Source organism: Nicotiana tabacum, chromosome 13, assembly GCF_000715075.1.
Source record: "Nicotiana tabacum cultivar K326 chromosome 13, ASM71507v2, whole genome shotgun sequence".
Lineage (NCBI taxonomy): Eukaryota > Viridiplantae > Streptophyta > Magnoliopsida > Solanales > Solanaceae > Nicotiana > Nicotiana tabacum.
In genome coordinates, this window is record NC_134092.1 from 67,291,805 (window position 1) to 67,363,893 (window position 72,089).

Consider the following 72,089-nt stretch of genomic DNA (forward strand, 5'->3'; position numbering starts at 1 on the left):
TCACAAGACCACGTTATCTCCAAAACCCACGAACCATCTCATACCCTCTTTATGCGCATATTTGCATCTTCAACTGGTACACCCATTCTGAAAATTCTTTCATGAATCCGAAGTTATTTTCTCCCGCTCTTCCGATGCTGCACCGCAAATTGTAGATAACATAGAATATTCCAAGTCCCTTTTTCCATAATCTGCTTCCAAAACTCGATACTTAACCATACCACAGACTCGAAATCCTTAGGCATCGCACTTTGAATTTTTGAACCCACTAGAACCATTGTTGAGAGTCACCCACTCTGACTTGTTCCCAATTATGATCAAACTCCAAGGCCCTGCTAGCACATGAACACTTTCTCAAGAAGCAACCGGTTGAATTCCTTTCCTTATACATCGCATCCACATGAAGCATAGACTCTGAGTCAACCCAAGACCTGAACATGAGCCGATAAGGCCAAAGATAGCATACATTCCTCAAATCCTTTGCTCAAGTTACCATTGATGTCTTCTTTCCCTAGTCGTAATAACCCATCAATACACCGATAACCAGAAACCGCACAAGTTGACAACTACGCAATCCAATCATAGGCGGTGGGGCTCTCCCACTTAGCTTGAAACTACAATTACATAACCCTGGGACCCGCCAGGTTCCTCCTTCCCCAATGACATTAGCTAAAAGTCCAACAACGCCTTCTAAACTCGAAGTCATGTTGCATCCAAATAAAATCCATGGTCCTAGTCACTGCCCATCACAATTCCCAAATTGCTTTAAGCTTCCCTCAAGACGTGTGGCTATCCTACCACGGAACCCATATGCTACTCTACCACTCTCCCACTTTGGTCAAACTCTCCTCCTTTAAGAAATACTCGACTTTTGTTTTCTTACACTTGGCCTTCTAGAGGTTTAACCACCGCAAGACACCTCCCATATGTCCTTCCTAATCCTTTGCTGCCCAGTTGTTGTCTTAACTCAAAATTTATCTCTGTAGCACCCGAACCACCAGATTGCCGCCAACGCTAAACCTCCCTGAAGATCATCTTCCTTGAGCCATCAACATTAGGATTACCGATTCGATTCTGAACCACAGCACACTGCGACGGCTGACAGTCGCTTCCCCGGCACCATTCACGATACTCGGCCCCAAAGGCAATTTGAAGAAGGCCATAACACCGGTGAACTTAACACATTCAACCAAGGATGACGACACCACATCTCGGATGAAGATTCCACCACACTTGAAAATACCAAGTCTCATTACTCCATCAATCCAACCTGAACATTCTTAGTCCGATTGCCTTTCCCTTCGCTGGAAATAAAACATTGAACCTCTGATTCATGTATTGAGAAAAACCTCCTTTCAATTCATTCACTGTCCCTACACGTAGATATGTATCCTACCATTACTTTAATATTGTGCGATAACAACTCTTGAACATCATAGCAATTGGTGCATAGTCCCAAAATCATCAGAAATACAGCTACTGAGTTGAGATGACAGAACATCCATTCCACAAGGCGACGACATTAGCCCAATCGAATACGCAGGGAGAAACATCCTTCTCTACATCAGTAGTGCCATGAAAATTCCTCGGTTCCCAATTTATAACAAGTGTTTCACGTCGCATAAGATTGAATAGAAAGGAATTGAAGGCATAAGCCTCAAAGGAATCAAATCGCACGATGAGTAATCAAGAAGGGAAGTGCTCCTATCAGCCCGGTAGCCTCTCGAAGATAAGTACAGACGTCTCCGTACCAATCCGCAAGATTTTACTAGACTCGCTCATGACTCGTAAGACCTAAGTGAACCTAGTGCTCTGATACCATGTTGTCACGACCCACAATCTATTAAAGGTCATGATGGCACCGGACACCGCTGTCAGGCAATCCAACCACAAATACTCAATTTGGTTCTCGTTTTAATATTTTGAAATTTTATTTTTTCCTTCCATGAAACAGTAGTAGATGAAATTTACAGAGTAAATGATAATATTTTTAACAAATTTCAATACAAAACAACTCATAGTCACCCCAAAACTCGGTGTCACGAGTGCATGAGCATCAACTAGGAATGAAAAATAAAGTATAGCATCTGTCCGGAATACAAATTTGGACAGGAAAAATATAAATACTCTAAAGGAGACTCTAGCGGCTGCGGGTCGCAATGTAGAATGCAGCTCACGTAAGTCCCCGTATGCATACACGCCTCTGCTCTCACAAGGCCACTAGTCACATATGTACCTGCAAAAAAATGTGCAGCAAGTGTAGCATGAGAACGTAAGCAACATGTACCCAGTAAGTCTCTAGCCTAACCCAGAGAAGTAGTGATGAGGGGTTGACATCGACACTCACTAGTGGACCAACAACATAAGGTACAGCAAAGAGGTAAGTAAGTGTGAGGCAGAGTAAATAAATGAAATAAACAAATATAAATCACGTGTTACAAATCCCCCTCTTCACGAGGAACTCAAGCTCTCCATTAGAAATTCCCTCCTTAACCGGAGCATATATAGAGAGAGAGTGGATCTCAGCAAGTAGCTTACCATAATTCAAATCCGGGAATTTCACAAATACACTGGCTTCTTGCCAAGTTTTATGCACGATTTCATGGGGATATGATATAGGAAATACCGAGGCGTATGGCCCAATCCAACATAATAATAAAACTGTGCATTGCCAAGGGTCAAACGGCCTAAACTGTATGATAAATCAATTAACCTGTCGAGGCGAACGGCCCGCTCCCATAAGAGTATGGTACATAAATCCTGCCGAGGCGAACAGCCCGATCCCATAAGAAGTGAAATACAAATTCTTGACGAGGCGAACGGCCCGATCCCATTAGAATAAGAAGCTTTAACGGGTCTTTGACCTCACTCACGAATAAACGTGTGAGTTGTGACGGGTCCTTAACCCTACTCACGAATAAACGTGTGAGTTGTAATTTCTTTAACAAAACCTTTCAATAAAGTGTATATATATCACAGAAACATGTCGTAAGAGGAGTAAAGTTATTCGGTGACTAATCATGAAATCGTGAAGTCTCTACAATAGCAAGTCTAGTCTCAAGTAGAAATATAAAATAAGGAATTAAACAAGCAAGGATAATCCCTATAGTACAAGTACAACATGGTGTAAACCTAAGTCTACCCGGACAATAACATGAATCTAACTACATACGGACTCTCGTCACTTCGTGCGTACGTAGTCTCCGCAACAAGTTGCACACATTAAATACATCACCTAGGGGTAGTTTTCCCCCCTCATAGAGTTAGACAGGAGACTTACCTCACTCCGAAGTTCTATAACCGGCTCCAAAGCCTTTCCAACAACTCGAACCGATGCCCATCGCTCCAAAACTATTCAATAAATGTGCAAATCCGTAAATATATGCTCTAATACTCATTATAATTCAGTTTATAAGAATTTCCAACTCCGCTCGAAAAATCGATAAAGCAACCCTCGGGCCCACGTACCCAGATTCCGAAAATATTTGAAGACAAACACTACCCATAGCACTACGAACTCAAATATATAATTTATTCTCAATTTCATGCCCAAATTCATGATCAAAATCCAAGAATACTAATTTCTAGGGTTTTCTTCAAAATTTCAAATTTCTACAAATTTTTATGTCTAAATCCATATATAAACCTTGTATTTAACTCACAACTAGAAGAAATCACTTACCTCTTGATGATGATGGAACCCCCTCTCAAAATGCTCTCAAAAATTGCTTAAGTCCAAATGGGAAATGAGGGAAATGGGCTAAGTCTCGGAATAAAAAGCCCTTGGCTCCAGCTGCAGATGTCACATCGCAAATGCGATGGTCGCATTTGCGACAAATGCACCGCAAATGTGAAGCCAAGTTGTCCCTGCCATGGTCGCATTTGCGACCAGGATCCTCGCAAATGAGAAGAGGACAGCATCGCAAAAGCGATAAATTATTCGCAAATGCGATCTTTCCCTCAGCAGCCCAGGTTCGCAAATGCGAACACTTCTTCGCAAATGCGATGGTCGCATTTGCGACAATACATCGCAAATGCGATCACACTAGAACCAGTAATCCAACTTCTTCACAAAATACTCCGAAACTCACCCGAGCCCTCGGGGCTCCAAACCAAACACCCACACAAGTCTAAAAACATAACACGAACTTGTTCGAGGCCTCAAATCATATCAAATAACGTCAAATTCATGAATCGCACCCCATTCCAAGCTTAATGAACGTTAGAACTTCAAACTTTTACATTCGATGCCTAAACCTATCAAATCACGTCCGATTGACCTCAAATTTTGCACACAAGTCACACTCGACATTACAGTCCTATTCCAACTTCCAGAATCAGAATTCGATCCCGATATCAAAAAGTCCACTCCCGTTCAAACTTCTCAAAAACCTTCAAATTTCTAACTTCCTCCAAATGACCCCAAAATGACATACGGACCTCTGAATCCACTTTCGGATGCTCTCCCAATACCAGAATTACCATACGGAGCTATTCCTATACTCGAAATCACAAACGGACATCGATAATATTGAAATACACTTCAACCCAAATTTATGAAATTCTTTCAAAATGCCAACCTTCCACAATAAGCGCCGAAATGCCCTCGGGCCATCCAAAACCCGATCCGGACATACGCCCAAGTCCAAAATCATCATACGAACCTGTTGGAACCTTCAAATCCCGATTCTGAGGTCGTTTACTCAAAATCACACTTTTGTCAATTCTTCCAACTTAAAGCTTCTGAATTTAGAATTTTCTTCCCAAACTAACTCTGAACTTCCCGAAATTAAATTCTAACCACGCATACAAGTCATAATACCTGAAGTGAAGTTGTTCAGGGTCTCAAACCGCTGAATGACGCGCTAGAGTTCAAAACGACCGATCGGGTCGTTACATAACTTAAAGAGTAAAAGTGCTCAACTTTGATAAACATAAATGACTAAAACTACTCAAATATATATATTTACAGCCAATTTGGCCAAGTTGCAAAAATCAGCTTATTTTGAGAAGTATTTTTTCTTAAAAGTATTTTTCTCAAAAGTACTCTTGGTGAGAAGCAGTTTGTGTTTGGCTAATTAATTTGAAAAATACTTCTGAGCAGCAATTAGTGTTTGCCCAAGATTTTAAAAACTACTTCTAAGAATATTTTTCTCAAAAGTGCTTTTCAAAAAAGTGCTTTTGGAGATAAGCTACTTTTTTCTGTTTCTCCTCAAAAGCACTTTTTTTTTCTTCCAAAAATTTGGCCAAACACTTCAACTTTGAAAAAAAAAAATACTTGGCCAAACAGACTATTAAAGTACTGAATTAGACCAACCCTTAACATAAGTCATTATTTTTGTCATTTTCTCTATGATTAGCCTTAGGGTACGCGCGATGCGCGTGAATCCAGTCTCAATGAGTATAAATTTATTTAAAAAATAGTATTAAGTTATAAAATAAAAGTGTAAATTTCTAAAAATGACCATTAATATTGATCGTATATAACTAACTCAATAATTAAAGAAACTATCTTAAAAGTCCTCAACATCAATAATTCAACCTTAAATTTGTTCCAAGTTTATAATTTCAGAATTTCAGTTTCACGGGCAAGAACCTTGAAAATCTAAATAATCCTGAAGGATACAACTTATAACATATAAGATGATAACTAATAATCTACCGACTTTAAACAAACACAAAATCAAAGTGTAATAATAAACCAAAAAGACATTAAAAAAAAAAAAAAAAAACCAAGCTAGTAAGAGAATCTACAATTAAAAGCTAGCTAATAAAGCCACTCATATTTAGTTAAATGTATCATGGATTAAAAATTAAAAAATCTCATAAATTATCTTGTTAATTTTGTGCCTTTTATTTATTTCTACTCAACATTGCTCATAATTATAATAGTGCATTTAAAACTTTTGAAAGTTAAAAGTATAATATTGAATAATATTATTAGTTCAATAGTCTTTTATATTTTTAATGAAAACAAAATGCATTAGTTTTAAATTTTAGTCCTTTATTGTAGGTAAATATTTTTCATAAATAGTATTCTATTGCGTATAAGAAACTCACATTTTTTTATTAATTAACTAGTCTTAGGGTACGCGCTTTGCGCATGAACCTCATCTTAATGACAACACAAGTTTAAAAGTCACATACATTACTAAATAATATGTTTGAATTATAAAATAAAAATTAAAGTAAAATTATAAGTTCTTGAGAATGATGAATGCTGATCATATTTAGCTAGCTCGATAAAGGAAGATATATATATATATATATATATAGAGAGAGAGAGAGAGAGAGAGAGAGAGAGAGAGAGAGATTAATATATAGATTAATATATAAAATTTAATATAATCTAGCATTAGAGTACGTGTATTGCATTTGAACTTATAGTAATGAGTATAAAATTATAAAATTAGATAAATAATTTTAAACAATGTGTTTCAGATAAAAAAAATAAAATAAAAAATAAGTTCATGAAAATAATGAATATAAGTCTAAAATAAAATATGTTTGACTCAAATAGATCAAAGTAGAAATACCATCTCCTTTATTTTTCGATTGACTTCTTAATACGAAAATCAAACTGTTTAATTTTCGCCTCAGTATGTTAGTTTGTTAATTTTTTTAATTTATAAATTATAGGTATTAAAGAAATAATAGTTAATAAATAAAAGTAATATGCATTATACTTTATTTAACAAGTTGATATATGTTATTCTAAGTTATTTTAAAATTCTAAAAATATTAAAACTTCTAGCATCGGACATTAACAAATATTTTATAATTTTATTTGATTTCAAAGTGTGAACATTTTAATACATTACAACAATATTGTTCCTACGAATTGTCATGTATTGTAATATTAATCTTTGTAATTGTGATGAAACTTTAATTTTAAAATATTAATATAGAGAAAAAGAAAGGATGATGGCATACAATTACTTAATTTGTGTGAATCTAAAACATTTATTGTGTATTTTATTTTTAGTTTTGAAATTTAACAAACGGAAGTCGAAAAGCAAAAACATTCAAAGACTAATCTTACTCTTCCTTTTCTTTTTAAAAATTGTAAATTACTTTTCCTTTTCAAATCTATTATATTACACACAATTCAATAAGGAAGGCTTTGGTACACAAAATATAGTTGATTTTGAAGTCCTAAATATTAGGACAATAATTATTCCTAAATATTAAAAAAATAATTAAAATGACTATTTTGTCCCTTGTAAAAACTTTTTTTAAAGGGTAAAAAAGGTGAACGACATTTCGCTAAAGGCTTTCGTACTTTTAATATAATACTAGTTACTATGTACGTGCGTTGCACGTAAATCTTTAGGCAGAACTTTGATATAAAAGAACAACTAACTAAATTTAGTAATAAATTATTTACAAGATGAAATAATCATCGTTGCTTCACCGTACTCAAAGCAATAAAATATTAATTTTACAAATGTTGTGACAAATCAAATCCCTGATTAAATATTTTAGAGAAGTATATATTTTTAATCGCTTCTAAAAATAATAGCAGATAAATATTTTTTGGTATATATGTGAATTATATATATAGTATACATATTCTATATATTATTTGGCTAGTTAATATAATTATTTTTAACAAAGCGATCAATTTTGTATTTTGCCATGGCGATCAATTTTATATTTTGCCCTGGATTTAAGCATTGTATATTCCGTGATTATTTAATAAATTGCAAGGGATTTCGATTTTTGTACATTTTTCACTCAAAATGATCACCCCTCCTTAAATTACAATAAAGATAATAGTCACAACCATGCAAGGAAAACAATTACATGTGACACCTATTAAGATGACTTTTTTTAAACATATAATGCAATATTGTTGAGAAGCTTTTTTACAATTTTTTGAACATATGTAAGAGTAATAAAATACATGATTAATCACATGAATCACATAATTGTGTCGAGTTCGTATGTTTTACTTGAAAATAATATAGAAAATTACAAAGAAGTATAAGATAATTTTGAAACTCATTTCAATCGTTTGAGTTAAAACAATTTTAAAATTTTTAGATAAATCTCCACTATTTAAATATGTACTATCGAAAATAATCAAGAATTACGTGGACATGAAGAATAGATACATTTAAAAGAATTATATTACTCTAAAATAACATATGTATCCCTCAATAAATCAATACCTTAAATAGTACAAACATTTATTTTGTAAAAAATAAATATTTATTATCTAGAATAAGGTAAATATGAAAAAGATAGATAATTTGAAAAACAAAACTTAAATTCATAAATTCAATATCCTCAGAACAATACACAAAGATAAAATCAATACCTTATATTATACAAGCTTCCTATTTGTTTGGAAAGTTCCAGCTGATTTTCACATTCTATATGAACATCGTAATATATTTTTGCTTTTGTAACAGAGACGATCCAATCATTGTGTTTCACTTACTTTAAACTGTTTTTAACCAATCATCACGCATAATACTTTAATAATAATATTCTAAATATTTTTCTTTTTATTTTTATATAAATTGATGTAACATTGACTTGGAAACAATTTATGGCACTTGAGCATCTAATGAAAATAAATCAATCAAAGAAATTTTTTGTTAAACTTCGATATATAGAAGACTTGAACGAATTTGTTCTAGGAAACAATGTAACATATATACATCGATTTTCTTTGAGAAATTTGTAAAAGAATCAATTACTCATACTGAAGTAAAAATAAATAAATTAAAGAGAACAATCTCATTTATATTATTAGAACCACCTTATTATCATGTAAAATAAAATATTCATATAAACTTGCCCCTATATTTTTTTATCATTTAAAAGTAGATGTTATAGTTTGAAAGATTATAATTTAATTATATTTTTATTATTTAATATTTTAAGAATTAACCCAATTTATTATGTAATAACTCCTCATACTTAGGAACCCATAATATATCATATAATTTAGTTTTAGCGTTATATGAACTAATAAGAATTAACTTTAAAGGAAAGTAAGAATTTTTCAATTTGTTTAAAATGCTATAGATGTTTTTAGAGCATAATACTAAATTTTTCTTAAAGTACGCGCCTTGTTTGTTATAAAGAATTGTAATTAGGAAGAACAACTCTTTTTGATATAAAATTATGGACGTGCTTCTCTTATTCAAGTAGGATTGACGTTGTAGGGTCGGCAATATGTGTAGTTTAAATCGAAAAAGAATTTCATTATTAGATAATTTACTATTAGATCCTTAAATTATATAAATATTTAAGGGCATAAAAGTCGATCAATGTTTCATGGATATTTAATCGTTCAACATTTAGTATAAATTATTCGTGCTTTTATAATAATATAGATAGATATGTTATGATGGCCAAAGGATAAAAATTAGGACTTCTTACTTAGTTTAATAAGAAAATATTTAATAACCGAAATTTTAGATGATTTAAATATCCTAAATATTAGAAAAGTAACTTAAATTATAATTATGTCCAATGTGAAGTTTATTTTTAGAGGGTAAAAAAGGCGAACGGCATTTCGCTAAGGGTATTCATGCTTTTAATATACTAGTCGTAGGGTACGCGCGTTGCGCGTGTAACCTATCTCAACGAGTAATTTTTTTCTGAAAATAATCACATTTATATTAAAGTCTTTCTTTGAGTCATGAACTAAAAGTCTTAAATTTTGAGGAGGGTAAATATTGATTATATATCACTACCTCAATAAAAGAAGAAACTATAAATAGAACTCCACAATTATTAGTTATTATCCTAGTGTGATTATTTGAGGATTTCCGCAGGAATATTTTATGAAAATTATTATTATTTATGTGACCTACTGAAAATAAATAAGTAACACAAAAATGCTTTTATCGTGAATTTTTAAAATTTATGAAGTAACATAAATTGAAAAAATAACTCTTTTAGTCTTCTAGAAATTCTGGAATAACATGATTGGCCTATGATTCCAGAAAAAAATAGTAAGTGACAACATAGAGCCTAAAAAGACTAATATTGAGTTAATATTTTTTAAAAGAAGTAACTTAATTTATATAAAATATAATAATTTGTCATTCGTTAGAATATATTTTGTCTTCAACTGTTCCATCCTTATTGTTTTATGTTTTCTCTTAGCCAATTTAAAGTTACTATACTATAAATAATTTTACTTTATTTTTATATCCTAAGAGTTTTGTCCACTTAAAAATAATTTATTATACATGATTAGTTTAAATAAGAATTGAATTGGATCTTTTTCTATAGCTAGTTTTAAAACGTAATCACTTTTTCCTTAATTCGAAAGGAAATAATGTATTTTTCTGCAAATTCTTAGTATTGGTTCATTCTGAGTTTCAATTATGCAATAAAAATTTTATTCTTAAAGGATAAAACTTTATCTGACATTTTATTTTGGATCTTTATATTTGAAAAATCATTAGTGTTATGGACTATTGTTAATCACCTCTATCTCTTCTAAGTTTTTCTAGTTATTTGTTCGAATTTTTTAGTATCGTTTTAAATATTATATAAAAATAAAAAATAAATAATATTATATGAGTAGAAAAATAGTTCAACTATAATAGTATAGAAATCAGAAATAACCATTAAAAATTCATCATTAATTGATGTGGTGACTTTTAACTATTTTTCATTCTATATTGCACTTATTTAGATTTCAAATAGTAATTGATTTATGAAATAAAGAAAATAGCACATTCACAATTCCTTCCACATTATTTACTCTTGACAAGTAATACGTTCAACGTGCATTATGTTTGTTATTAATGCAATTATATTTTTCCTAATTTTAAAATACTAAACATTAGAAATACTAACATGGAAAGTATTATAGTTATGTAAGGTAAACTCTTAATTATTTAAAAGTCCAAAATATTACTAATACTTACACAATTCAAATAAGAAAATATTTAATAATAAAATATTTAGTTGATTTTAAGATACTATATATTAAGTTAATAATTAAATGACTATTTTATCCAGTGTAAAATAAGTTCTAAAGGGTAAAAAAAGGCGAACGATATTTTACTATTTATAGTATAATAGTCTTAGGATAAGCACGTTGCGCGCGTAACCTCTAAATAAATATATATTATCTTAAAATATTACATACATATTATACTATAAATCGTGTTTCACAAAAATTTCAAACTTGAAACGTAAAGTAGATGAAAATCAAAAGTTTGTATATATGAAAGAAATATTTTTCCCTATTTGCACATTAATTTTCCAAAATTTTCATTCATTTGAGTGTGATTCGGCCACTAAATACCAAACCACGTCAAGAAAACAAATGAAAAATATAAGTAATCAAAATAGAAGAGAAAAAAGTACTCAAGAAAAATTAAGTCACATTAAAAAAATATATCTCTTGTTAACAAATAGAAATACGTAATCTAAGAGCATCAAAGGATCAAAGAAAATAAGTTTTTGATAACAACAGGAATACCAAACAAATACTATTAAGTTTATTATGTTATCTACTTGTAGATATGATACCTTGATACTTGGGGAGAGATCAATGTGGCTTGCACTTTGCAAAAATCTCTGAGATATGACCATAATACTTTATATCGTGGTATGCGGTAAATTCAAATATAAAATTATAAGAGGGGGAAAAAACTTACAAATGTTAAAATAAGAGAATAAATTATTGAAATCAAAACGGGTTCATTCGTCAGGATAAAACTTCTAAAGTCAACATGCTTTTTTAAATCTTTCCGATTACCAAATACTTAACTAAACATACTTCAAATTGTAATGTCCACAATTGAAGCAGATGCCTACAAAAGAAGTATGAAGAAGCTTTGTAAATTTGTGTAAAAATTAATAGAGTAGAAAAATATACGAGCACAATCCTAGAATCGTCTTTTGAGAAATTTGTTCATTATGGGTAACGATCCGGTCGGTCGTTTTGAGAGTTATGGCCCAATTTCCCCCATTTACTGTTCATTTTGTACTTTATAGCTGTTATATGACTTACCAGGGTAGTCGGTTCGGGTCCGGAGTGAATTCAGAATGAAATGAGACATTTAGTCTCAAAGTTGAAAGCTTAAGTTGAAATGATTGACCGGATGTTGATCTATGAGTAAACGACTCCGGAGTGAAGTTTTGATGGCTTTGTTAGCTCCGTTGGGAGATTTTTGACTTAGGAGCGTGTCCAGATTGTGATTTGGAGAACCGTAGTGGAATTAGGCTTGAAATGGCAAAAGTTGGATTTTTGGAAAGTTTGACCGGAAGTAGACTTTTTGATTTCGGGGTCGGATTTTGATTCCGGAAATTGAAATAGGTCTGTAATGTCAAATGTGACTTGTGTGCAAAATTTGGGGTCAATCGAACGTGTTTTGGTAGGTTTCGGCATCGTTCGTAGAAGTTGGATTTTCTTAGTTTCACTAGGCTTGAATTGGGATGCGATTCGTATTTTTTGAAGTTGTGTGATGTGATTTGAGGGCTCGACTAAGTTCGTATAAGATTTTAGGACTTGTTGGTATGTTTGGTTGAGGTCCCAGGGGCCTCGGGTTGATTACGGATGGCTAACGGATCAAAAATTAAAATTGAGTGATTGCTGAAGTTGGACCTCTGCTGGTGTAACCGCTCCTGCGGAGCTTTGATCATAGGTGCGAGCTCGCAGGTACGGGCTGGCTTGCACAGGTGCGAGTTTAGAGGGGAGTGTGCAGGTGATCGCAAGTGCGAGAAGTTTTCCGATCGCGTAGCAGTTTGGGGCCTTGTATATCGGGATCGCGGAAGCTCTTTCGCGATTGTGTAGAACAAATCTCTGTTGCACTGACCCGACTTTAGAAGCTTATATCTCGCAATCTATAAGGAATTTGGAGTTGATTCAAAAATGAAAGTTGTATCCCTTGATGTCTAATTTTCAGAAAAGTAAACCATTTATCATTTGGAATTATGTAGAAAAATGTTATAGTGGATATACTACAGGCTATCTAGGAAGAGTTTGGAAATCTCTATTGCACAGGGCTAACTTTGGAAGCTTATATCTAGAAATCTATAAGGAATTGGGAGATGAGAAACAAATGAAAGTTATAGACCTTGGTGTCTAATTTTCAGAAAGTTAAACCATTTGCAATTTGGAGTTTTTTTACAAAGAGTTATGACCATTATACTAGAGGTTGTCTGGAAGAGTTGGGGGAGTTTGTTCTTCGCGATCGCGAAGAGCAATTTTGGGGTTGAAAATTTTTGTGCTTTGCGATCGCGAAGCATTTTCCGCAATCGCGAAGAGTAAATACTTGGGCAGTAGCTATATTTCGAGGTTTCAGCCATTTTTGACATATTTGGAGCTATGGAGCTCGGATTGAAGCGATTTTTGAGGCGATTTTCACCATATGGATTAGGGTAAGTACTCTATATCCTAAAGTTTTTATATTTTATGAATCTATGATTATATTCATCGTTTAATTCGGATTTTAATGGAAGAAATCAAGATTTTTGTAAAATCTTCCAAAAACGAAAATTTAAGATTTGGAGGTCGAGTTGTTATTGGAATTCAATAAAGTTGGTATGGTTGAACTCATATCGGAATGGGTATTCAGATTTCATGAAAATTTTGTCGGGTTCCGAGGGGCGAGTCCCGTGTTGACTTTTGTTGACTTTTTTGAATAAATTTTTAAGTCGACGTATTATTATCCGGAATTGTTTCCGACAAATTTTAATGGAGTTATACAATTAATTTGGATAGATTTGAGCTGTCCGGAGGTCAATTCAAGCAAGAAGGCTATTTTAGAATATCGGCCTAACTTCAAAAAGGTAAGTGTCTTGCTTAACCTCGAGTGGGGGAATTACCCCTTAGGCATTGAGTCTTATGTGCCATTTGTGAAATGTGAAAAGCCGTGTACGCGAGGTGACGAGTACGTACTCGAGCTTATACGTGCAAAAATTCATTGAATTAAAGTCTTAGGCATTATTGTGTAGTAAATTGGGAAATTGTGGAAAATTATTAAATCATCTGTTTGCCATGCCTAAATCCTTATTGTTGAATTTATTTTTATATGATAATTTGATGTGATTGTTACTTGAAATATTTATGAAATTTCGTGAGTATTGTTGGTTTAATATTTCTTGGAAATTAATTTCAATATGAATTTTCTTATGCAAATAATTAATTTAAGCGAGCTTAAGAATAAGTGTTAATATAATTATCTAAATTTGCATTAATGAAGGCTTTGCTTTATGCTGAGTAATTTTTATCTCTATTGATTATTTTTGGGTGTTATATATATATATATATATATATATATATATATATATATATATATATATATATATATATATATATATATATATATATATATATATATACAGTATTACACTATTTTCACCACCATCGAGCTATAATCGGTGGGCAGGCCCCTATTGGGCAACCTCTGATCAAATGGTAAGTTACATATACCGAGCCTACTGTGGCCGAGCGATTTTCCGTATAAATTGTTGTGTTGTGTGAGTTATTATTCTGGGGAGATAAGGATGGCATTTCACCGTTGATATTATATGGGTGTAAGGGTGGCATTTCACTGTTGTTGTATTTGTTGGAATATTGTCTGGACGGAGCGATAAGGGTGGCTATTGATATTGTCTGGGTGGAGCGATAAGGGTGGTTATAGGAGTGATAAGGGTTGCAATAGGAGCGATAAGTCTGGGCGGAGCGATAAGGGTGGCTATAGGAGTGTTAAGGGTGGCAATAGGAGCGATAAGGGTGGCTATTGTCAGGGACGATATGTGATGATGTGGGGTTGTGGTGTTGATGATTTTTATGTAATGTTGTGATTTTTCTTGTGTTTATTTTTATGCCTTGTGCAATTGGTCTTGTTGATTGTAAATTGACAACAATCTGTGTTATGTTGAAATTGAGAACCTGTGGCTATTTCCAGGCGGATTATAAATTGAAATGTGGGCACGAGATGCCGTGAGTAAATAATGATGATATTTGGCATGATAATTGTCCCTGCAAATGTGATATGAAATGTGGGCACGAGGTGCTGTGATGAAATGATAATGATAATTGGCACGTGAATTGTCCGTGCAGTTGTGATATGAAATGAGGGCACGAGGTGCCGGAAAAATATGATGATTTAATTATGGGCACGAGGTGCCGTGGAAATATGAAAATGGGCGAAGACCCGTGTTTAAGAAAAATATGAAAATGGGTTGAGACCCGTATTTTTATGATTATGAAATGAGGTGTCACATGGTGACTTTTTAATTGAAAGAATTATATTCAAAATATTTATTTGGAAAGATTTTTACTTAGAAAATATTATATGAAAGAATTGTATTTGAAAGATATTTATTTGAGAAAATTATATTTGAAAAGATTTATTGAAAGAATTATATTTGAAAAATAATTATTTGAGAAAATTATATTTAAAAGAGAGTTATCTGGAAGAATTATATGTGAAAGATATTTATTTGAAGGACTTGATTTAATTGGGTTTAATTGTGTTTATTAATTGTTGAGTGATATTAATGGTACTTGTTGTCTTTGTGCATATAACTGGTTGTTTTATCCTGCCCTTATTATTATTTGTTTCCTATTATTTTGTTTATTATATTGCACAGGTTATTAGACTAGTGAGTGTCTTGACTGTACCTCGTCTCTACTCCATTGAGGTTAGTCTTGATACTTACTGGGTACCGACCGTGGTGTACTCATACTACACTTCTGCACATTTTTGTGCAGAGCCAGGTATTGGAGATATCGGACTTGAGCAGAGTTAAAGCGGGATCGTAAGGATTCAAGATAGAGCTGCTTGGTCGTCGCAGTCCCTTGGAGTCTTTTCATTTCATTGTACTGTTAATTTGTAATCAAACAGTATTGTATATTCGGTCCTCGTGATCATTCCATGTATTCAGTTAGAGTTCGTGACTCAGTACTATCAGTCTTGGGAGGTTGTATATCGTAGTTATTTCCGCTGTTAGTTTTGATTACTTAAAAAAAATGGCTTCAAAATGTAATTGAAATCGGCTTACCTAGTCTTAGAGACTAGGTGCCATCACGACGCTTGTGGTGGGATTTTGGGTCGTGACAAGTTGGTATCAGAACTCTAGGTTCATAGGTTCTACGAGTTACGAATGAGTGTAGTAGAGTCTTGCGGATCGGTACGGAGACGTCTGTACTTATCTTCGAGAAGCTACAGAACTGTTAGGAAATTTTCATTTCTTTCATTCCTGTCGTGCGAAATTTGTTGAATTTGGAATTTGAACCTTTGTATCTCTATTCTCTCACAGATGGTGAGGACACGTGCTACTGGGTTAGCTGAGCAGGCATCCGCACATACTGCTAGGGCTGCAAGAGGCCGGGGCCGGGGTAGAGACCGAGGTAGAGGTCGAGGAAGGGCACGTGCTGCGACTAGAGTACCTGTCAGAACAACAGTTGAGGAGCCACTAGTAGCTCCAGTTGGGGGACAGGTACCAGAAGAACCTGTTGTTACCCCCGGACTTCAGGAGACTTTAGCACAGTTCCTGAGTATGTTTGGTACATTAACTCAGCCGGGATTGATCTCTGTTGCACCAAACATTCCGCAGATTGGGGGAGTAGCTCATACTCCTATCTCAACTCCAGAGCAGCAGGTTCACGTTGCTTAGGTTTCAGGTGTAGTACCGGTACAACCTGTTATTCCGGTTTGACCTGAGGTCAGGCCCGAAACATCAGAAGAAGAACAAAAGAGACTTGAAAGGTTTAAGAGGTATAGTCCACCTACTTTCAGTGGCACAACTACATAGGATGCCCAAGAATTTCTAGCAAATTGTCACCGTATTCTCCGCACCATGGGTATTGTGGAGGTGAGAGGAGTTGCCTTTACTATATTTCAACTGTCAGGTGCAGCATATCGGTGGTGGCAAATCTATGAAGAAGGTAGATCAGCCGATGCCACACCACCAACTTAGGCTCAATTTTCGGAAATGTTCTTAAAAGAGTTTGTTCCCCAGACTCTTAGAGATGCGTAGCGCACCGAGTTTGAACGGTTGCATCAGGGCACTATGACAGTGTCACAATATGCTATCAGGTTCAGTGAGTTAGCCCGTCATGCACCTATATTAGTTCCTACAATCAGAAAACGGGTCTGCAGATTCATTGAGGGTGTTTTAGGTGAGGAAATGGAGTCTAAGGAGGCCAAAAGGTCTCGAAGATCTGGAGGGTTCAGTGGATTTTACTATTCAGCTAGAACCCATTATAGCGGAGGCTCGAGCAGCCGGTCAGCTCAGTCCGCACATCAGATTATTCGGGGTGCTCCAGTTTATAGTGCACCACCGATACGAGATTCTTACAGTGGTTATTCTAGTTATTCGGCACAGACTCAGTACGAGCAGCCGCGACTTCAGAGGGGTTGTTATGAGTGTGGTGATACTAGGCATATCATGAGAGATTGTCCCAGACTTGGGAGGGGTGAATTTCATCAGAACACTCCAGCTACAAGCTTTATTCCAGTTGATACTCCACGTGCACAGTCAACTAGAGGTGGAGGACAGGCGGGTAGTGGGCGCCTAAGAGGTGGAGGCCCGACCCGTTGATTTAATCATTATGATTTGACTGAGGCCAATACACCAGATGGTGTCGTTACAGGTACGATCCTGATTCTTTTTATTATAAAAGGATATTTTCCTTAATTTGATTCGGTTCTGAATATTGAGGTGAGTCCTCCTATTATGCTATACTTATGGGTGAGCTTCGTAAATTTGTGACCAATTTATATGTTTATCCCTGTGGGGAGATTTAAAGATGTGAGCCTGTGTATGTCATTTTATTTTTGGTACACCATTGAGGGCTATAAGCCCAAAAGTAATTTTTATTATTCATTACAGTGGGTTTAATGTGTTTCGGAATAATTGATTTCAAATTTTATGAATTATATGCCCTACCGGTATGAGGCTTCATTATATGTTGTGAAAATTGATTATGAAATATATTGAAAAGAAGAAAGAAAGGAAATTAAAAATTTCAGTTGGCATAATGTGCAACATACTTGTGATTCGGAGTTGAGGATGAGATCCTCGTATTTTTACATGATGTGAAATATTTAAACCAGGCTGCAAGTCGCGGTGGAAGTTATGTAAGGACGAGGTCCTTGTGGTAAAATATTTATGAGTTTAAAAATTTTCCATTTGTGAAATTAATTTGTACAATAATATTAATAGGGAGTCATGCCTGTTAGACTTATTTGATAACTCTTGTATATTTTTCTGTTCATATACAACCATTTTCGTATTGTAAACATTGAGTTTTAACATATGAGATGAGTGCCCAGGTGGCGTTAAATGTGACTCATTAATCCGAGTAAGCAATCATGAGGTCTTCATGCCTCACATTCTGTTATTAGTATTGTGAAAATTTGAAATGAGGTGGTGGTTAATATGAGATTTATTGATGATGCTGGAATTAATTATGAACAACTTTTAAGATCAGAGATGTGGTGATGAGCATACATATGATGTGCTTCATGTCCTGATATCATTATGATAATGCAGTGCTTGTAATGTTGAGATTGTGTTATTGATATATACATTGTGGATGTGTTGTTAGGAGTTGTTTTGGTGTTACTATGGCAGGTGGTTAGGCCCAATTACAGGGGAGTCTCTGTCGAAATTTCTGAAAAATTTGGTAGTTAGAAAAAAAATTTGGGAGATTGAGACGTGCAAAGAAGAGACAAAATTATGTTATGTGTTTGAGGGCGAATGATCCTAAGCGGGAAAGAATGTAACACCCCGAAAGTTTTTTGAAGTACTTCAATACTATCAAGAAAGTTGATGTGTGCATAGGCATGAGTTGCTACAGCCAGTTGAGACTAATACCGTGCGTTGATGAAAAATCGAACTTTTTGAAAATGTTTGGAGTGTAAGAAATTGGTCTTAAGATTCACAAATATGGATAAAAGAAATAATCTCAAATAAGATGGTGTTATTGGACTTACCTCCAATGCAGTAACGTGGGACCAGCCGTGAGTATATGTGTAAAAGTAAAAATCATCAATTCGGTAACCTCAGAATAATTATTAGCACGTTCGAGGATGAATGTTTGTTTAAGAGGTGGAGAATGTAACGACCCGACTTGTCGTTTTAAGAATTTAAGCCCCGTCTGGCGGCATAAGGCCCTGAGAAGCTTCTTATTATGTGTATTGACTTGCGTGCATAGTTGAATTCAGTTACCGGATGATTTGGAGTAATTTTGGACACTTGGTTCCCAAAACGAAAGCTTAAGTCTAAGGATTTTTACCGTGGTCGGAACTGTGTGAAGAAGACTCCGGAATAGAATTTTGATGATGTTAATAGCTCCGTATGGTGATTTTGGACTTAGGACTGTGTCCGAAAAATTATTTGGAGGTCCGTAGTGGAATTAGGCTTGAAATGCCGAAAGTTGAATTTTTGGAAAGTTTGACCGGGGGGTTGACTTTTTGATATCGAGGTCGGAATTCGATTCTGTAAATTGGAATAGCTTCGTTATGTCATTTATGACTTGTGAGCACAATTTGAAGTCATTCTGGATTGATTTGATATATTTCGGTATAAGATATAGAATTTGAAAGTTCAAAGTTTATTAGGCTTGAATTGAGGTGTGATTCGTGGCTTTAGCATTGTTTGATGTGATTCGAGGCTTCGACTAAGTTCGTATGATGTTTTAGGATTTGTTGGTATATTTGGTTGAGGTCCCGAGGGCTTGGGTGAGTTTCGGGATGGTTTCAGACTATTTCTAGGCCATTTTTAATTGCTGATTTCTGCCTACAGAGGTGTGCATCGCGATTGCGAACTTTTGGTCGCGTTCGCAAAGAGCAAACAGCAGTTTGGGGCATTGTATATCGCGATCGCGGAAGCTCTTTCGCGATCGCGTAGAACAAATCTCTGTTGCACTGACCCGACCTTGGAAGCTTATATCTCGCAATCTATAAGGAATTTGGAGTTGATCCAAAAATAAAAGTTGTATCCATTGATGTCTAGTTTTCAGAAAAGTAAACCATTTGTGATTTGGAATTGTGTAGAAAAAAGTTATGGTGGATACACTATAGGCTGTCTGGGAAGAGTTTGGAAATCTCTGTTACACAGGGCTGATTTTGGAAGCTTATATCTAGAAATCTATAAGGAATTGGGAGATGAGAGAGAAATGAAAGTTATAGACCTTGGCGTCTAGTTTTCAGAAAGTTAAACCATTTGTAATTTGGAGTTTTGTACAAAGAGTTATGACCATTATACTAGAGGCTGTCTGGAAGAGTTGGGGGAGTTTGTTCTTCGCGATCGCGATTGGTTTTCCGCGATCGCGAAGAGCAATTTTGGGGCAGAAAATATTTGTGCTTCGCTAACGCGAAGCATTTTCCGCAATCGTGAAGAGTAAATACCTGGACAGTAGCTATATTTTGAGGTTTCAGCCATTTTTGATATATTTGTAGCTTTGGAGCTCGGATTGAAGCGATTTTTGAGGCGATTTTCACCATATGTATTAGGGTAAGTGTTATATATCCTAAAGTGTTTATATTTCATGAATCTATGATTATATTCATCGTTTAATTTGGATTTTAATGGAAGAAATCAAGATTTTTGTAAAATCTTTCAAAAACGAAAATTTAAGATTTGGAGGTCGAGTTGTTATTCGAATTCAATAAGATTGGTATGGTTGAACTCGTATCAGAATGGGTGTTCGTATTTCATGAAAATTTTGTTGGGTTCTGAGGGGCGGATCCCACGTTGACTTTTGTTGACTTTTTGAAATAAATTTTTAAGTCGACGTATTATTATCTGGAATTGTTTCCGACGAATTTTAATGGAGTTATACAATTAATTTGGATAGATTTGAGCTGTCCGGAAGTCAATTCAAGCAAGAAGGCTATTTTGGAATATCGGCCTAACTTTAAAAAGGTAAGTGTCTTGCTTAACCTCGAGTGGGGGAATTACCCCTTAGGCATTGAGTCTTATGTGCCAGTTGTGAAATGTGAAAAGCCGTGTACGCGAGGTGACGAGTACGTACTCGGGCTTATATGTGCAAAAATTCATTGAATTAAAGTCTTAGGTATTATTGTGTAGTAAATTGGGAAATTGTGGGAAATTATTAAATCATCTATTTGCCATGCCTAAATCCTTATTGTTGAATTTGTTTTTATATGATAATTTGATGTGATTGTTACTTGAAATATTTATGAAATTTCGTGAGTACTGTTGGTTTAATATTTCTTGCAAATTAATTCCAATATGAATTTTCTTATGCAAATAATTAATTTAAGCGAGCTTAAGAATAAGTGTTAATATAATTATCTAAATTTGCATTAATGAAGGCTTTGCTTTATGCTGAGTAATTTTTATCTCTATTGATTGTTTTTGGGTGTTATATATATATTGTGTGGAGCCTTGGGCTATTTGTTGTGAAATTAATTGATTTTGTTGTATCTTGAGAATTTGGTTGTGGCCATTAGGAAAATTGTGATATGAATTGATTTTATTATGTTGTCGTGTTAATTTTTCGTGTAAATTGTTATATTGTGTGAGTTATTATTTTGGTCAGATAAGGGTGGCATTTCACCGTTGATATTATGTAGGTATAAGGGTGGCATTTTACGGTTGTTGTGTTTGTTGGAATATTGTCTGGGCGGAGCGATAAGGGTGGCTATAGGAGCGATAAGGGTGGCAATAGGAGCGATAAGGGTGGCTATTAATATTGTCTGGGCGGAGCGATAAGGGTGGGTAGGAGTGATAAGGGTGGCTATAGGAGTGATAAGGGTGGCAATAGGAGCGATAAGGGTGGCTATTATCAGGGACGATATGTAATGATGTGGGGTTATGGTGTTGATGATTTTTATGTGATGTTGTGATTTTTCTTGTGTTTATTTTTATGCCTTGTGCAATTAGTCTTGTTGAAAGTAAATTGATAACAATCTGTTTTATGTTGAAATTGAGAGCATGTGGCTATTGCCAGGCAGATTATAAAATAAAATCTGGGCACGAGGTGCCGTGAGTAAATAATGAGGATATTTGGCACGTGAATTGTCTGTGCAGTTGTGATATGAAATGTGGGCACGAGGCGCTGTGATGAAATGATAATGATAATTGGCACCTGAATTGTCCGTGCAGCTGTGATATGAAATGAGGGCACGAAGTGCCGGAGAAATATGATAATTTAATTATGGGCACGAGGTGCCGTGGAAATATGAAAATGGGCTAAGACCCGTGTTTAAGAAAAATATGAAAATGGGCTGAGACCCGTATTTTTATGATTATGAAATGAGGTGTCACATGATGACTTTTTAATTGAAAGAATTATATTCAAAATATTTATTTGGAAGGATTTTTACTTTGAAAGTATTATATGAAAGAATTGTATTTGAAAGATATTTATTTGAGGAAATTATATTTGAAAAGATTTATTGCAAGAATTATATTTGAAAAATAATTATTTGAGAAAATTATATTTAAAAGAGAGTTATCTCGAAGAATTATATGTGAAAGACATTTATTTGAAGGACTTGATTTAATTGGGTGTAATTATGCTTATTAATTGTTGAGTGATATTAATAGTACTTGTTGTCTGTTGTGCATATAATTGGTTGTTTTATCTTGCCCTTATTATTATTTGTTTCCTATTATTTTGTATATTATATTGCACAGGTTATTAGACTAGTGAGTGTCTTGACTGTACCTCATCTCTACTTCATTGAGGTTAGTCTTGATACTTGCTGGGTACCGACCGTGGTGTACTCATACTACACTTCTGCGCATTTTTGTACAGAGCCAGATATTGGAGATATCGGACTTGAGCAGAGTTAAAGCGGGATCGTAAGGATTCAAGGTAGAGCTGCTTGGTCATCGCAGTCCCTTGGAGTCTTTTCATTTCATTGTACTGTTAATTTTTAATCAAACAGTATTGTATATTCGGTCCTCGTGATCATTCCATATATTCAGTTAGAGTTTGTGACTCATTACTACCAGTCTTGGGAGGTTGTATATCGTAATTATTTCCGCTGTTAGTTTTGATTACTTAAAAAAATGGCTGCAAAATATAATTGAAATCGGCTTACCTAGTCTTAGAGACTAGGTGCCATCACGACGCCTGTGGTAGGATTTTGGGTCGTGACATATTTCGTACTCAGTCATATTTATTCATTGCATATTATTTCTCAGTCTCTGTTGCTATTTATTACTATGTCATATTATCATTTCGGGCTAGTTTCACGACACTGTAAGCCCGAGAGAGAGAGACTGGAGAGATTGATGACTTAGTGAGGTCGAGGGCCTGATTGAGAGTGACATTATGGGATCGGGCAGCACGCCGTAGCACGTTTATTGATTTATGCCTGGATTTGGCTTATTATAGCGCTTGGGTTGAAGGAGCCTCTCTGGAGTCTGTACACACCCCCAGTGAGCGCAGTTGATTATTTTGGAGGATGGATCTTGTCCGAATCATTTATATTCGGGGATGGATCTTCCTCTGGGCTGGATTGGCCTTATACAGTATTGAGTGACTGACTGTCAATCGATATATATATATATATATATATATATATATATATATGGGATGGATCTTCCCTGGGCTGGATTGGCCATATACAATACTGAGAAATTGAGTATTCTGAGAGTGTGAGTACACGAGACTTTCAGTGTGGTGCATTGCATACAACATGTGCATTGGTATGTAGATGTAGAGAGGTCATACTCCTCATATCATTCGGAATTTGATCTATTTTACTTGAATTAAGTTTAACTGTTGAACTTGGAAGCATGCATACATTCCTGTACTGTTATTTCTATGTTGAATTGTACCTCCTAAGTTCGTCACTACCTTTTAGTCCAAAAGTTAGATTTGTTACTTATTAAGTTAGTTGTACTCACACTACACCCTGCACCTTGTGTGCAAATCCAGGTGCTTCCGGTCACGGCGGTTGCTGAGTTGTGTAGTTCGGATTTTCGGAGACTATCGAGGTAGCTGCTTGGCGTTTCGCAGACCTTGTCTCTCCTTCCCTATATTTCCACATATTGTATTTAGTTTCAGACTACCATAGATAGTATTTTCCAGACTTGTGATGTATAGATGCTCATGTACTCTGTGACACCACGATGGCTAGGAACTTCCACGTTGTGTTTTGGGTTTCTATCCCGTTTATGAGAACTTTTATTGTTTAAACTGCTTTCATTTGTTTTCTGTTAAAAGTGTTGGAAATATTTTAAATGTTGGCTTGCCTAGTACCTTGATAGGCGCCATAACGACATGTTGGGATTTTGGGTCGTGACAAGTTGGTATCAGAGTCTAGGTTACATAGGTCTCACGAGTCATGAGCGGGATTAGTAGAGTCTTGCGGATCGGTACAGAGACGTTTGTACTTATTTTCGAGAGGCTTCCGAACCCCTAGGAAACTTCATATTCTTGTATTCTTGTCATGCGGATTTGTTGATTCCGGTAACTAAACTTCTATATTCTATTCTCTTACAGATGGTGAGGACACGTGCTACCGGATAGGATGGACAACCACCAGTACCACCAGCTAGGGCCACGAAAGGTCGAGGTCGCGGTTGGGGCTGCGGTAGGAGCATAGGTGCAGGTCATACAGCAGCTAGAGCAGCACCTGCAGATCCACCAGTTGCTCCAGCTTAGGAGCAGGTTCCAGTTGTGGTTGAGCCAGTAGGGCCAGCTCAGGCACCAGTTGTGCCCATTGTGATTTCAGGCCTTCAGGAGGCTTTGTCCTAGATATTGACGGTTTGCACTGGCCTTACTCGGGTGGTTTCGACTCAGGCCGCACCAGCCACTTCTCAGGCCAGGGGAGGTACTCATACCCCCACTGGCCGTACTCCAGAGCAGGTGATGAAGGGACTTTAGACACCGGGGGTACTATCATCCAGCCGGTTACAGCTACTCAGGCCCCGGTGGTCCCCGTTATGACTAATGATGAGCAGGGGAGACTTGAGAGATTTGGGAGGCTTCAGCCTTCATCATTTAGCGGTGTTAAGTCAAAGGATGCCTAGGGTTTCTTGGATAAGCGCCAACGAATTCTTCGCACTGCCTGTATTCTGGAGACCAGTGGAGTCTCGTTCACTACTTTTCAGTTCACTAGGGCTACCTTCAGATGGTGGGAGGCTTATGAGAGCTGTAGGCCGGTCGGTGCAGCACCACTTACATGGCGGGAGTTCTCCGTTCTTTTCTTGGAGAAGTTCGTGTCACAGTCTCGCAGGGAAGAGCTGTGCAGACAGTTTGAGCAGTTACTATAGGAGGGCATATCTATGACGCAGTACGAGATGAGGTTTTCTCAGTTGACTTGTCACGCAGTTTGGTTGGTTCCCACTGATAGGGAGAGGATTAGGAGGTTCATTGATGGCCTCATGTATCAGCAGCGGTTGCTTATGACTAGGGAGAGGGTATCTGGTACTACCTTCGACGAGGTGGTCGATGTTGCTCAGCAGATAGAGATGGTCCACAGTCAGGAGCACGGAGAGAGAGAGGCCGAGAGGCCTCGTAGCTTAGGTGGTTTCAGTGGTGTTCTTTCTGGAGGTCAGTTCTACCGCGGAATGGGTCGTCCTTATAGGCATGCTCATACGGCTCATCCAGCTGGTTCATACAGTACTCATCAGGGTCAGTCATCTCTTAGTGCCCTTCCAGCTCAGAGTTCGTCCCATGCTCCTTCAGTTCAGGGTTCGTCTGCACCGGGTGTTTCTAGCGGGTATTCTGGTTCTCGGGGTCTGCCTCAGTACTTGCCAACATATTCAGAGAGGGGTTGTTTTGAGTGTGGAGATTTGGGTCACATAAAGAGATATTGTCCCCGCCTTTCGGGAGGTCCAGCTCAGCAGAGGAGTCAGACTACGACTTCAGCACCAGTTACTTCACCACCTGCCTAGCCAGCTCGAGGTGGGGCTCAGTCAGCTAGGGGTCGCCCAAGAGAGGAGGCCGATCAGGTGGCGGTTAGGCCCGATTCTATGCTATTCCTGCCAGGCCAGATGTTGTTGCTTCAGATGCAGTGATCACAGGTATTGTCTCAGTATGCCACAGGGATGCCTCTGTATTATTTAACCCCGGTTCCACTTATTCGTATGTATCATCATATTTTGTTCATTATCTGGATATGCCCCATGAGTCCTTAGTTTTATCTATTCATGTATCTATGCCGGTGGGCGATACCATTATTGTGGACCGAGTATATCGGTCATGTGTAGTGACTATTGGGGGATTGGAGACTAGAGTTGATCTCTTGCTGCTTTGTATGGTTGATTTCGACGTGATTTTGGATATGAATTGGTTGTCTCCATGTCATGCTAAGACCATGACGCTAGCGATGCTGGGGTTGCCAAGGATCGAGTGAAGAGGTTCTCTAGACTATGTTTCCAGCAGAGTGATTTCATATTTGAAGGCCCAGCGGATGGTTGTGAAGGGTTGTTTATCTTATTTGGCCTTTGTGAGGGATGTTAGTACTGATACTCCTTCTATTGATTCTGTTCCGGTGGTGCGAGATTTTCTGGATGTGTTTCCTGCAGACCTGCCAGGCATGCCGCCCGACAGGGATATTGACTTTGGTATTGACTTGGTGCCGGGCACTTAGCCCATTTCTATCCCACCGTATCGTATGGCACCAGTTGAGTTAAAAGAATTAAAGGAGCAGCTTCAGGAACTTCTTGATAAGGGGTTTATTAGGCCCAGTGTGTCACCTTGGGGTGCACCAATTCTATTTGTGAAAAAGAAGGACTATGCGGATGTGCATTGATTACAAGCAGTTGAACAAGTATCCATTGTCGTGCATTGATTATCTATTTGACCAGCTTCAGGGAGTGAGGGTGTTCTCTAAGATTGACTTGAGATCTGGGTATCACCAGTTGAATATTCGGGACTCGGATATTCTAAAGATAGAATTCAGGACCTGTTATGGTCACTATGAGTTCCTCGTGATGTCTTTTGGCCTTACCAATGCCCCAACAACATTCATGCATCTGATGAACAGTGTATTTCAGCCTTATCTTGACTCGTTTGTTATAGTGTTCATTGATGATATCCTGATGTACTCTCGTAGCCAGGAGGAGAATGCCCAGCATTTGAGGATTGTGTTGCAGCGGTTGAGGGAGGAGAAGCTTTATGCTAAGTTCTCCAAATGTGAGTTTTGGCTTAGTTCAGTGGCGTTCTTGGGGCATGTGGTGTCCAACGAGAGGATTCAGGTGGATCCGAAGAAGATAGAGGCAGTTCAGAGTTGGCCCAGACCATCCTCAGCTACGGAGATTCAGAGCTTTCTTGGCTTGGCCGGTTATTATCATCACTTCGTGGAGGGTTTCTCATCTATCGCATCGCCTTTGACCAAATTGACCCAAAAGGGTGTTATTTTCAGGTGGACGGATGAGTGTGAGGAGAGCTTTTAGAAGCTCAAGACCGCCTTGACCACAACTCCAGTTCTTGTTCTACCTTCAGCTTCTGGTTCCTATACAGTGTATTGTGATGCTTCTCGGATCGGTATTGGATATGTCTTGATGCAGGAGGGTAGAGTAATTGCTTATACTTCATGCCAGTTGAAGCCTTATAAGAATAACTGTCTTGTCCATGATTTGGAGTTGGCTGCCATCGTTTATGCATTGAAGATTTGGAGGCATTATCTCTACGGTGTGTCTTGTGAGGTGTTTACAGATCATCGGAGTCTCCAACACTTGTTCAAACAGAAGGATCTAAATTTGAGGCAGGGGAGATGGTTGGAGCTACTAAAGGACTATGCTATCACTATTCTGTATCATCCCGGGAAGGCAATGTGGTGGCTGATGCCTTGAGTAGAAAGGCGGTGAGTATGGGTAGCCTTGCATTCATTCCTGTTGGTGAAAGGCTTCTTACAGTTGATTTTTAGGCCTTGGCCATCCAGTTCGTGGGATTAGATGTCTCGGAGCCCAGTCGGGTTCTAGCTTGTGTGGTATCTCGGTCTTCCTTATATGATCACATCAAAGAGCGCCAGTATGATGATCCCTATTTGCTTGTCCTTAAGAACACGGTCTAACACGGTGATGCTAGAGATGTTACTATTGGGAATGATGGAGTATTGAAGATGCAGGGTCAGATTTGTGTGCCTAATGTGGATGGGCTACATGAGTTGATTCTTGAGGAGGCCCACAGTTCGCGGTATTCCATTCATCCAGGTGCCGCGAAGATGTATCAGGACTTGAGGAAGCATTATTGGTAGAGAAGAATGAAGAAGGATATAGCGGGGTTTGTAGCTTGGTGCCTCAACTGACAGCAGGTGAAGTATGAGCATCAGAGACCGGGCGGATTGCTTCATAGGTTAGAGATTCCATAGTGGAAATGGGAGCGGATCACCATGGATTTTGTAGTTGGGCTCCCACGGACTTCGAGGAAGTTCGATGCTATTTGGATGATTGTGGATCGGCTGACCAAGTCAGCACACTACATTCCAGTTGGGACTACTTATTCTTTGGAGCGGTTGGATGAGATTTACATCCGCGAGATTGTTCGCCTTCACGGTGTACCAGTGTCTATCATTTTAGATCAGGGCCCACAGTTTACATCGCAGTTTTGTAGAGCCGTGCAGTGAGAGTTAGGCACCCAGGTTGAGTTGAGCACAACATTTTACCCTCAGACGGACGGATAGTCTGAGCGCACTAATAAGATATTAGAGGACATACTACGTGCTTGTGTCATCGATTTTGGGGGTTCTTGAGATCAGTTTCTGCCACTCGCAGAGTTTGCCTACAACAACAGCTACCAGTCGAGCATTCAGATGGCTCCGTATGAGCCTTTGTATGGGAGACGGTGTAGATCTCCGATGGGTTAGTTTGAGCCGGGTGAGGCTAGGCTATTGGGTACTAACTTGGTTCAGGATGCTTTGGACAAAGTTAAATTAATTCAGGAGCGGCTTCGCACGGCGCAGTCAAGACAGAAGAGGTATGCTGACAGGAAGGTCCATGATGTTTCTTACATGGTTGGGGAGAAGGTTCTACTCAAGGTTTCACCCATGAAAGTTGTTATGAGGTTCGGAAAGAAGGGCAAGTTGATCCCTCGGTACATTGAGTCGTTTGAGGTACTTCAGAGGATTGGGGAGGTGGCTTATAAGCTTGATTTGCCACCTAGTTTGTCGAGTGTGAATTCAGTGTTTCATGTTTCTATGCTCCGGAAGTATGTCGGTGATCCATCTCATGTTTTGGATTTCAGCACGGTTCAGTTGGATGGTGATTTGACTTATGATGTGGAGCCGGTGGCCATTTTGGATCGGCAGGTTTGAAAGTTGAGGTCAAAGGACATAGCTTAAGTGAAAGTGCAGTGGAGAGGTCAGCCAAGTTGAGGAGGCTACATGGGAGACCGAGCGGGAGATGCAGAGCAGAGATCCACACCTATTTGAGATTCCAGGTACGTTTCTAGACCCCTTCGAGAACGAACGTTTGCTTAAGAGGGGGAGGATGTAATGACCCGGCCGGTCGTTTTGAGAGTTATAACCGTGTTTCCCCCCATTTATTGCTCATTTTGTACTTTATAGATGTTATGTGACTTGTCGGGGTAGTCGGTTCGGGTCCGGAGTGAATTCAGAATGAAATGAGACATTTAGTCTCAAGGTTAAAAGCTTAAGGTAAAATAATTGACCGGATGTTGATCTATGAGTAAACGACTCCAAAGTGGAGTTTTGATGGCTCCGTTAGCTATATTGGGAGATTTTGGACTTAGGAGCGTGTCCAGATTGTGATTTGGAGAACCATAGTGGAATTAGGCTTGAAATGGAAAAAGTTGGATTTTTGGAAAGTTTGATCAGGAGTGGACTTTTTGATATCGGGATCGGATTTTGATTCCAGAAGTTGGAATAGGTCTGTAATGTCAAATGTGACTTGTGTGCAAAATTTGGGGTCACTCGGACGTGTTTTGATAGGTTTCGGCGGCATTCGTAGAAGTTGGATTTCCTTACTTTCACTAGGCTTGAATTAGGGTGTGATTCGTGTCTTTTGAAGTTGTTTGATGTGATTTGAAGGCTCGACTAAGTTCGTATGAGGGTTTAGGACTTGTTGGTATATTTGGTTGAGGTCCTGGGGGCCTCGGGTTAATTCTGGATGGTTAACGGATCAAAAATTAAAGTTGAGTGATTGCTGAAGTTTGACCTCTGCTTGTGTAACCGCACCTGCGGAGCTATGATCGCAGGTGCGGGCTAGCTTGCGCAGGTGCGAGTTTGGAGGGGAGTGTGCAGGTGGTCGCAGGTGCGAGGAGTTTTCCGTACCTGCGTGGTCGCAGGTGCAGTGAAAGGTGCGCAGAAGTGGAAGGCGCACAGGTGCGATAGGGAGTTCCGCATCTGTGTGACCGCAGATGCGGTAGGGGGACCGCAAAAGTGGAACTGGGCAGATGTGTGTGGCCCGCATAGGCGGCTTGGGTTCTCGTAAAAGCGAGTCCGCAGAAGCGGAGTGAGGGACCGCAGGAGCGGACTGAGTAGCAGATGCGTGTATGATGTCGCTTTTGCGACGCCGCAGAAGCGGTTAAGTTCCCGCAGAAGCGGAAGTGCTGAGCAGATTATTAAAATAAGGGTTCGCAATTTTGGCTTCATTTCAAATATTTCAAGCACGGGTTTGGGCGATTCTTGAGAGGATTTTCGAGGGGATTCTTGAGGTAAGTCCCTTGTGCTCATTTTTTATCATTGAGGTGTAAATTGATTTTCCTACCTAGTTGGTGTGTATTTAAGGTGTAAATTGGGAGTTTGAGGCTAGGGATATGGATAGTTTGATTTGGGATTTGGGTGACGATTTAGTGTCGGATTTTGATAAATTTGGTATGGTTAGACTCGGGGTTGAATGGGCTTTCGGGTTTTATGACTTTTATCGAGTTTCGAGACGTGAGCCCCAAGGCCAGCTTTTGAGTCAATTTTTGACTTTTGACTAATAACTTAACATTTTCTTCTGGAATTGATTCCTTTAGTCCGTATTGATTATATTGAATTTTTTATGTCTAGATTCGAGGCATTTGGAGGCCGTTTCGTGAGGCAAGGGTGTGTTGGAGTAGAGATTTACTCGGATTGAGGTAAGTAACACTTCTAAACTTAGCTCTGAGGGTTCGAAACCCCGGGTTATGTGTTATACGATTGTTGTTGAGGTGACACACATGCCAAGTGACGGGTGTGTGGGCATACACCATATGGACTGTCACCTAGTCATTTCCATAAAACTGTACAATGGATTTATCTTGTTGATATCCGTGTTTTCCTTATGTGATAAAGTAATTGAGTTGTCAATGATGATAGAAATCATGTTTAGGCTATTGCTGGTACTGTTGAGACCCATAGTGGTCGTTTCCTTGCTGTTGACTTATTGATTATATTGATATTTCGTACTCAGCCATATTTATTCATTGCATATCATTTCTCAGTCTCTATTGCTATTTATTACTATGTCATATTATCATTTTGGACTAGTTTCACGACACTGTGAGCCCGAGAGAGAGACTGGAGAGATTGATGACTGAGTGAGGCTGAGGGCCTGATTGAGAGTGACAGTATGGGATCGGACTGCACGCCACAACATGCGCAGCGGGTTTTACTGATTTATGATAGCGCTTGGGCTGAAGGACACCCTCTAAAGTATGCACGCACCCCTAGCGAGCGTGATTGATTTATATTAAGGGATGGATCTTCCCTGCACATGGATCTTGTCTGAAGCATTATACCTAGGGATTTATATTTGGGGATGGATCTTCCCTTGGGCTGGATTGGCCTTATATAGTACTGAGTGACTGACTGTCAGTCGAGGTGTGTGTGTGTGTGTGTGTATGGGATGGATCTTCCCTGGGCTGGATTGGCCATATACAATACTGAGCGATTGAGTATTCTGAGAGTGTGAGTACACGAGACTTTCAGTGTGGTGCATTGCATACAACATGTTCATTGGCATCTAGATGTAGAGAGGTCATACTCCCCGTATCATTTGAAATTTGATCTATTTTACTTGAATTTAGTTTAACTGTTGAACTTGGAAGCATGCCTACATTCCTGTACTATTATTTCTATGTTGAACTGTACCTCCTAAGTTCGTCACTACCTTTTACTCCAAAGGTTAGATTTGTTACTTATTGAGTTGGTTGTACTCACGCTATATCCTTCACCTTTTGTGCAAATCTAGGTGCTTCCGATCACGGCGGTTGCTGAGTTGTGGAGTTCGGATTTTCGGAGACTATCGAGGTAGCTGCTTGGCATTTCGCAGACGTTGTCTCTCCTTCCCTATCTTTCCACATATTGTATTTAGTTTCAGACTATCATAGACATTATTTTCCAGACTTGTGATGTATAGATGCTCATGTACTCTGTGACACCCCGATGGTTGGGAACTTCCGCGTTGTGTTTTGGGTTTCTATCCTGTTTATGAGAACTTTTATTGTTTAAACTACTTTCATTCGTTTTCTGTTAAAAGTGTTGGAAATATTTTAAATGTCGGCTTGCTTGGTACCTCGATAGGCGCCATCACGACAGGTTGGGATTTTGGGTCGTGACAAGTTGGTATCAGAGCCTAGGTTACATAGGTCTCATGAGTCATGAGCAGGTTTAGTAGAGTCTTGCGGATCGGTACAGAGACGTTTATACTTATTTTCGAGAGGCTGCCGAACCCCTAGGAAACTTCATATTCTTGTATTCTTGTCGTGCATATTTGTTGATTCTGGTAACTAAATTTTTGTATTCTATTCTCTCACAGATGGTGAGGACACGTACTACCGGACATGATGGACAACCACCAGTACCACCAGCTAGGGCCACGAGAGGTCGAGGTCGCGGTAGGGGCAGAGGTGCAGCTCGTACAACAGCTAGAGCAGCACCTGCAGATCTACCAATTGCTCCAGCTCAGGAGTAGGTTCCAGTTGTGGTTGAGCCAGTAGGGCCAGCTCAGGTACTAGCTGTGCCCATTATGAGATTCTCTTTGGGAAAATTATACTTTATATAGTTGCTTTACACAATTCAAATAAGGAAAAAAAATATAATTAAAATCTTACTCCATTTAAATTCCTAAATATTAGGAGTCTTGCAAGATTCAAATAAGTAAAAATTTAATAACCAAATTTTTAGTTGATTTCAAAGTTTTAAATATTTAAATAATTACAAAAGAAAAGAAAATTGCTTTGAAAAAATAAAAATTATATTTGTCAAAGAAATAAAATAAAATTGCTTTAAACTACCGCAAACCATGTCCCTAAGCTAAATATTCAATAGTATTATTCTATAATATATAAATGGTTATTAACTTTGCTTGATGGTCGTGGAGGTAATTATAAATGTCATAATGCACTTCAAAACATCTAAGATTTGCATTTTTAAGTTTCTTTATCATATTTATTTTTTACGTTAACTACTTTTCAAATATACACAACATAAAGAGTCTTAGGGGAAACAAATTATTTTTATGTGGTAAACCCTTAATTTAAATAAAAATTGATTTACAAATTTATAGTGACAATCATATCTCAAATTGAGGTTGTACGTTGATACATACAAGGAAAGGAGATCAAATATAATTAAAGAAAAATAATTCTATTTCAAATAAGGAAAGATTTAATAAGTACTAAAATTTTAGTTGATTTCAAATTACTAAATATTAGAAAAATAATTAAATGATAACGTTAAAAACTCAAAGTCCTAATTATTGGAAAAATAATTAAATACATATTCCTACATATTAGAAAATTAATTAAATAACTATTTTATCTAGTGTGAACTCTATTTTTAAAGGGATAAAAAAAGCGAATGATATTTCGCTAAGAGCCTTCGTTCTTTTAATATAACTAATTTCTGGATACGTGCGTTGCACGTGTATCCCATGCCAATCAATACGATTTTTTCTTTCTTTTGTCTAAGGTAAATATATGAAGACTAACTGTACGACCCATAAACATTATTAATGTTTGATAAATTGGGTATTGAAATTCTACTCAGTAAATGACTTATTTGCCTCCTTCTGTCTATGGTGAAATTATAAAATGACAGTAAAATGAAAGAAAAGGATAAAAAATTTAAAGAAAAAACCATATCAGTAATATAAATAACATACTCAGTAAACATACATTAATTAAAGCATTATTAGAACAGTATGTAAAAAGAACATGCTGGCGATTATTATTTGACCAAAATATCAAGCCAATCATCAACCTTTCCTAAAGAGCAATAATGTCTCTGATTACTACATACTCCCTCCGTTCACTTTTACTTGGCATGTATACTAAAAATAGAATTTTATTTTTACTTGTCACTTTACGCATATCAAGAGAAGATAATTGTTTTTCCTGTTATACCCTTAATTCATTAACCAATATTTTTTGAATAAATAATGGTCAATTGTAGCTTTTCAATGCTCAATATTGGAATTCACAGAGAACTCTTCATTATCACCCTTCGTTAAACACAAAAGTTCACTAAAGTCATCTTTTATTCTCTTGTTCTTTGGAGTATTTCTTTCTTCAGAAGTTATTTGGGAATTTGGGTTCAATTATTGAGTATCAATTAATAGGGTAATTGTGGTAAAATTATCATGTCAATCATTATTTTCTTAAGAGGCGTGAAAATGCAAAACGTGTCAAGTAAAAGTGAACGGAAGGAGTATTTAGATGACAAAATTTTTTCTTTTTATGATAGGTTTTAGAGGACCAAAAGTTTATAGATGCAATACTATATATATAAAAATACTAAAATTAATGAAATGCAAGCTCATATGTACGATAATGCACCAGAAAAGTTACCTTATGTCAGATTACTTAATTTATCACAAGCATATCTAAAAATTATGCTAGAAGAATATTTTTTATGAAATATGCTAAAAGAAGATGAAAACCACAATATAAGATGATGTATCAGTACATCTCACAAGAGTAACAAAATGGAGATATTGTAATCAAACCATACAATGAATAATAAATAGACAAAAAGGGAAAGGAAAAAAAGAAATAAAAATGAATGATATTACAGTTATTAAATTATTGTAAAGCTTAAAGAACCGAAGAGAAAAAAAAAATAAAAGAATAGAAATAGAGTGGACCACAAATAATTTAAAATTTCAGACGGTTTCATGAATTTCTCAAAATTCCTTTTATCACTTGATTTATCGGGACATTTTTACACATAACATAACAAGGTAAAATACCATTAATTAGTTATAAAATTAGTAAAAGACTATGAAAAGTGACTAAAAAAAGAAATCAATTAACCTCATTTGGCACTTGTAGTATGGTTTTTTGTGTAGCTGATGCTAAGCAATATATATAATTTTGAAGAATGATGTATTTAATGGATAATGGCTTGACAGAAATAATAATTGTTTAATAAGTTAACTGTCCGTTTTTTAGATTTGAGTAGGCTATAAAAGGTACTGAAAAGGTTCACCTTCCCGTTTGTAGTTATTATTGAAAGTTGAAAAGAATTAAAATATTAAATAGATATTCTAAAGATTGCAATAAGTATTGAAATATGAAAGCAGTTGCAACACATTGAATAGGCTGTAGTAAGTGAGAATTGCACCTGAACATTGAATAGGCTGTAGTAAGTACCAAAAATTATAAGAGTAAATGTGTAATTTAAGGGCAAAATTGTCACTCAGCATTTAATGGGTAATATGGTAATTCAACTTTTACTTTGGGGCTTCCCGATTATAGTATGACTAGTCTTAAGGTACGCGCTTTGCGCGTGTACCTGCGTGTGTCAATGAATATACAAATTTTAAAAATTACGTAAATATTATTAAATAATGTATTTTTCGTTATTGAACAAGTATTAGAGAAAAAAATATAAGTTCCTAAAATAACGAATGTTAATCTCACTAAAATAAAGAAATTCTCCACATAAATTTTTATATGCCCTTATTATGATTTATGAGGCGTGAAATATCTTATAAAAATTATTGTTATCTTTGTTACCAAATACTATAAGCAAATAACATAAAAGATACTTTTACCACAATTATTCAAAGATAACAAAACAACTTGAAGAATTTGAATCTTTTGGTTTTTTAGAAATTTGTGAGTGATGAGGCAGAACTCCTCATAGAAAATTACTAATAAATAACAATAAAAGTTTTAACTAACTAATGTTGAATTACAAAAATATATAATACTATATTAAAAAATATAGGGAATTATCATTTATTGGAATGAATATACAAAGAAAGAAAAATGATAACGACACTTCTTTTGAATACCTTTTGTCTTATGTTACACCCTTAATTAATGCTTCAACTTAGCATGTTTAGCAATCTAATTTTTAATACTATATTATTAATGAATTTTTCTCTATTTTCTTATTTCTTTCACGACCGATGCTTTTCTAGTGAAAATAAATTTATGTACCTTAAAAGTTTTAACAACTTGACAAATAATTTTACTTACATAATGATTTTGAAAATTATTGAATTGAATTGTTTTTGCTAATTTATTAATTCAAAGACTTAATTATTTGTTGAGATTTCATGCTTTTAAGATAGTGTAGAAGATTCTCTTTATCAATTTTTATAATATTTATATAATATTATTCGCCTTTTTACCCTTTAAAAAAATATTTTATATTGAACAAAATAGTAATTTGCTTGTCTTCCTAATATTTAGGACTTCTAATTCAACTAAAATTTTATTTATTATATCTTTCCTTATTTGAATTCAGTAAAAAATAACTTTAAAATTAATTTAATTTTTACCTTATATAAATTATTTAATTTAATTATGACACAACTATAACTATACTTTTTCTAATATTTAGGAAAAAAGAAATCGAATAGGCAGATTATTTCCATAAATCTACGTTATCACTTTTCCTTTCCACTAAGAGTGTTTTAATTTGTTTGGCTTAAATCACTTAGCTTGAACATTCATTAATTGTACTATTCATTTACCATTATTGCCGCTGAATTCTTTCCTTACAGTATTTTCCAACGTGGTGAGTTCTTACAATATGTGAGTTTCTCTCTCTATATATATATCAAATAAGGAAAGATATAATAAATAAAATTTTAGTTGATTTAGAAGTTCTAAATATTAGGAAGATAAGAAAATTACTATTTTGTCCAATATAAAGTATATTTTAAAGGGTAAAAAAGGCGATCGACATTTCGATAAGGGCCTTCGTGCTTTTAATATAGTATATAGATGATGATAATAGATACTCCCTCCGTTTCAATTTAGATGAGGTAGTTTGACTCGGCACAAAGTTAAAAAAAAAAAGACATTTGAAACTTGTGGTCTTAAAGATTAATGGGTAAAAATTTTGTGGGGTCATGACATTTGTGTGATTATAAAAATTTCTCATTAAGGGTAAAATAGATAAAATAAAGAGTTTAAAGTTGAATTATTTTTAAATTTAAAATGTGTTATTTATTTTGAAACAGACTAAAATGGAAAATATCTTATCTAATTTGAAACGTAGGGAGTAATATATAATAGATAATAGATATAGATAGTATAAGTATAGATAGATCAGGAGGGCAAGACCTTGGTGTAAATTCAAATGGGGCAAAAGTGACAAAACGGTACGGCAAGACCCCAAAGTCCCAACTTCGTTGCAGTCCACATCGATAACTTCTTGACTTATGCCAATGTTGTTGCCTTCCTTCCACTGTAAGCTTCTCTCCTCTAATAGTATTATATAACTACAAAAACTCGATTCTTTCTCGTTGCTTATTAAACAGCAATGGAAAAAGGAGAAAGCTCAAGTGCTAAACTTTCAGAATTCGGTGAAGTCTGGGCGAAACTCAGTAAGCCCTATTCGTTTATTTCTTTGTCGTATTTTCTTGGAATTCGGTGGTGTGGTAATCAAAATTGTGACTTGTGGTAAATGCACAATCTTGCATTGTAACACTGAAGTTATATTCCATTATTTCGTGAAACTGGTTAACTTTAATTTCAGTTACGATTCACAAGGATGGTTCTGTTTAGAAAAAAATGGGAAAGAAAAGTATTTTCTTTTACCTGTTGATAAGTAAATTATGCAATTTCAGTCATCTTTTGGCTACTTTCTTTTGGTATGAAGAAAATCCCCACAATTGTAACAAAAAGATATTGCTTTTTCATGTTTACGTTAGTGCTTGAAGTAGCCTACCCTTTGCTTATTACATTTTTATTTTGTTTAACAAATTGCATGTTGATCCATATCAGGTAGCATTTATCTAGACAAATCGGTTTTGACCTGGAACGCTTATTTTTAGAATTAGTGCATTTGTATAATTTAATTTTGGAAGTGCTATATGCTTGTTCTTATATATATAATCCATGTGGTTTGGCTTTGTTCTGTCATGGGGCCATAGGGAGAGGTGAAGTGGTGGGGGTGACAGAGTATGACCGCTTAACAGTCTGTCGGACCAACATATATAGTTTGGTGAAATGCCATGAACATATAAAATCATTGATAGGATCTATATAGAGGAGACAGAAAATCCTGTAATTTACATGGTGAATTCAAAACACTATTAATCAAGACTAGCCTACGCTTGATGGGTAGATATGCTTCTTCGAATTAGCTAGTCTTTTCTCGTACCTTTCTAAGACACCCTGCTATATGTCTTCAGCTTTGTGTTTATCAACCAAAGGGAGATCTAAATTAGTACTAGTAGATAAGGAACCTGCTTTGCATCCTAGATTACCAGCCAATCTAGTAATATTAGGTACCTCAATTTCTGGAGTCTTATTGATATTTGGTGATGCTTGATTTCGGTTTCTTAATTGTGATTGCAGAGATAAAGACTCTATTTGAATTTCTATTTGTTGTTCCCTTATTTGATGGTTCGGACATGTTCAAAGGAGAAGCCCAGATGCTCCGGTACGGAGGCGTGAGCGGCTGGTTGTGGAGGGCACGAGAAGAGGTAGAGGGCGGCCTAAGAAGTATTGGGGAGAGGTGATCAGACAGGATATGGCGAGACTCCAGATTTCCGAGGACATGACACTTGATAGGAAGATGTGGAGATCGAGTATTAGAGTTGTAGGTTAGGATGTAGTTGAGTCTTGACTTACTTCGTACCATTGTGGAACTGGCCACGTAGGGTTTTTGTCTAGGGTAGCTAGTGACAATGTTGTGTTTTACTACTTCGCTTTTCAGTGCATGTCCTATTTACTAGCTATCATTTTTGCTTTGCATCTTTCTTCTGCATTTCATGATGTTCCTATTTTTTCTATGATTGTTGTGGTGATACTAATGTTGTCTCCTCTTGTCGTTTTGTCTTTTTGTTTTCTTGAGCCGAGGGTCTTTCGGAAACAGCCTCTCTACTCCTTTGGGGTAGGAGTAAGGTCTGCGTACACACTACTCTCCCCAGACCCCATTAGTGGGTTTCTACTGGGTTGTTGTTGTTGTTGTTGTTCCCTTGTTTGATGATTTTGGCTTCTTAGAAGTACAAGGAAGATTAGAGCTGAGATAGATATTGCTTATTGACATGCATTTATCCTTGTAATTATAGTACCGGTGGATTCTCACTATTCAGAAATTGAGTTGAGGCTGAAGGAGACTGTAATATGTAGTGAAGTGAAGAATTCCTCTTCTGAAAAGCAAGAATGGTGTAAGATAACAAGGAATGTGGATCTAGTTTCTGCCATGATGCAAAATAAGAGGTAAACATTTCTGGTTCTATAAATACTACATTTTGTGCTAGTGTATATTGTTCATGCTGTGACTAGGCAAATGGGCGGGTTGGGTTGAATTTGGGTGGGTTGAAAATGGGTAGAATAAAAACGGGTTGCAACCCAACCCGTCCATTTTTATACGGGTAAAATGTGGGTTGGGTAAAATATGGGCTAGATAAAAAGTGGGTTTGACCCATTTTTGTACTTTGTCTGAAACCATTTTATTTTGACTCTACTATAACTCTCTACTCTATTATTGTTTACAAGTTCTCAGAAGAAGATCAAATTGTGTTTCAATTTCTCATTATCTGTATTTCAAATTGTGTTTCAATTCCTCATTATCTCAGAAATGTGCTAATTAAGCCCCTTCTATTAGTGCTTGAACTTTTCAAATAGAACTTCATTATAATGGCTACAAAAAGGTTCTTTTAAACATCTTATTTAAGCCCAAGAATTTTATTGTTCGCATGGAAAACTTTAAACCCTGTAATAATTTAAAAAATTAGCCTAGCAAAATGCATTAGCAATCTATTTCATTAATTAGTAAATTTGTAATAATTTACTATTGAGAATTTCGTAATTCTTGGCAAAGAATGGTGCCATTTTTTGCAATATTTCCATGGGTAAATGGTTTAACTACTTTTCTCTAGAATTCCGTTTCAGGAAAATACTTAACTTAGTTTTTTCTTTAATTTTTAATTTTTTATAAGAAAGTAAAAAATACTTCACTTAATTAGTACTGTTAGTACTACATAGAACGTCATGAAAAGTTTTTTTTTCTATAACTTTTTCACCAAAAAAGAAATCTGCGGCAGTTTCTTGGGATAGCTTAACTTATCAAATTTCTATCACAAAACAAAACGAAATAATCAATGTCAAATTAAATGTAAATTTAGACAATTTGAAGGTCGAAAACATGAACCAGTTTATCTATATTTGGGTGAAGGAATATCAAATAATCTTGAGCTCATTACTTGATTGCATGCCAATAGTGTAATAACAAGTGGCAAAACAAATGAGTTAGACTCTACTCAAAGCAAATCTCTGAGAAAGAATAGTTGTGGGTAATAGCTTTAGGCCTCATGCAGGAATCCGGAAATCAAAACAAATTTAAAACCGCATTCGACCCGTATTCAACCCGCATTAAACCCGTTTTTGCCCATTTTATTGCGGGTTGAATATGGGTTAACCATATTTACCCATATTTAAAATGGGCGGGTTGAATATGAGTTTATTGCGGGCGGGTTGGGCGGATTGAGCAAATGTGGGTTGAAATTGCCACAACTAGCTATGACTGTAGTTGCTTTAGGATAATGTGTTGATGATTTATCTAATAAATAGAGAAGCTAAACCATTATTTCCACTGAGATATTGGGTTTTAGATTGTTTTGCATTCTCCCGCCCAAATCGAATTTTATAGTAAAAAACTAAGTTTCTCCGACACGGTAGTTTAGGTGCCGCGCCCGTGTCGACACAACACTAGTATTGGTGTGGATATGGGATCCGTACCGGATCTGGTCAAATAATTTTGGGTACTTTGACCACGACGGATGAAAAAATTCGAGACGTGATACAATTTGCTTCCCGAAATCAGAACCAAAATTAGGGTAAATTTGAAGATAATAACATACCTTATCTAGGAAATCAATCCTTTTTCTTATCTACAACTTGAGAATAAAAAAGAAATCCACACTTTACAAGCTATACATAAGTATTCCACGAAATTTCTCATAATTTAGATATATTTTTAATTTTTTGAATTATTTTAGCCGGATCCCTGTGTCCGTATCTGTACTAGGATCCGTATCCCCGAATCCTATAAGTCACATCTCGAAGGATCCGACCTCTAGATCCGCACCCGTGTCCGAGCAAGTTAGGTAAAAATACTAGAAAAGTGCCGCTATATGCACACTATTTCCTGCCCTGAATGAAAAATGAGAAAAGAAAAGCTTTCGTGTATGTACTTGAAATGTATGTCATTGAACTCTCATTGGTCATTTGGTATATTTGGTATCAGCAAGAAGGCAAATGCCGGTTTTTGGGTTTCCTTCGGTGTGACCATGCATACAGACATGTTCTTAGGATTTAGCCTAGAAAATCCTTGAGTTCTCTCTCAGGAGATTAATAATTTGCTAAAGTAACTTCTTGAAGCATGCTTGCTAAGTTTATCAGTTGAAGTTTCTGGGACTGATGCTCATAGAATCAAATTTTCTTGTGTTGCATTTTCTCATGGGGAGAGATTGAACCTATTGTAATATTTCACTTAACCAGATCTGCAATCTCTCTTCTAATGCAATTACTGTGCCAGTTCCTGAATGTGGACATTCCAATTTCTTAGGTTAAGTGAGTATTTTGAATATTTCAATAGTTATGCATGGTAACCTATTGATTGCCTTTATTATTAGGAAAGATTTGATTCTGTTGATTGGCTTAATTATTAGGAAAGAATTGATTCTGATTGAACTTTGATTTTATTTTGATTGATTGTAAATTGATTGTAATTTATTTCCCTTCCTAAAATAGTCATAGGACCTAGTGTATATTTACCTTTGCTTAGGGATGTAAGAAACATATAGAAATACAAGAAGCCTTTTCTTCTTCTCAAAATCTACATGGTATCAGAGCCATTGCTGCCTTTTTGAGGTGAGTTATCTCCCTCGCAGCGCTAGGGTTCCGTTTTTATCAAAGACGTCGAGTTTTCTCTCTTGGTGGCTTTCCACAACACAAATTCCTTACGGTCAGTTTTTGGTTGGAATTTTCTTTTCTGTTGGGGTCGCTTTGATTTTTCCGCACACCGGAGTTAAGGTTCCGTCGAGATAGATTTGGTTTCCTGTGAGGCAGACTATTTTGGAGCAATTTTAATTTCTTTCTGGTTGAGCAGAAAATATGGAGACATTTAAGGAGAGGATTTCTAGAGAAATCTTGTCTTCGGATGAAATTCAGCTTTTCCGTCGCCTCCTAGCCAAACTTGACTCCACTAATGTTGCCACATCCAATTATGTGCAATCAGGTACTGCCTTTGCTGCTCACCTTAATTTTTGGATTGTTGATTCTGGTGCAAATAGACACATGATAGACTTTTCTAAAAACATTCAAAACTATTCTCCGTGTCCCAACAGAGATAATGTTAAAATAGCCAATGGTTCTTTAATACCTATCTCTGGAACAGGTTCTGTCGTTTGTACTCTTAATTTTAAACTATCATCCGTGCTCTATGTCCCTGAGTTCCCTGTCAATCTTTTATTTGTTAGTGCCATCACCAAAGCTCTGAACTATAAAGTCGAGTTCTTCCCTGATCATTGTATTTTTAAGGATGTTCAAACAGGGAAAAGGATTGGCAGTGGTAGATTGCGTGATGACTTGTATATATTATATGGAATTCAAAACTCTGGTCAAGCCTTTTTTGGGGAAAGTAAGGATGTCAACCAAGAAATAATATAGTGGCACAGACGGTTAGGACACCTATCATTCTTTGTTTTGAAGAAGTTATATCCCGATTTGTTTTCAAGGACTCAATTTGAACTTTATTCTGTGATGCGTGTGAATATGCCAAGCATACTAGAAACTCTTATCCTGTGAGTGATAACAGAAGCATAACTCCGTTTATGACTATTCATTCTGATGTATGGGGTCCTACCCAAACTGTTTCTTTGTCTGGTAGTCGATGGTTTGTTACTTTCATTGATTGCTGCACTAGGATAACTTGGGTATATTTGTTAAAAGCCAAAAATGAAGTTTTCTCTTGTTTTCAGTCATTTCATAAGATGATTTGTACTCAGTTTGATGCCAAAATAAAAATTTTGAGAGCTGACAATGGCAGCGAATACATGGATAAAAAATTTGGTGCTTATTTGGAGTCTAATGGGATAGTCCATCAGACTAGTTGTCCTTACACTAGTGCACAAAACGGGGTCGCTGAAAGAAAAAATAGGCATTTGTTAGAAGTAGCAAGATCTCTTATGTTCACCAAGCATCTACCAAAACCTTACTGGGGAGATGCTTCTAGTGGCTGCCTATCTTATCAACAGAATACCACTTAAAACCCTCAATTTTCGAAGCCCCCTGGAAGCTGTAAAGGGTAAGAATGAATATACTGTTCCTCCAAAGGTGTTTGGGTGTGTTTGCTTTGTCCAAACTAGGAATTCTGGAAAACTTTATCCTAGAGCTATTAATTGTGTTTTTATCAGGTATTCTCCGACACAGAAATGTTACAAATGTTACATCCTCCCTCAAGGAGATATTTTGTTAACATGGATGTTACCTTTCGAGAATTTGAGCCCTATTTCAGTATTACCTCATTACCTCTTCTGGGGGAGAGTAGTAAGGAGCAAGAGATGATTCTACCTAATTTCATTACTGGACCTCTTGATGATATTGTCATTGGGAAAGTGAAATTGGAGAAAGAATTCAAGGGGAGACTACTGGGTGTTTGGATAGGCCTGATTTGAAAACTTACTCAAGGAGAATTAGAGCCTGATTTGAAAACTTACTCAAGCAGAAATAGAGCAGAAGAAGCCATCATGCAATCTACCGAAGCTGAACCTTCTTTTAACTGGTGAATTATCTATATTTCCTAATAAGTTAGATGTGCCTATTGCTCACAGAAAAGGAGTCAGATGTTGCACCACCAAGCACCCTTTATCTAATTTTGTCTCCTATAATTCTTTGTCTCCCTTCTATAGAGCCTTTGCCTTGTCTATTTCTTTTGTGTCTATTCCCTAGAATTGGTAGGAAACTTTTGCAGATCCTAAATGGAAGCAAGCTATGATTGAAGAAATGAAGGCCTTGTCAAAAAATGAGACTTGGGAACTTATCACTTCACCAACAGACAAGAAGTTGGTTGACTGCAAATGGGTCTTCACTATGAAGCACAAAGCTGATGGCTCGATTGAAAGATTCAAAGCAAGATTGGTGGCTAAGGAATTCACTTAGACTTATGGAGTGGATTATCAATAGACATTTGCCCCTGTTGCAAAAATGAATACTATCAGGATTCTTTTATCTTGTGCAGCTAATCTTGATTGGGGCTTACAATAATTTGATGTGAAGAATGCATTTCTTCATGGAGACTTAGAAGAAGAGGTTTGTATGGGGATTCCTCCTGGATTTGATAATGAACAAAGTCAAGGAAAGGTGTGCAGACTGAGGAAAGCCCTGTACGGACTGAAGCAATCCCCTTGAGCTTGGTTTTGACAGATTCTGCAAAGCAATGATAACCTTCGGCTACTAACAAAGTGATGCTGATCATGCTCTCTTCATAAGACATCAAAAGGGTAAACTCACTCTTCTCATAGTTTATGTTGATGACATAATAATGACAGGAGATGACAAAGAGGAGATGACCCGATTGAAGAAGCTATTGGCACAGGGATTTGAGATCAAGGATCTAGGAAAATTGTAGTACTTCCTGGGAATTGAGGTTGCTAGATCAAAAAGAGGAATTTTTATTTCTCAAAGAAAGTATATTTAAAGATCTTTTGAAAGAAATTGGTATGACAAGCTGCAAACCAGCGGAATAGCCCATTGAAAGTAATCACAAGTTACAAACAGGAGTTGGAGAGCTAGTTGATAAGGAGAGGTATCAGAGGTTGGTCGGAAGACTCATTTATCTCTCTCATACTAGATCTGACATAGCCTATTCAGTCAGCTTGGTGAGTCAGTTCATGCATGATCCCTGAGATCCTCATATGCAAGCCATTTTTCACATTTTGCGGTATCTGAAGTCTGCTCCAGGCAAATGTATACTTTTCTCCAAACATGGTCACCTTCAAGTAGAAGCCTACACAGATGCGGATTGGGCTGGATCTTTAGATGATACAAGATCTACATCAGGTTACGGTACACTCGTAGGAGGGAATTTGGTTACTTGGAGAAGCAAGAAGCAAAGTGTAGTTGCTAGATCAAGTGCGAAAGCAGAATATAGAGCTATGGCCCAGGGTGTCTGTGAATTTCTTTGCTTACTAAAATTACTAGAGGAATTGAGACTCACTGAAAAGCGGAAACTTTTCTTATATTGTGACAACAAGGCCCGCCATCAACATAGTTCATAATCTAGTTCAGCATGACCAAATAAAGCGTGTTGAAAATGATCGACACTACATCAAAGAAAACGTTACGAGTGGTGTCTTGGGCTTGATTCATGTGTCATCAGAAAAGCAGCTAGCTGATGTGTTTACCAAGGGTCTAAACAAACAGACTTTTCATACACTGGTTTGCAAGTTGGGCATGTGCGATATCTTTGCACCAACTTGAGGGGGAGTGTTGATTGCCTTTATTATTAGGAAAGATTTGATTATGTTGATTGGCTTAATTATTAGGAAAGAATTGATTCTGATTGAGATTTGATTTTAGTCTGATTGATTGTAATTTATTTCCCTTCCTGAAATAGTCATAGGACCCAGTGTATAGATACCTTTGTTTAGGGATGTAAGAAACATACAGAAATACAAGAAGCCTTTTCTTCTTCTCAAAATCTACATAACCTACAGAGTTTGAATAGAAATACTTGATCACATGGCCTGGAGTTGTTGGTTCAACTACCTTTAGTAATAAGGGGCAAAGATCATTAATCATCTATCTGATCGACTAGCCTACTGTGAAGTGCACTGGGTAGAATATGACAGTGCACATATTTACCAGGAATTATTTGGATATGGGGATTGGAGGGAGGCGCGAAAGATACTGTGGCGCATCAAAATTCAAAAGAAGGTTGTTCTTTCACTTGATGTACTATGAGGGATGCAATATTGATGGAGCACAACTCAAGGAGAGAAGTTAAATTGTAATGAGTTGATATTGTTTGTATAAAGGAAGTAGAGAAGATACTTACTGACCATGTTACATTGCAAACTATTACATAGCTATGGAATATTTGTGTGTTCACTGATTGATATATTGATCGGGTAGCACCAAAGACAGTACTCCCTCTGTTTCAAAAAGATTATACTAGTTTGACTTGGCACAAACTTTAATAAAGAAGGGAAGACTTTTAAGATATGTAGTCTTAAATAAGCTATAACATTTGTGTGGCTGTAATACTATTGAAACTTGTGGTGTTAAACTTGCCATAACATTTGTGTGGCTATAAATGCTTCATATTAAGGAAATCTTGGAAGATGCCAATCTTTTTGAAACGGACTGATAAGGAAATAGTGCCAATCTTTTTGTAATGGAAGGAGTAGAAGAAACTATCACGATCTGGGATTCTGGAGGCAGCAAGGAGTAAAAACTAAAAAGTCATAATGGAGAACTATGCTTCTTTGTAGTTTCTAGCTAAGTTGCAATGAAAGAGATAGGAAACTCTGTCATAGTAGTGACTGGAATACAAGTCGCACAAAGAGATTTTTTATTGCCATAAACTTTTGATTTAAAGAGAAAGTCATGATTGGGATAACATGTAGCCAAATGTGGTTAAGTCACTCGCTTGGAACATATTCTTCACTCCAGCTTGGTGGTCAATGAACGATATTACTGATTTATCAGGAATTTTTTTTGTTTGTTTTTATTGTATCTGTTAATTGTTACTTTGTGGACTGCTGCTTTTCTCTAGCAGATTAAAAATAAATAATTCTCTTCAATAGTTGTCAATGTAGTCAGTTGCTTCAGGGGTGGTGCTTTTTCTATGCAACTTGATTTTGCTTTTTGTCTCAACCAAAGTTGTATCTCTGTTGACTATCTACAACTTCTCCAATATAGTTCAAAAGCAATTGTTGTTGATGAGACGGTGGTTCAGGATGAGCATGTTGCTGTAATTAAGTGTGGCAGTGAAATTTCTCTGGGCCCCAGTGATGAAGGTGGGTGTTATTTGTTATCAGATTCTCTTTTGTAATTTTAGTCTTATACAATTTTCGTTATCTGCTTTGGTGTCTATTTTTTCTGTTTTATTACCTGCAGTAGTACTCTCTTTGGTGTGTTTTCCGGGTGATAAAAGGAAATGAAAATCTTTAACCGTATGCTGCTCCACCATGAGCAGTTTGAAGCCTAAAGCTGCTAATCTCATGTTATATGTTAGTGTTGTACTAACAGCTTAGATACAATTATTGTTAGCTAATATTGAATTTGGTGTTCCTCTTCAAGTGGAGTCTTAGCGCAATGGTAGAGTTGCTACTTTGGTGACCTATAGGTCATGGTTTTGAAGCGTGGAAGTAGCCTCTTTTTTTTTTTTCCCAGAAATAAAGGGAAGGCTATGTACAATATATGCCCATCCTCTTTAAACAATTAAAAATAAAAAAAGAAGAAAATAAAAAAGAAAAAAGAAAAAAGAATAAAGAAAAAAGAAAAAGAAAAGCATGCCCATACTCCTCCTACCCCAACTCTAGCCGTAGAGCATTTCATGCACGTGTGCGCCCTTTATGTTCCTCAATTGTATTGAGATTTGAAAGATGTTTCGCTTCGCTGGTCATATTTGATGTTTGTATTAACTTACAAGCTATAGATTATTAGGATAAGAAGGGTTTGATGAAGAAGATATTGACTCTCATCATTTTAAGAAATGTAATCTCAACCCAAGTTTCAACTCAGAATTTTATTAGAATTGACATATTTTATGGGTGTTAATGTGTGGCTTATAGTATTACGCTTCAATGCTGTTAGGTTTTGTGAAATACCGACTCGAAATGATGCCCACTGAGGAATCTCGCAGATATATGCAGGTGAATAATTAAACTCTCAGCAAACCTGTTTCTATTCATGATTATCCGTTTATGCTTACTGACATGGCCTATTGTTCTGCTAGATTTCTCTCGATGTTGAGTATGCAAAATGCTGTATCTGCTTAAATATCTGGCATGACGTTGTCACAGCTGCACCTTGCCTTCACAATTTCTGGTTAGTGGGTTCGATCTTTTAGCTGTTCGAAAAACCATTTTGAATTTTGATCCTTGACTAGATGTGCTATCACTTATGTTCTTCATTCTTCCAGTAATGGATGCTTTTCAGAGTGGCTAAGGAGGTCTCAAGAGAGGCGTTCAAGTGTTTTATGTCCCCAGTGCAGAGCAGTTGTACAGTTTGTTGGAAGAAACCATTTTTTCCATAACATTGAGGAAGTAAGACGTGAAACTAATTCACTTTTGCCCTTATTTCTAGTTGGAAAAATTTCCTTTTTAAGTTAATTTATTCAAGTTGGTGATTAGTTTTATCAATCTTTTTAAATAAATCATCCCCAATTCAAGTTTTAATTCTCTAATGTTGTTGTGCCTTTTCTCTTAAAGAACTTTTAGCAGACCTAAGCCTTTCTTTGTGGAAGCATTAGATGCATGTTATAATTCATTGTGACTTGTACTTAAAAGTTTATGCCCTGATTATGCAGGATATACTGCTTGCGGATCCTTCCTTGAAACGCTCGAGTGAAGATGTTGTGCTGCTTGATTCCTGTGCATCAATAAAATCACCTCTTGTAAGTAGTCTAAGTTATCATATGAGATGCCTTTGGAATTTCCTTAGATTTGATTACAGTTCTACTATGTATGGTTTTTTGTATAGATATTTCTTTCCCAAGTCGTATGCTAAGTAGTTTAATTTATCACTATGGCTTGTCTTCAAAATGTCATGAAATTTTGTAACAGTTCTACTTTGTATGGCTTTTAGGTAGTCGTTTTTCAAAAGTTGTATGGTTGATCCTGTGCTTCCAAACATCTTTACACTAACTTGTCAGGCACTGGTGCTTTGTGATCAAGTGATTGTAATTGTTTTGCACTGCAGTATCCTAGCTTTTTCAGGAGTTTGTCTTCCATTTCAAGTTTAGAAGAGTGTCTATAACATGTCATTATTACGCTAATCACATATTATTATATCGTCAGTATCATGAACGCTCGACGACTTGCTTCCTTTTAAACTTGGTAAACATACTAACCCCTAGGAGCAGGTCCTCGGCAGTAGAAAAAGTCGCCGGAAGAGGGAACGTTCTCCATCAGATGCAGCAAATAGTTGGGAGCCTTTATGCCCTCAGTGTGGTAATTACGTTTTCCTCAATCTAGATGTTATTTGCAATAGGAATTGATACAAAGTGCAGCGTGTTGACTTGTCCAGAAAAAGTGCTTGTTTGACTTATTGGGCAAAATGTATATCCCATGTAAAGCTTGATATAATCTAATATTCTTCTCGTGTAATTTTAAATTTATTATGGTTTTTAATTCTGTATTCCAACTATTGATCTAAAATAATTCAATGGTTATGAACTTTGAATTTCTAACATTGAATAATTTACATCCAGGCATTGAATTTGGAGGTTTTCAGTGTGATGAAAGCACAGTTCATCTTCAATGTCAAGCATGTGGTGGAATGATGCCCTCTCGATTAAACATTGGAATGCAACAACACTGTAAACTATGCTTCCAAACTCTTTGCTCTTATGTTCTTGTTGCGAAATATCTTTTCCTCAACTGTGTTTGTGTGATTGTGTGTGTGTGCCCGTTTCACATTAAATGGAAATGCCAAAGCTTCTGTTCCTCTTTGAAGTGTTTAGCGTGTGAGACCTAAGGCGATTTGGCTTTGTAGGTTTGGGATGTGATCGAGCATTTTGTGCTGCTTATTGGCATTCTCAGGGAGTCAATGGAAGCAATTTACATCCACTTTGCAGTCCTGAAACTTTCAAGCCTGTAATTACTTAAATCCGGTGTACTTTTCTGATTGCGAACTATGTTTTGGTTATACTGGTTAGAAAACTTTAATGTTTAGAGCATCATCATCCAACTGAACTTGGTATGTTACGTAGTTGGATGAATTTTTAGAAATTTATTTTGATGGCCTATAAGAGGACTTTGATGCGTTCTTACTCTGGCACCTGTATTGTTGTGGGAGTTTGGGTTTACTAAAAAAATAAAATTTGTTGTACATTCAAAGCACCTAATGGTTGAGGGATGAAATTTCACTGATTTTTAACAGTTACGAAGAATTGCCAACCTGAATAGGTGCAAAGCCCAGTGATTATTTCTTATCCTTGTAATTTCTTTAGTGCGATAACCCTCTTTCTCCACCCACTTTTGAGTGGAGATAATCTTGAAACTCTTTTCTGATGGATTTGTCACCTCTCGTTCTCTTCTGCTTTTTCAATTTAATCATGCAAACTCAAATGACCACGTCCCTCCTTATCCTCTCTTTTTTCCCCTCTTGTTTTGGTTGATGTTATCTCCACGACTGGCATCTGTGACTAAAAGAGTTTTAAGTTGGTGGAATAGTTGAGGTAAGTTGGCCTTGACACCAAAATCATAAAAAGGGAGAACTCCGAGTTGGTAAGGTGGTCCTCGTTGTACAAGTTAACTTGAGGACATGATCTATAATTTGATATTTCTTCTCCTTGTTTCTTCATTTGATTGCTCTCCCTTTTCCTTTTTGTTTTTCTCCTTGATGATGGTAATACTTTTGTTTTGTTACTTATAGCATTTACATTTGCACTCTTGATTTTTATAGAATATGTCAAATTGATGCACATGTTTCTGCAGATTGCTGAACGTACAATTACTAGAATACCCTCCTTGGCACATGAGAAGAATCATTATGAACAAAATGTATGGCTTCTTTGTTTTCTTTATGTTTCTTTGGATAGATTGTTATTAGTCTCAATGCTTTAGTTGGAGTACTAGGTCTCCTAACTCTAGGTGTGATCCTCTAATAGATTACTGAAAGATGCATTAGAGAGATGACAAGGTCGTTGCAGGATGTGGTAGCTGATTGGATTTTGAAGCTTGATAAGCGGGAGATAGGTAATCTGACCATTGGAAATTTGAGAATCAGTTTCTTTTTCTTCCTGTCTTTTATGGTATTCATTATTGTATATTCCTCTCTCTCTCTCTCTCTCTCTCTCTCTCTCTCTCTCTCTCTACAAAAAGTTACTGCCTCTAGTCCAGAAGCTCTAGGAGTTAAAAACACTTTGAGAAATTGGCAGTCTGGAGAATTTTACTATCTTCATGGAAGCAAGTACTATAAAGATTGTTTTCCAGTGTGTTTACCTACTTAAAAGTAGGATTTAACCTGATTGGCGCAGTAGTTAGAGCTCCTATTCATCTTAGTCCTTGCTTCCTCTTCGTCCACTTTAATACTCCAAAGGACATTACATATTGGAATTGCACTTGCTTTGTCCATTCTAAGAAACATTGTCACTTCCCATTATTTAACTTTTGACTTGGTCCTTTTTAACACTTTATAAATATCTTGAAGCTAGAATTCAACTTGTAGCATTTCCACTTAGTTTCTAAGTTTCTATATCTTATTAGTCATAGGTGACCTAATGCTTGTCCTATTCCATTTAAATAATCGGCAACTTGAATATTGAACAGTCGGATAGGTGGTGGATCAAGTCCGTTATTGACATGATTGAAAGAAATAGTGCAGGTGAAAAAACTATATCAGTCCAAAAATGACTATCGGTTGCTATATATCATATCTTTGAAGATGGTCCTCATTAGAAACCAGCATGAGCTTAGAACGAAGTTATTGAATTATGAAAGAAAAAAGGACTTTATAACTTTCTTCGACTATCGTCCTTAAATTGAATTGTCCTGCTATATAATGTGTGCTTCTGTTTCCTTCAGATCGCACAAGGATGCCTTTGAATCATGCTGAGATGATAACTTCCCGGACATATACTTGTAGGTGAGTACATGTTTTTGGATATATTGAATAATTTAACAAAGTTCTCATCTTGGGTTATTGCGATTTTTATATTTCTGGAAATCGTGTCATTTGGCACCTGATGGTTTCCAATTTGACTTTGTGGCTACTTTGCCTTGAAGTTAGGGAAAATGTCTGTTATTCGATGAGATTATTGAGATTTCATTTAGTGAAGCAATTTCTTCCCGCTGATTGTCTTTTTTATTTTTAATATTTTTTTTATGTACAGTGAGTGCTATGACAAGTTAGTCTCATTCCTATTGTACTGGTTTAGAGTTACAATGACAGCACATGTAAGTTTCCACTGATCATTGTTGATTCATCCGTTATTTCATCTTTTACTTGTAGAGTTACTTAAGAGGAAAACAGTCTTTTATTAGAAGCTGAGCAAAATACGAAAGAAGTTTTTATCTAACATCGCACTTCAGCGATAACTAATGGCGCATTTTTCTGTCAAACCAATTGCGCCATTTCAATCTTAGCTCTGGCTTCTTTAGTGTAGGATTTGACTCGTCATTCGTTTCTCAAGCTCTAGATTTTTAATGCTCTAGTAACTTGTTTCTTTTCTCCTCTCAGCTTTTACCTTCAGAGGTAGCACAAAGAGAAGACTGCTGGTATGGATATGCTTGTCGCACACAACACCATAACCAAGAGCATGCTCGCAAAAGGAACCATGTCTGCCGGCCAACAAGGGGTAGTCATATGTAGAAATTCTTCTTATAGTTTTTCTGTTTGAAACGATGTCAATGCCACTGTCTTGAACTCGATTCTATTTTTGTCTCGAATGCTAATTTCTGGTCTTATTTTGACGTGCATTTTGAGATGTCTAACCCTATGAACTGCTGATGTGTTTTCTTAAAATGTACATATGTTTCTTTTTCATGTGTTACATACATTTATTCAGTTGTGTAGCTTATAGATAAATCTTTTAAGATATATCAAGTTCATAAAATGGAATAAGTAGTGCCATAAACAACAAGTAAAAACTAGGCGGGGCTTTTTAAACAGAAATGAGCTTGTTTTCACATTTATGGCTGATAAAAAGACTTTTCACATTTATAGCTGATAAAAGACTCGAGAATCGTTATGCTTCGTGGGAGGAAACTTGAGTGACATAAATAGAACTTGACACTGAACGGGACGCTGCTACGGGAGTTCCATTTTTGCAAGATTTAAAAAATTTATCCCCAGACCAACGTCTCTGACTATTCAAATTTATTACATGATGTAGCTGTGATATGTCATTTTAAAATACACAAATACCGCACTTAAACAACAGTTTGCAAATTATTGCATCAAAGAGCAAACATATAAGCAAACATCAACAATAAACTTTTCTTAGGATATCAATTGTTATACTGCCCTTCTACTTAATTGTGCATGTGTATGTTAATGGTTGAACGTGGTGACTGATGAGGATGCTTGTAATGTAGTTGAGACATTTATATATGCATTGTTCACCCGCGGGGTGTTTGTCTCTTCGCCAAACAATGAGTATTACAGGATTTACAATATCCTGATTTTTTCTTTGTGAAATTATGCAACAACAACAAAGAAATTGGGTGGCTAGCTTGAATGTCCCCGTAATTTAATAAATGAATTCCGCCTCTTTTCCTTGTGTGCTAAATAACATATTTACCCCTTCATCTCCTTCTACATCTCTTCTTCTTCTTCTTCTTCTTCTTCGCTAAGAACACTATCCTTTCAATTTTGAAAGTGTAAAATTCTTGTTTGGGGTTGAAAAATTCGAAGTTAATGGTTAATTACTGTTAAAATCCTCTGAGTGTTGATTATTTATACTTAAACTTTTAGTTTAAACAATACATTAGTGATTTGCTTTAAAAATCTCAAAACTCCTGTTGGTCCTTATAAAGTGTTGAAGAAGGCAAAGTAGGTCTTTTTGATTTGGTGTTATTTGACTAAATTGGCGATTGAGAATCATTTGTGTTTGTATTTGAAGGTTTTGTTTAAAATTTGAGATCATTTGGAGCAGATCGGGGTGGTTCATTCAAAATTAAATTCAAAGAACATTTTATTAAACAACACAAAAAAATTATGTTAGCTGAGTAGACTTTGATGTATAATTTAACAAATAGGTTAAATGCAGATAATAAAAATTTATGCTAATCTAGTAGAGTTTGATGAACAATTGAACAATCACAAAATCATGCCAATCGGGTATACTTTGATGAACAATTTAACAGATAGGTCGAATGCAGATAATACAAAGTTATGCCAATATGGTAAGTTTAGTGAACAATTAAACAAGCATAAAATTATATCAATCGGGTAGAGTTTATAAGCAATTAACAATATAAGTAGAGTAAATATAGCATAATCTCTACCGATCCGGTAGAGAACTTCCATAAGAGTTGTGCGGGTCCTATCTCTATTTTTTAAATACATTAAAAAATAGAGATAATATTTAAAGACCAGTCCCTTAGGACTCTGTCTATCACCCACCAATAATTATGCCTCAATTCCGAACAATTTAGGTTTGTCTATATAAAAATCATCACCTGACCATGTCACGAGGGCTTTCTTTCTTTATGAAGTTATATCGAACTTATTTTGCAATTTCTACGAATGCAGTATATTCACAAATCTCAGTTTAGTAAATTTCACTGCATTCACATATCGATAATGTGAAAATAGTTAAATTAACTTGATTGCTTTGGTTATTAGAAAATTTGCCAATGCAAAGGTGTCATAGAAAACTAACCTTAAGGAAATATGAAACTATCAAGAAGACTATGAGTGGCATGACAGCACAAAAAGCTTTTAAATTACTAGTGTCCGTCCTAAGTGCAGCAATTAAACGAAAGACAGACAGAAGAATTAAAAGAAAAAAAAAAAGGACAATGAATTGGCAGAAAACCTGAAAATTCATAAGGTGAGACAGTGTAAGTTTAAGTGAGGACGAAATCATCAAGCACAAAGAATATGAGTAAATAGCGCGAAAGCACCAAAAGTATTTGCAGACTACTTGGATCCCTCCAACTGCAGCAAGCAAACGAAGAGAGACAGAGCCACTTACAAAAAATACCAAGAATTGGCAGAAACCTGAAATTCATATTTCTCCACAAGATTTTCTATGGAACTTGGAGTCAACCCCAGGTGTATACCTACTTAACACCAGGAGCAAAGCCAATGGTGCAACATATAAGCGTTTCTATATGGATTGTCCATACTTGTCACTACAGGTGTACATGGACCGGGTTGGTTCGGTTTTTATCAAAACCAAACCAAACCAACTATATCGGTTTGGATTGGTTCGGTTTTGTCAGGTTTTTCGGGTTTTCGGATTTTTTGTTACTTAAATATTATTTCAATCTTACTTTGTTAAGTATTTGATAAGTAAATATATATTTAGTAAAAATATAAAAAATTGACAAGCATATTATTGATTAAAATATTCTTATGGGAAAATTCTATTAGTAACACATAATAGTTATTTTTTTAGTCGCCTGACAATAATTTTTCGTTGATGTACATTTTCAAGTTAACCAAATTTAGTAATTAAACATAAAAATCAATATGATACCTAATTATTAATAATAACTTCAAATTTGAAAAAGATATAAGAATTTAATAGATCTTAACATATGATATGAATATGAAAGAACAAAGAGATTGACACATTTCAGTAACACTTGATAAGAAAGTGATCATACAACCCATTATTTATGGTTAATAAATATGGAGCACTTCATATTTTATTAAATATATCCCGTAAGAGAATTCCAAATATTTCTAGTTATTTTTTAAAGTAAATTCTATATAAAATCTTAAAAGTATATATTTATAAGTCGGGTTGGTTCGAGTTTTTTTACTCAATACCAAACCAAACCAAACCAAACCAAGTCGGGTTTTTTAATCGGTTTGGTTTGACTTTTTATTTTGGTGCAGTTTTTTCGGTTCGGTTTGTACACCCCTACTTGTCACACAATCGGATCTTTTCTGATGCACGTAGGTATTGTTGGAAATTGAGTTTGAGGATCAACAAGCATGCTACCTGCTGAGTCTCAGACCTTGGGTCAACTGGTAGTTCCTGTACAACTTAGAGTCCTAGCGAGAACGTGATTTACTTTCACGCCTGACAAGGGTGTATTATATTATGCTGGCCTGACAGCCACGTGATAATGTCAGAAAATCTAGGCAGATCTTTATGGGTTGAGTTTAGGCCAAAATTTAAAGAAGTACTTTTGGAAGTAAATTTTACTTCTTTGGAAGATGGAAAGAATATCTTTTTACTTCCTTTATTTGCTAGAGTTAGGAGATTTTTGTGTAACTTGGTTAACACTCCTCTATTCTTAGCCATCTACTATTTATTCATATATATAGTACGAGTTTATTTCTGCACAGGTTGCGCACCCATACACAAATCTAAGAGATCCTTTTTGTGAGAAGCAACTTTGCAAGAACCAAGAGTAAGGAAAATTGAAGAACCCAATTCCAAAGATTGATTCCTATTTAGTTCATTTTGTCTTGATCTTATAATAGGTATTTTGAGTTGTAATATTATTTTACTTGTATTAGAAGCTATTTGTAAGAACTATTGAGTGACAATCTTTTATTTTAGGCTAAGAAATTAGCTTGGAGTGAGTAGCTACGATCAGTTTGACTGCAGGCTGTTGAGTGACTAGATTTAATCTCTTAGGTTATAAAAGAGTTATGTAATCTGAAACTGCTCGTTATTTTTAGTGAAGTTTATGAGGAAAATCCCAGTGTTGGGTCTTAGCTTTTACTCACTTGAGCAATGAAGTTTTTCACATAAAATTTATGTTTTATTTATTTTCCACATTTATTAGTTACAGGAATTACAAGAGCCATTTTAAGAATCGGATTTTGAGGAGACCGTAAAATTCTGGTAGAAAAATTTAATTAGTCAATACACTATTCATCCCTCTCTAGTTTATTAATGGTGTATACTTTTAACAATTAGTATCAGAATAGGCTCTCAATTACGAGGCTTACATCTTCGAGAGATTCATAAGATAAGTACACTACCTGGGATAAATGAGAGTCAGTCTACCACGCATCCACCGTTGTTCAATGGAAGGTGCTACAATTGGTGGAAAGCTATGATGGAGAACTTCTTAACTGCCGAAGATTACAAGCTATGAAATATTATTCTGGCTAGACCAAACATTCCCATCAAGCTTGAAGCTGGAGAAAGAGAAGTTCCCAAGGAAAGAAGTGAGTTTAATGATATTGATCTCAAACTTATGGAGAAAATTACCAAAGCTAAAAAGATACTTATTTATGGCTTGGGTCCTGATGAGTACAACCAAGTTTTGGCATGCACTAAGGCAAAAGAGATTTGGGACACCTTAAAAACTGCACATTAAGGAGATTAAGGATTTCTACATGCAATACTGCTAATGAAATCTGGAAAGGGTACTCACAATGCATGAAGAAACTCACTCAGACATGGTGTCATGACCCAAAATTCCCACCTTCGGATCGTGATGGTGCCTAACATTTTACTTGATAGGCAAGCCAACGTTAGAATAATATTATCTATTTTAAAATAATTTTTAAATATATTAATAACAAGAAAATAAATGCGGAAGTAAAGTTTGAAATATAGTGAAATAATCCATCAAACAACGGTATCTAAATACCATCCCAGAATTGGTGTCACAAGTGCACGAGCTTCTAGAATAAATATAATTAAAGGTCTGAATAAAGTAAAGCTGTCTGGAAATAAACACACAGCTAAAGTAAAATATATGGGAACTTCAGAACTGCGGACGCCATGCAGTTATACCTCAAGTCTCCTCCGAGTAGCTGAAATCCAAGCAAAACTATGGCACGCCGCTGGGGCCAACTCTAAAATCTGCACAAGAAGTGCAGAGTGTAGTATCAGTACAGCCGACCCCATGTACTGGTAAGTGTTGAGCCTAACCTCGACGAAGTAGTGACGAGGCTAAGGCGATTCACTTACATTAACCTGTACGCAATATTATTAACAACAACAATAATAGGAATAAATCAGGTAATTCATTTATAATAATTGAAGGCAATTCAACAGTCATAACCAATTATCATTTCCATTATTTCTGTTGCAGTGTGCAACCCGCTCTCACAATATATCCACATTCATTTCTGTTGCGGCGTGCAACCTGCTCCTCCAACATATTCATTTTAAATCATGTCTGTTGCGGCGTGCAACCCGATCCTCCAATATTAACCTTTTAACAAGTCTGTTGCGGCGTGCAACCCGATCCTCCAATATTGACTTTTAATAAGTCTGTTGTGGCGTGCAACCCGATCCTCCAATATTGACTTTTAATAAGTCTGTTGCGGCGTGCAACCCGATCCTCCAATATTGACTTTTAATAAGTCTATTGCGGCGTGCAACCCGATCCTCCAATATATTCATTATAATCAATCATGTTGCGGCGTGCAACCCGCTCCTCCAACATTTATATTTACCAATTCTTATAGAAGAAATTTTCCCAATAAATGTAACAATTAATATAAAATTACAAGACAATAAGCATACAATAATTATGGTTTAATTATGAAGCAAACAATGACAAATAGCAAATTATTATGGAAATCAGGAAGCAAATAGGCAGTTTAATATTTATTATGCTAAATGTCAAATAACAATTAAGGCACATAATTCAAATAGCATGTAACAATTAATGCAGGAATTCAAGAATTTATATTTGTAAATAATAAGAGAGAAATAATTATTATAATAATTAATTTATGATTAAAAATAATTTACGATTTTTCAAGTAAGCAGACAAATAATTAATTTGGCAACGTATAGATACTCGTCACCTCGCCTATACGTCGTTTACATGCAATTCACATAACAAACAATTTAAGGGTTCTATTCCCTCAAGTCAAGGTTAACCCCGACACTTACCTTGCTTTGCAAATTCCAATCAATTATTCAACCACAACTTTTCCTTTTAAATTTATCTCCGAAAGTTTCAAATCTATTCAAAAATAATTCAATATATTCAATACTAATCATAGGAATTAATTCCATATGAATTTACAAATTTTTCGGATAAAAATTCGAAATTCATTAAAATATTCGGCAGTGGGACCCATATCTCAAATACCGAAAAAACTTGCGAAATCCAAACACCCGTTCTGATACGAGTTCAACCATACCAAATTTGTCCAATTCCGATATCAAATGGACCTTCAAATCTTAAATTTTTGTTTTTGGAAAGTTTTACAAAAATTCCAATTTCTTCCATCTAAATCCGAAATAAATGATGAATATAGACATGGATTTGTGAAATATAATCACTTTATGATAAAGAACACTTACCCAGTTCAAAGTCGTGAAAATCCCCCTTGAAATCGCCCAAATCCGAGACTTAAAACTCAAAAATGAGTAAAAAATAGCTAAGACCCGATTTTATGTATTCTGCCCAACATTTTCGCATCTGCGGTGCCTCGGCTCGCACATGCGAGAAAAATCTCGCATCTGCGAAAAGGGGCTGCCAGGCGAGGTTCCGCATCTGCGGACAAAATGTCGCACCTGCGACGTCCGCATCTGCTCACAAGGGCCGCTCCTGCGAAGGCTGCATGTGCGATGGAAGTCTCGCTTCTGCGAGCTCGCACCTGCGGTCAAAATTCTGCAGGTACGATTACACCAAAACTCAAAATTTCAGATTTTGCTTAAGTCCAATTCTTGTTCCGATTTCGATCCGTTTCACTCTCGTGGTACTCGGGACCCCGCTCGAATATACCAACAAGTCCCGTAACATAATACGAACTGACTCGGGGTCTAAAATCACGTCAAACAACACTGAAATTATAATTCACACCCCGATTCGAACTTTGAGTTTTAAACTTTCAATTTGCAAATCTCGTGCCAAAATATATTAAATGAATCCGGAATGACTTCAAATTTGGCACACAAGTCATAAAGGACATAACAGAGCTGTTCAAATTTCCAGAATCGGATTCCAGCTCCGATATAAAAAAGTCAACCCCGTGGTCAAACTTGGAATATTTAGCCTTTAAATTGCTAGTTCCGTTAAATGGTCATAATTTGAGCTAGGGACCTCCAAATTAAATTCCGGGCATACGCCCAAATCCCAAATCACGATACGGAGCTACCGGAACTGTCAAAATATTGATCCGGGTCCGTTTGCTAAAAACGTTGACCAAAGTCAACTCACTTGAATTTTAAAGCTCTATTTTCCATTTTAATCCATTTTTGACATAAAAACTTTCCGAAAAATTGTATGAACTGCGCACGCAAGTCGAGGAATGATAAATGGTATTTTTTGAGGTCTTAGAATACATAATTACTTATTAAATTTAAAGATGATATTTTAGGTCATCACATTCTTCACCTCTAAAACAAACGTTCGTCATCAAACGGAGTTAGAAAAAAAATACATGAGCTGGAGAAAAGGTGTGGATATTTACTTCGCATGTCCGACTCAGACTCTTAGGTAGATGCCTCTACCGGCTGACCTCTCCATTGCACCCGAATTGAAGGATAACTCTTTGACCTCAACTGTCGGACCTGTCGGGCTAGAATAGCCACCGACTCCTCCTCGTAAGTCAAATCTTTGTCCAATTGGACTGAGCTGGAATCTAACACATGGGACGGATCACCATGATATTTCCGGAGCATAGACACATGGAACACCGGATGAACCGCTGATAAACTAGGTGGTAATGCAAGCCTGTAGGCTACTTCACCCACCCTTTCAAGAATTTCAAAGGGTCCGATATACCTAGGGCTCAACTTGCCCTTCTTTCCGAACCTCATTACACCTTTCATAGGTGAAACCCAGAGCAATATTTTTCTCCTACCATGAATGTAATATCATGAATTTTATGGTCGGCATAACTCTTTTGCCTAGACTGAGCTGTGCGAAGTCGATCCTGAATAATCTTGACCTTATCCAAGGCATCCTGTACCAAATCGGTACCCAACAACCGAGCCTCTCCCGGTTCAAACCAACAAACTGGCGATCGGCATCGCTTTCCGTATAATGCCTCAGATGGAGCCATCTGAATGCTCGACTGGTAGCTATTATTATAAGCAAACTCCGCAAGTGGCAAGAATTGATCCCAAGAACCTCCAAAGTCTATAACACAAGCGCGGAGCATATCTTCCAATATCTGAATAGTGCGCTCTGACTGTCCATCTGTCTGTGGATGAAATGCTGTACTCAACTCCAATTGCGTGCCTAACTTACGCTGTACAACCCTCTAGAAATGTGAGGTAAACTACGTACCTCGATCTAAAATAATAGACACGGGCACACCGTGAAGGCGGACAATCTCACGAATATAAATTTCAGCTAACCTTTCTGAAGAATAGGTAACTGCCACTGGAATGAAATGGGCTGACTTGGTCAACCTATCCATAATGACCCAAACTGCGTCAAATTTTCTCTGAGTCCGTGGGAGCCCAACAACAAAATCCATAGTGATACGCTCCCACTTCCACTCAGGAATTTCTAACTTCTGAAGCAAACCACCAGGTCTCTGATGCTCGTACTTAACTTGCTGACAATTCAGACACCGAGCTACATGTGCAACTATATCCTTTTTCATTCTCCTCCACCAATAATGTTGCCGCAAATCTTGATATATTTTAGAGGTACCTGGATGAATAGAATACCTGGAACTATGTGCTTCTTCAAGAATTAATTCACGAAGCCCATCCACATTAGGCACACAAATACGGCCCTGCATTCACAGAACTCCATCTTCCCCCACAACAACCTATTTGGCATCACCTTGCTGCACCGTGTCCTTAAGGACAAGTAAATGAGGATCATCACACTGCCTCTCTCTGATGCACTCATATAAAGAAGACCGAGCGACTATTCAAGCTAGAACCCGACTGGGTTCTGAAACATCTAACCTCATGAACTGATTAGCCAAAGTCTGAACATCTACAGCTAATGGCCTCTCACTAACCGGAATATATGCAAGACTGCCCATACTCACAGCCTTCCTACTCAAGGCATCGACCACCACATTGGCCTTTCCGGGGTGATACAAAATGGTGATATCATAGTCTTTCAATAACTCCATCCATCTTCTTTGCCTCAAATTAAGATCTTTTTGTTTGAACAGATACTGAAGGCTGCGATGATCAGTAAATACCTCACATGAGACACCGTAGAGGTAATGCCTCCAAATCTACAGTGCATGAACAATGGCTGCCAATTCTATGTCATGAACAGGATAATTCTTCTCGTGAACTTTCAACTGCCACGACGCATATGAAATTACCTTGCCATCTTGCATTAATACTGCACCAAGCCCAATGTGAGATGCGTCACAATATACCATATACTATCCTGAGCCTGTGGGTAATACCAATACTGGCACCGTAGTCAAAGCGGTCTTGAGCTTCTGAAAGCTCAACTCACACTCATCTGACCATATGAATGGAACACCCTTCTGGGTTAGTCTGGTCAATGTGCTTGCTATAGATGAAAATCCTTCCACGAACCGGCGATAATAACTTGCCAAACCCAGGAAACTCCGGAACTCTGTAACCGAAGTAGGTCTAGGCCAATTCTGAACAACCTCAATCTTCTTAGGATCCACCTTTATGCCTTCTGCCAATACAACATGTCCCAAAAAGGCAACTGAGTCTAACCAAAACTCGCTTTTGAAAATTTGGCATATAACTGATAATTCTTCAAGGTGTGAAGCACACTTCGAAGATGCTGCTCATGCTCCTCTCGACTGCTGGAGTAAATCAAGATATCATCAATGAATACAACCACAAAAGAATCCAAATAAGGCTTGAACACCCGATTCATCAAATCCATAAATGCTGCTGGAGCATTTGTCAACCCAAATGACATCACTAGGAACTCGTAATGCCCATACCGAGTCCGAAAAGCTGTCTTAGGGACATCAGATGCCCTAATCTTCAAATGATGGTAACCAGATCTCAAATCAATTTTCGAAAATACCTTGGCACCCTGAAGCTGATCAAATAAGTCATCAATTCTTGGCAGCGGATATTTGTTTTTGATAGTGGCCTTGTTCAACTGCCGATAGTCTATACACATCCGTATAGAGCCATCTTTCTTCTTTACAAATAATACTGGTGCACTCCAGGGAGAGACACTGGGTCTAATGAATCCCTGATCAAGCAAGTCTTGCAACTGCTCTTTCAATTCTTTCAACTATGGCGGGGCCATACGGTATGGTGGAATAGAAATGGGCTGAGTGCCCGGAGCCAAATCAATACAGAAGTCAATATCTCTGTCGGGTGGCATCTCCGACAGATCTGCAGGAAATACTTTCGAAAATTCACGAACAACTGGTACTGAGTCCATAGAAGGGACATCCGCATTGGGATCGCGAATATAAGCCAAATAGGCTAGACATCCTTTCTCTACCATACGCCGAGCTTTTATATAAGAAATAACCTGCTGGCAAAATGGCCAGGAGTTCCTTTCCACTCTAATCGAGGCCCCGGCATAGCTAGGGTCACTGCCTTGGCATGACAGTCCAATATAGCATGATAAGGAGACAGCCAATCCATACCCAAGATGACATCAAAATCTACCATATCAAGAAGTAGAAGATCCACACTAGTTTCAAGATTACCAATTGTAACCACACACGAACGGTAGACATGATCTACTACCACAGAGTCTCCCACCGGTGTAGATACACACATAGAAGCACTTAGAGAATCACAAGGCACAACCAAATATGAAGCAAAATAGGAGGACACATAGGAATAAGTAGATCCTGGATCAAATAGAACTAAAGCATCTCTATGGCAAACTGGAATAATACCTGTGATCACAGCATCAGATGACTCGGCCTCAGGCCTAGCTGGAAAAGCATAAAATCGGGGCTGGGCCCTACCACTCGGAACTGCATCTCTGGGATGGCCTCTAACTGGCTGGCCTCTACCTCTAATGGTCTGACCTCCACCTCTAATGGCCTGACCTCCACCTCTAGCTGCCTGACCCCTACCTCTAGCTGGATGAGCAGGCGGTGAAGCAACCGGTGCCGGTATGATGGCACGAGAATCTTGCCGAGATCTGTTACTCGCCAATCTAGGGCAATACCTCCTGATATGACCAATGCTTATGCCGTGGCTGCTGAAGCTAAAGCTGACCCAGATAGGCCGGATAACCACTGTAGTAACTCTGGAGTGGTGGTGTACTGATAGGAGCTGAATGTGCACTGAATACTGGCTGCCCAGAGTAAGGCATAATAGGACCGTGACTCCTTGAAGCACCGGGAGACACATGAAGTGCTGAATGAAACGGTCTGGGAGGATGACCCCTACCAAAATTACCCCGGCCTCCAGACGAGGCACCATTGCAACCACCGAACTGACGAGGCCTCTTATCGGACCTTTGCCCTCTTTCCTGTGCAAGAACCATCTCGATCCTCCTTGCGACATTAGTAGTCGCCTAAAAAGAAATCTCACCTTCGGTCTCCTTGGCCATCTGAAGTCTGATAGGGTGTGTGAGTCCCTCAATGAACCTCCTCACTCTCTCTCCCACCGTAGGTAGTAAAAGGAGAGCATGGCCGGCCAAATCCACAAAACGGGACTCATATTGAGTAATAGTCATACTACCCTGCTGTAGACGCTCGAATTGCTTGCAGAATTCCTCTCTTAGTGTGATAGGGAGGAACTTCTCCAGAAATAGCTAAGAGAACTGCTCCCAGGTAAGTGCAGGCGATCCAACTGGTCGGGTCAATGTGTAGTCTCTCCACCACCTCTTTGCGGAACCCGTCATCTAGAATACAGCAAAATCAACTCCATTGGTCTCAACTATACCCATATTTCGTAGTACCTCATGGCAGCGTTCCAGATAATCCTGTGGGTCCTTAGAAGGTGTACCACTGAAATGAACTGGAAAGAGCTTAGTGAACTTATCCAGTCTCAATATGGCCTCCAAAGACATGGCGGGCCTATCACCGGTCTGTGCTACAACAACTGGCTGAACTACCCCAACTGGCGGGGCTGCTGGAGCCTGATTCTGGGGAGCCATCTGCTCCGGGGTAGGAGTAGTGGGAGTTTGTGCTCCTCCCCCAGCCTGTGAGATGGCTGGTGCCACTGGAAATGTACCATTCTGGGCCACACCCTCCATAAGACTCACCAATCGGACTAGAGGGTCCTGAAGCACTGGAGTGGCTATGAATCCTTCCGGGACCTGAACTGGTCCAACTGGTACATTCTGAACTGGGACCTTCTCCTGAAGGTCTACCTGAGGTTCTATAATAGGTGCAGCTGCTCGAGCTCTGTACTGAGCTCTACCTCGGCCTCGGCCTCGACCTCTAGCATGACCTCGACCTCGACCTCGACCTCTACCCTTGGCCATAGTTGCCACCGGGGGTTCTGGTCCCTGTCCATCGGTAGAAGTATTACACGTTCTCACCATCTGCGAGAGAATAAGAGTAGAATGGTTCAATCATCGATGATAGAATAAAATCGCATGACAGAATAAGAAAGAAGTGATATTTTTCCTAATCTTCATAGCCTCTGAGAGATAAGTACAGACGTGTCCGTACCGATCCTTCAGACTCTAGTAAGCTTGCTCGTGACTCGTGAGACCTAGGTAACCTAGTGCTCTGATACCAACTGTCACGACCCGAAATTCCCACCTTCGGACCTTGATGGCGCCTAACATTTCACTTGCTAGGCAAGCCAACGTTAGAATAATATTATCCATTTTAAAATAAATTTTAAATGTATTAATAACAAGAAAACAAATGAGGAAGCAAAGTTTGAAATATAGTGAAATAATCCATCAAACAACGGTGTCTAAATACCATCCCAGAATTGGTGTCACAAGTGCACGAGCTTCTAGAATAAATATAATTAAAGGTCTGAATAAATTAAAGCTGTCTGAAAATAAACACACAGCTAAAGTAAAATAGACGGGGACTTCAAAACTGCGGACGCTATGCAGTTATACCTGAAGTCTTCTCCGAGTAGCTGAAATCTGAGCAAAACTATGGCACGCCGCTGGGACCAACTCCAAAATTTGCACAGGAAGTGCAGAGTGTAGTATCAGTACAACCGACCCCATGTACTGGTAAATATTGAGCCTAACCTTGACGAAGTAGTGACGAGGCTAAGCCGGTTCACTTACATTAACCTGTACGCAATATTAGTAACAACAACAATAATAGGAATAAATTAGGTAATTCATTTATAATAATTGAAGGCAACTCAGCAGTCATAACCAATTATCATTTTCATTATTTCTGTTGCAGCGTGCAACCCACTCTCACAATATATCCACATTCAGTTCTGTTGCGGCGTGCAACCCACTCTCACAATATATCCACATTCAGTTCTGTTGCGACGTGCAACCCGCTCCTCCAACATATTCATTTTATATCAAGTCTGTTGCGGCGTGCAACCCGATCCTCTAATATTAACTTTTTAACAAGTCTGTTGCGGTGTGAAACCCGATCCTCCAATATTGACTTTTAATAAGTCTGTTGCGGCGTGCAACCCGATCCTCCAATATTGACTTTTAATAAGTCTGTTACGGCGTGCAAGCCGATCCTCCAATATTGACTTTTAATAAGTCTATTGCGGCGTGCAACCCGATCCTCCAATATATTCATTATAATCAATCATGTTGCGGCGTGCAACCCACTCCTCTAACATTTTCATTTACCAATTCTTATAGAAGAAATTTTCCCAACAAATGTAACAATTAATATAAAATTACAAGACAACAAGCATACAATAATTATGGTTTAATTATGAAGCAAACAATGACAAATAGCAAATTATTATGGAAATCAAGGAGCAAATAGACAGTTTAATATTTATTATGCTAAATGTCAAATAACAATTAAGGCACATAATTCAAATAGCATGTAACAATTAATGCAGGAATTCAAGAATTTATATTTGCAAATAATAAGAGAGAAAAAATTATTATAATAATTAATTTATGATTAAAAATAATTTATGATTTTTCAAGTAAGCAGGCAAACAATTAATTTGACGACGTATAGACACTCGTCACCTCGCCTATACGTCGTTTACATGCAATTCACATAACAAACAATTTAAGGATTCTATTCCCTCACGTTAAGGTTAACCCCGACACTTACCTCGCTTTGTAAATTCCAATCAATTATTCAACCACAGCTTTTCCTTTTAAATTTGCCTCCGAAACTTCAAATCTATTAAAAAACAATTCAATATATTCAATACTAATCATAGGAATTAATTCCATATGAATTTACAAATTTTCCGGATAAAAATACGAAATTTATTAAAATATTTGTCAGTGGTAACCACATCTCAAATCTCGGAAAAACTCACGAAATCCGAACACCCGTTCCGATACGAGTTCAACCATACTAAATTTGTCCAATTCAATATCAAATGGACCTTCAAATCTTAAATTTTTGTTTCTGGAAAGTTTTACAAAAATTTTAATTTCTTCCATCTAAATCCGAAATAAATGATGAATATAGACATGGATTTGTGAAATAGAATCACTTTATGATAAAGAACTAGCGACCCTTTAAATTGCTATTTCCGTTAAATGATCATAACTTGAGCTAGGGACCTCCAAATTAAATTCCGGGCATACGCCCATGTCCCAAATCACTATACGGAGATACCGAAACTGTTAAAATACTGATCCGGGTCCGTTTGCTAAAACCGTTGACCAAAGTCAACTCACATGAATTTTAAAGCTCTATTTCCCATTTTAATCCATTTTCACATAAAAACTTTCCGAAAAATTATACGGACTGCCCACGCAAGTTGATGAATGATAAATGGTACTTTTTGAGGTCTTAGAACACATAATTACTTATTAAATTTAAATATGATATTTTGGGTCATAACACATGGCACTAATGGTCTTGATAAGCCCTGATATTGAAAAGGTTAACACTGATAATGTCGTGTCTATGATATCCATGAGTGACTATGAATCTGAAGTTGGAAATGAGGAGTTAAATGTCCCTGACCTTAAAGATAATCTTTATATTCTTCCTAAGAAAAGACTGTCTGCCATGGTGCTCTCATTAATTATTCAGATTGAAAAACTGAGTGTTGACAAAGAAGAATTGTTCATTGACTTTTTAACTGTTAAATTTGAATTCCATAATCTTGAGCTCAACACGTCTAAACTCAAAAGGGAAAAATAAGATTTTGTAGAACAGGATCTTATTTTAGAATTTGAAATTGAGGCACTCAAATTTGAAAATGAGAAATTAAAGAAACACCATATAAAGGAAAATGTGAGAATAGTGATATTCAAAAGTCCCTTGAAAAAGAATTAAAATTGAACAAGAAAAATTTCTACAACCGAGTTGTACAAAATAAAGTAATTCAAGAGAACCTGAACAAGGAAAAATATGAACTAACTCTAACCTCCAAGTGGAATAGTTCCTCAGAGGCTATAGAATAGCCGAACCAAACCCACTGGAGAAATAAAACTAGGTTAGGATACTACAAACCTTTTCCTAGGGTCAATCCTAAGTATTTGGCTTCTGCATCTACTAAGCTATGTACACATTGCACTATAGAAAAATTTGCTTATCGCTGTTCAATGCTCAAAATAAAAAGGTTGTAGTGCAAAATCAAAAGAAAAGAAAGACTTCCTTTGCTATAAATTCTAACTTACCAAGCCGGACTAAAAAATATTTGATTCATCCCTTTAATAACAAGTGGGGATCCAAGCTAGTCTACGTTCCTAAATCTAACCCTTGATATGTTTTGCAGGGTAAAGTAAGAGGAAATAGCCAAGAATAGCATATTGATAGTGGCTGCTCAAGGCACGTGACAGGGAGGAAGAAAAGTTTCCTCTCACTAACCGCCTTTCAAGGTTGGGGTGTGGCTTTTAGGAATGGTAAAAAGGTAAAATCAGAGGGATAGGTAAGCTTGGTAGGTCACTCTCTAAAGCTATAGAAAATGTGTATTCTATAAATAGGTTGAACTATAATTTGTTGAGTGTTTTCTAGATATATGACAAGGGGAACAAGGTCCTGTTTGACTCTGTTGAATGTCTTATAGCAAGTGCGAAATCGGTGAGACAAAACTCAAGGAAAATAGACATCAAAATGCATACATTGAATCCATTATATCTCTACCTGATAATGAAGTTACATATTTCAGTGTGCTTGATGACGACCCCTTACTATGGCATAGACCACTAGATCATGCTAGTTTAGCTCAGCTTAATAAACTGGCCTCAAAAGACCTAGTTGTGGAATTGCCAAAAATCAACTTTAAAAATAATAAAGTGTGTGATGCATGTGTTAGAGACAAGCATGTCAGGTCCTACTTTAAATCTAAAAACGTTGTAAGTACCTCTAGACCCTTGGAGCTGTTCCATATAGACCTTTGAGGTCTGATAAGGGTTATGAGTAAAGGTAGCAAAAGATACATTCTGGTGATAGTTCAAGACTATCCTAACACACCTGGACCCTCTTTCTTTCTTGTAAAGATGAAACCTTTGATATTTTTTTTACATATTTCTTAGAATAATCTAAAATAATCTGGGTCTTCAGCTAGAGGATTTTGCCTAAGAACTTTTAAGTAGAATCTATTAACAATGCATGTTACCTCCTAAACATATGCATGGTTAGAACTCATCTAGAGAAACCTCCCTATGAATTACTTAAAGGAAGAAAACCTAACGTATCACATCTTAGAGCTTTTGGTTGAAAATATTTTATTCACAATAATAGCAAGGAAGCTCTAAGAAAATTTGATGCTAGAAGTGATGAGAGAGTATTCTTCTGTTATTCACCACATATTAAGGTATATAAAGTTTTTAATAACTGAACTGTGTGTGTTGAAAAAAATGTGCATGTCGTATTTGATGAATCTAATCCTTCTATTGAGAAAAATGTGCAGGATGATGATCAAGACCTTGGACTTGTAAGAAATGAGAATTCTTATCCTAACGGCCAAGGATGCTCTCTTGAAAGTGAAAAACAAAAGGAAAGGAAGAGCAACACTGGTGAAGATAAAGCATCACACTCCGGGGGAACCTTATTGCCACCTGATGAGAAAGAAGAAATGGTTTAGAAGAACATATTCCTCCTACTGGTCCTTAAAATGAGCAGATTCCTTCTCCTGGTCCTCTAAATGAACAAGTTCAACAACCTTAAAGAAAGTACTGTAAACATCAGATTTCTCATCCTCTCGAGAATATAATCTCTGACCCCAATTCAGGGACCTAGACCAGATCATCTCTCTGAAATCTATGTGCGTTCAATGCTTTTATATCTACCATTGAGCCAAAAAAGTCTAATGAGGCATTGTAGGATGCATATTAGATAGCGATGGTTATTCAGAAGGAATTACATCAATTTGAAAGAAGAAATGTATGGCACTGGTCTAAGGATGGGACAATCAGTAGAACAAAATGGGTCTTCAGAAGCAAACTGTATGAACAAGAAACTGTGACAAGAAACAAGGCTAGACTCGTGGTCCAGGGGTACCATCTAGAAGAAGGGATATATGATGATGAGAATTTTGCTCTAGTAGCAAGGATGGAAGTCAGTCATATGTTATTGCCGTTGTAGTGTACATAGAATTTGCATTGAACTAGATGGATGTAAAAAGTTCATTTTTGAATGGCTACCTCAAGGAGGAAGTGTATGTAAGGCCCCATTAAATTTTACAAAAGAAAATAATATTTCGTGGTGCCGAATTTATTTTACGTGTCGCGTCTTGAACTTTTTGGGTTGAACAATACACTGAGGGATAAAGGAAAAGGTTTGGCAGAAAAATGCTGTCACGCCCTAAACGTGGGGAGCACGACCGGCGCTCAACCGAGAGAACACAGCCGAGCAAGCCTATTAGATTTACTTCTACCCAAACTCATCAATGAATAAAGAGAAGATGTACTCCATTAATCAAACATTAAAAAGATTTTATTAACAACTTCCTTTTCATTCCATTAGCAACTTCAATCATTATTTCCAAAATATTACGAGTTTATAGAATTAATGAAAAATATGACTTCCAAATACCAACATTTCTAGTTCAATTCTCAACATTAACCCCAACCCACAACCTGTCTACGGAGCCTCTAAGTACAACAGAAGAGTAATATGGAAATGCCGGCAATAAGGCCCCGGCTATACCTAAAAAATAGTACATGAGAAACAAAAGATACATGATCCCAAAATGAAGTGGGGCTCACCAAATCAGCTGAAAAGAGTGCACTACTATCACTGATCAATGTCGCCTGCTGTAGAACCACCTGCATCCATTAAAGATGTAGTGCCTCCGGCCAAAAGGACGTTAGTACTGTCAAATAACACTAGTATGTATAGCTAAAAGTCCTATTTCAAAATAGAATGCCCATATAAGAAAAACCAACAAATAGAAACAGCAAGTTACAATCAACAATAACCAAATGTCCAGTTAAAACATAATAATTTTCAAAATACGAATTTCATATATAATTTTGGTTGGGAGATCATTAGCACCGATATACCACCATCTTTGTTAGCACGGAGTCCGATCACACCAGATCGGCTAGGCCATCTCCCCACGAACAATGTGGTTTGACATGTGATGCGAAAGAAAGTTGTTACCAAGAGTAGAACCACCATGTCCGCAATATGGCGTCCGATCTCTACCCGATTAGTTAGGCTGCCTTCCCATATATGCCGTGTGGGCTGACTTTTCCAATCCACAATTGTTATCAGTTTCATCCCAATTAAAGGGAATAATATCACTGTGTCTCCAATATTTCAATTTCATCCCAAATAGGGGGAATAATCACAATTTACCCATACACCGGCACGTGTAGTTTCAGGTGTGGGCCTTATGACCCACCCTTCCTTGATTTTGCTAATTATGCTCCCAAAAATATTTCTGATTTGATTTGCACATAGAGGTAACATAAATATAATTGTACTCACCTCAACATCTTTCATATTATATAAGTTCTCATTAGTTTTTCCAGTCATTCACAACGACAATATTTCCTTGGCTCATTTGGCCATTCATAAGATTCTTTATTCCTGGCACGATGGC

The 72,089-nt window shown here is 36.8% G+C and overlaps 1 protein-coding gene across 3 annotated transcripts; it reads left to right on the forward strand.

Annotated features, from left to right (window-relative positions):
- The first annotated feature begins 37,384 nt into the window (after nt 1–37,384).
- On the forward strand, nt 37,385–52,985 carry LOC107822045 (uncharacterized). Of its 3 annotated transcripts, none has more exons than XM_016648535.2 (15): nt 37,385–37,644; nt 39,337–39,487; nt 47,195–47,292; nt 48,092–48,150; nt 48,234–48,325; nt 48,420–48,543; nt 48,807–48,893; nt 49,362–49,449; nt 49,710–49,817; nt 49,994–50,094; nt 50,938–51,003; nt 51,111–51,198; nt 52,027–52,087; nt 52,335–52,398; nt 52,682–52,985. In XM_016648535.2, the coding sequence occupies exons 1-15, from the start codon at nt 37,581–37,583 to the stop codon at nt 52,811–52,813; spliced, it is 1,383 nt and encodes a 460-aa protein (XP_016504021.2). In that variant the 5' UTR covers nt 37,385–37,580; the 3' UTR covers nt 52,814–52,985. The 3 variants fall into 3 exon arrangements, with proteins under 3 accessions (XP_016504021.2, XP_016504022.2, XP_016504020.2); XM_016648536.2 differs by having other exon boundaries at nt 37,392–37,507; nt 49,356–49,449; XM_016648534.2 differs by having other exon boundaries at nt 37,410–37,644; nt 49,356–49,449.
- The last annotated feature ends 19,104 nt before the right edge of the window (nt 52,986–72,089 follow it).

Bases quoted from the DNA above. Each gene is read 5' to 3' on its own strand.
- LOC107822045 (XM_016648534.2), top strand. From the start codon at position 37,581: ATGGAAAAAGGAGAAAGCTCAAGTGCTAAACTTTCAGAATTCGGTGAA. The intron at 39,488-47,194 runs GTAAACATTTCT...TCTCCAATATAG, and splicing joins GCCATGATGCAAAATAAGAG to TTCAAAAGCAATTGTTGTTG. The intron at 51,004-51,110 runs GTATGGCTTCTT...ATCCTCTAATAG, and splicing joins AGAATCATTATGAACAAAAT to ATTACTGAAAGATGCATTAG.